Source organism: Elaeis guineensis, chromosome 13 (assembly GCF_000442705.2).
Source record: "Elaeis guineensis isolate ETL-2024a chromosome 13, EG11, whole genome shotgun sequence".
NCBI lineage: Eukaryota > Viridiplantae > Streptophyta > Magnoliopsida > Arecales > Arecaceae > Elaeis > Elaeis guineensis.
Window position 1 is genome coordinate 68,684,404 of NC_026005.2, and position 67,035 is coordinate 68,751,438.

Consider the following 67,035-nt stretch of genomic DNA (forward strand, 5'->3'; position numbering starts at 1 on the left):
ACCGTAATTTTTTGACACACAGCTAAAACGTATGAACATGGATATTTGTACATGCTCCACTTACACAATAATATTTTCTTTCAGCTAAAGTAACAGTATGAGAATTTTCTCCATCTCGTAACCCTGCGCTTGCTCTCCTCGTAAGTACTTCATATATATCTCTTTGAAGGTTGAATGCTGTTACTCGATGCTGGTTAGTTTTAACTTGATCTTCAGCAATCTTAATTGCAATATGAGGAGTAAAAAGATTATTTGGATTCTTCTCTATATATCTCAAGGCTTGGACATGCCTCGTATTGAAGTATTTCACAAGACGATAAAATATCATTGGAACACAAACTGTAATTGGCACATTTCTAGCTCCTCGTAAAATACTGTTAAAAATCTCCGATAAATTTGTAGTTAAGACACCATAGCGCAGGCCATCATCATGTGCCAATGTCCACTTCTCCTTTTCTATCTCGGACAATCAGCTTCAAGCCTCTTCATTCACTATTCTGATCCTATCCATGATAAAGTTGAACTTGCGAACTTGATGAGTGCTTCTGCTTGCCATACTGCTCTTTTCAGCTGCACATTTTTAAAATGAGTGTTGAAATTACTGCAGATATGTCTTAAGCAGTATCGGTGATAGGCACGTGGTGGACTCCATCCAATAGACTCATCTACGATGGTATTTAATATACCTGAATGCCTGTCAGAAATTAAGCATATTCCATTTTTATCTTTGATGATATGTATTCTGAGCTGGAAAAGAAACCAACTCCAACTTGCGGTCATCTCCTCATCCACAATTGCATATGCTAATGAAAATATCCCATTCTCTACACAATTTCTGTTGCAATTAACATCTTACCTTTAAACTTTCTATACAAGTACGTGCCATTAATGCTGATTACAGGATGACAGTGCGTAAAACCCTGGATGGATGATTTGAAAGTCCAGAAAATATAATTTAAAACTCAGATATTGAAATTCACAGTTTGAAAAAATTCCATGAAACAACTGTACCGAAATTTGCATGTTGAAGTACAGTTATATAATAGGATAATTTAGCATAAGACGGCTCTCATTCTCTATAAATATCAACCAATGCCTTCTGCTTTCCACACCATGCTTTTCTGTATGACACTGTATATTGAAATTGATCATTAACGGTTGCCACAATAGCTTCAACTTTAACATCGAAATCTTTTTCAACAATATATCGAACTAGTGTGCCAATCATCTTTTCACTAACATGTTTGTGGTCTCGACTCAACCCCGTAAACAAACAAGTGTAAGGACCCTTATATTTTGTGATATGAAAATATCCATATTTTTTCAACAATGCAGTACGAAGCCTCCATTTATAATTTTGAATATTATCTAATGATGCGCATCGTACGGACCATAATTTTGAATGCGACTAAACTACATTGTATGTCCGATGCTTCATAATGTGATAAAGATCAACAGCTCTCCTTACATAATCTTTACTTTCAAACATTAGACTTTTAGAAAATTCAGTCATTGAGGAGTCCCAAAATTGATAGTCAGAGTTCAATCTTCGACCAGCACTAACGCAACTACCATCATCTAAATTTATATCGTTAAAAAATTATGGGGGTTCGTGCAAACGAGGTTGAGATTCTTCTATGTTAATATTAGGCTGAATATCTTCATCATCATTCTCATCTTCACCATCATCATCATTACTGCTACTGTCCTCATCCATCCAATAGTCTTCATCTTCACTTTTATCTGACTCAAAGCCTAGATTATCAGAATTTATTCCACTGACTACCTAGTCATCATTTTCTATATGAGTGTCGTCTCCTGCACTTATCGCTACTTCTAGCAAAGGAGAAGTCACCATAGCAGAAGACACAGGAAAAGTCACCATAGGACTTTGAATAATTGGACAATTAGGACCGGAAGTAGTAGAATGTTGTTCTACAAATATGACCTCAACACTATCGATTTGCACCATAGGAGTTACGAAAGGTGAGGAAGGCCCAACAATATTGTCCGCTTGAGTTAAAAGCCAACTATAGTATCCAAAGCTTGGTACATCTTTCTTTTCAATATATAATTCTAAAAATCAACATTCTGAATATTTCAAAAGAAAGGTCAGTATTGCTTCGACATCTTCATTGTCATCAATTGAAACTAAGATATACTTGCTCTGCATTAACTGTCCCAACAGATTAGGAGATTTTCATTTTAATTTTATTTCATATTTTTCTTTGTCTACAGGAATACTGCTGTATAAATGGTCCAATAATTCTTGACGTGATAATGATGAAGATACTCTAATCATTCAATTTGCAGGGTGATTGTACTGCACACTAGTTTCGTCATTCTGTATCATACCATCATAATACAATAGTACACGAACTCAAGTACTGACCATTTTCTTAGAGAAACTTATTACAAAATCAAAATCAAAAAATTTAGTATCACTAATTATTTTATCGTTTCAAAAGATTTACATGATAAATGCATCATATCATCAACAAATAGGTACAGATAGATCTTATCCCATTTAAAAATTATATTAATTCTATAGGTTAATTATATTAATCAAACGATACGCAACAAGGATCGAAAAAAATTTTGACAGTATTTTTCTTTAGTTCTCCCCATATGACTGAAAATGTGTGAGGAGAACTAAAAAAAAATACTGTTCGAAATTTCTCTCGAACCCTCTGTATATCGTTCGAATAATGTAATTACCTATAGAATTAAATGCAATTCCCAAACTGTCCAAACTGGACAATCAATTGACTAATGTATATATTTTATAGTATCCGTACAAAAATATATAATCAAATATATATTTTATATGGATATCGTAAAATATCTTATATTGGTCAACTGATAGGTCTACATTTTCATGAAATGTAATATATTTTAAAATTTTTAAATTAAGATCGAATCGAATTTTAAAACAAATCTGAATCTAATGGGACAAAAATAAAAAATAATAAGATAAAAATAAAAAATAAAAAGATCAAAATAGAAGCTCGTCGCAGGACCGCACGGGCTCACCGCGAGGCCTGCCAGAGAGAGAAGGCCACCACGGGGCCGCCGTAGGGGGCCCGCCGCGGGGCCCATCATCGGGGGCCGCTGCGGGCCCACCATCGGGGGGCCACCGCGGAGCTGCCGTCGGGGCCCGTCGATGGGAGGCCGCCGTCGGGGGGCCGCCGCGGGGCTGCCGTCGGGGAGGGGCCGCCGCGGGTGGGTATGGGGCGGGGCGGCCGGCCAAAGGAAGGGAAGGGGTCCGCCGCCGGCCAAGGAAAGGGGAGGGGCAGGGCGGGGCGGCCGCCGGCCAAGGGAAGGGGACCACCATTGACCGGCTATCACCGACGGGCTAAGGAAAAAGAGAGGAGAGAGAGAGAGGAAGAGAGAAGGAAGAGGGAAGAGAGAGAGGAAGAGGAAAGAGAGAGGGCGGCCGGCCAAGGGAAAGGAAGGAGCAGGGCGGCCGTCGGTGGCCCACCGACGGACCAACCACATGGGGGGGCGCACGGGACCGCCGTCGGTTGGCTGTCGCTGACGGGCCAAGGAAAAAGAGGGAGAGAGAGAGGAAAAGGGAAGGAAGAGGGAGAGAGAGAGGAAGAGGAAAGAGAGTGGGCGGTCGACCAAGGGAAGGGGAGGGGCGGGGCGGCCGTTGACAGCCCACCGACGGACCAACCATATGGGGGGCATGCGGGCCCGCCGTCGACCGTCTGTCGCCGGTGGGCCAAGAAAAAAGAGGGAGAGAGAGAGGAAGAGGGAGAGAAGAGGGGGAGAGAGAGAGGAAGAGGAAAGAGAGAAGAGGGAGCTCATCGCCGTCAGGAGCTCGCCGCCGTGCCGCCGGAGAGGAGAAAGAACACGCAGAGAAGAGGGACACGTCGGAGAAGAGGGAGAAGAGGGGGGTTTTCTTTTTTTTTTTGGGTCTTATGGTTCAAAAATGCTAAAAAGGATGCCATTTCAAAAATGCCATTCCTTTTGATGTTTTTGTTTCAATTTTTTTTATTTTTTATGATATTTTTAATTTTTTTAATTTTTTTTAATTTTTTTTATGTGATTTTATAATAAAAGAATTAATTTAAAATGGGGATAGTAATTTGAAATGATAATTTTTATTTGAATTAAAGTTAAATTTTTTTAAAAAATTTATAATTATAATTTTTATTTTTTTTTCTATTTTTTCCCCTTTTATTCACTTTTTTATGGCATTTTTTTATTTTTTGGAATTCAAATTAAAATTTTTATAATTTTAATTTTTTTCCATTTTTACCCTTTTTGGCATTTTTTTAGGTATTTTTTCCTTTGTTTAGAATATTTTTTAAAAAATTAAATTTAAATTAATTTAGTAATTTGAAATGATATTTTTTATTTGAATTATAATTAGAATTTTTATTTTTTTAATTTAAAATTATAATTTTTATTTTTGAATTAGAATTATAATTTTTTATTTTTTTAATTCAATTCTTTTCCCTTTTTTCTCTTTTTATGGTGTTTTTTTTTTTACACCAATTTTTTTTATTTTTTTCGATATTTTTTTAAAATAATAATTTGAAATGGGGAGACATTTTTTATTTGAACTAAAGTTAAAATTTTTATTTTTTTTAATTTTGATTTACAATTTTTATTTTATTTCCCATTTTTCACTTTTTTATGGCATTTTTTATTTTTTATTTATTTTTTAATTCAAATTATTTTAATTTTTTTATAATTTAAAATTATAAATTTAATTTTTTTCTATTTTTACCCATTTTTTCTATTTTTATGATACTTGTTAGGTATTTTTTCTTTGTTTCAAATATTTTTTAAAAAAATTAATTTGAAATGGAAAAAGTAATTTGAAATGATGTTTTTTATTTTAATTAAAATTAAAAATTTTATTTTTTTAAATTTAAAATTATAATTTTTATTATTTTTATATTTTTTTCATTTTTTTCTTTTTTATGGCCTTTTTTTTAATTTTTAAGATTTTTTTAGGATATTTTTTTTAAAAAATTATTTTAAATGGAGAAAATAATTTGAAATGATGTTTTTTATTTGAATTAAAATTAAAATTTTTATTTTTTTAAATTTAAAAGTATAATTTTTATTTTTTTCTCATTTTTTCCTTCTTTTATGATATTTTTTTAAAAAAAATTAATTTGAAAAGGAGATTGTAATTTGAAATGATAATTTTTATTTGAATTAAAATTAGAATTTTTATTTTTTTAAAATTTAGAATTATAATTTTTAATTTTTTTAATTTTTTTTAATTTTTTTACATCAATTTTTTTCAAATATTTTTTTAAAAAGATAATTTGAAATGGGGATACTAATTTTAAATGATGATTTTTATTTTAATTAAAATTAAAATTTTTATTTTTTATAAATTTAAAATTATAATTTTATTTTTTTATTTTTTTATCTTTTTTTGAGGAAAAAAATAAAATCATCAAATAAAATGGTGTTTTCAAAAATATTATTTGATTTTGTAATTTTTATTTTTATTTTTTTCATCCACGTGGAAACTTAGATGGAGTAGGGTATTGACGTGGTCATCATAAAATACCATTTGAATGGTATTTTATACTATTTGCATCATTTTGATAAATAAATTAAAAATTAAATTATTTTTATAAATAATTTTTTTTTAAAAATTAATTAGGTAAAGCACTCTGGTGTATCTTGTCTATCGATGGGGACTGTTGGATACGACAATTAGTGAGATAAAGAATTAGCCTCTGTCTTCTAATCTAAATTATAGTTTTTTATTAATCTTTTTTAAAGATACTCTACGTGACACCAAATAGCATAAATACTGTGTTAAAAAAAGCACCGATGAGAAAAAGGACTAAAAGTCCCAAATCATCTCGAGGTATACCAGTAGAATCTCATCGTCATGGAATGCATAGACAACACCTCTACTCCCAAATAATCAACTTAACGTGAATCACTGATATCAAATTTTATTACAAAATACTCAACACTAAAACTGGTATTTCATATGGCGGCAAACTGCTGATCACCACCTTACAATCATTCTTATCCTGTATTTGATTTGAGTCATGGAAGAAATGGTAGATGGACAGAAAAGATGAATAGCTATCTCTCATTTGGTTTAAAAAATCTTAAAAAGTATGGATTAAAAAAAAAAATTATTTCTTCACCTTTTAGGAGGATATAAATTAAAAGGATGAATGGAGCATATTAAAGATAAATTGCTATACTTATAAAATTATCCTCCATTAATATTTCTAACAATCACGAATTATCCAAGCAAAAATAACCTCAGATACTTCCTGAAGCCGGAGGCTAGGTCTTTTCTGCTCAAATAGCCAACCGAGTTCATTACCTAAATGATTTTTAAAAAAAAATTATTTACCAAAATAATATAATTTTTAACTTATTTATATAAATAATATAAATCTATAAAACATCATTTGAAATGGTGTTTTATAGTGTTCACCTCACCACCCCCCCTATTCCACATGGAGAACCAAAAAAAAAATAATTTAAGTCACCATTTGAAATAGTATTTTCAAAAACGCCATTTCAAACGACAATTTTAATTATTTATTTTTAAAAAAAATAAAAAAAATAAAAAAATAAGAAAAAAATAAAAATTATAATTTTAAATTTTTAAAAAATAAAAATTTGATTTTTATTCAAATAAAAATCATCATTTCAAATTAGTATCCCCATTTCAAATTATTTTTTAAAAAAATATTCCAAAAAAAGGTCTAAAAAAATAAAAATACCTAAAAAAATAAAAAAAAATACCATAAAAATAGAGAAAAAATTTAAAATTATAATTTTAATTTACAAAAAATAATTTGAATTGAAAAAAAATCACCGTTTGAAATTACTTTCTCCATTTCAAATTAATTTTTTAATAAAATACCCCAAAAAAGAGAAAAAGTACCCAAAAAAATAAAAAAAAAATACCATAAAAAAAGAAAAAATGAATGGGAAAAAATTAAAATTTAAAAATTAAAAAAAAATAAAAATTTTAATTTGAATTAAAAAAAATCACCATTTCAAATTACTTTCCCCATTTCAAATTAATTTTTTTAATAAACTATTCCAAATAAGAAAAAAATACCTCAAAAATAATAAAAGAAATAAAAAATGCCATAAAAAATGGAAAAAATGGGAAAAAATGGGGAAATAAATAAAATTTTAATTTTAATTTTTTTAAAAAAATAAAAATTTTAAATTTAATTTAAATAAAAATTAGCATTTCAAATTACTATCCCCATTTCAAATTTTTTTTAAAAAAAATATCCCAAAGTAAGGAAAAGAATACCTAAAATAATAAAAAAATTAAAAAATACCATAAAAAAGGAAAAATGGGAAAAAATTGGGAAAGAAAATAAAAATTATAATTTGAAATTTTAAAATAAATAAAAATTTTAATTTTAATTCAAATAAAAATTATCATTTCAAATTACTATCCCCATTTCAAATTAATTTTTTTAAAAATAAATCTCATAAAAAAATACCTCAAAAAATAAAAAAATTTAAAAATATCTTAAAAAAGAGAAAAAACAAAAAAAAATTGAGAAAAAAATAAAAATTATAATTTAAAATTTAAAAAAATAAAAATTTTAATTCAAATAAAAATCATCTTTTCAAATTACTATCTCTATATCAAGTTAATTTTTTTAAAAAAATATCTCAAAAAAATATCTCAAAAAAAAAGAAATTAAGAAACACCATAAGAAATGGCGTTTTTAAAAACGGCATCTCCCATAGCATTTTAAAAATGGCATCTGCCTAGCATTTTTAAAAAAAAAATAAAATTTTTATTTTTTTAAATTTAAAATTTTTTCCTATTTTTCACTTTTTTATGGCATTTTTTATTTTATCCCCATTTCAAATTAATTTTTTTAAAAATAAATCTCATAAAAAAATACCTCAAAAAATAAAAAAATTTAAAAATATCTTAAAAAAGAGAAAAAATAAAAAAAAAATAAGAAAAAAATAAAAATTTAATTTAAAATTTAAAAAAATAAAAATTTTAATTTTAATTCAAATAAAAATCATCTTTTCAAATTACTATCTCTATATCAAGTTAATTTTTTTAAAAAAATATCTCAAAAAAAAGAAATTAAGAAACACCATAAGAAATGGCATTTTTAAAAACGGCATCTCCCATAGCATTTTAAAAATGGCATCTGCCTAGCATTTTTAAAAAAAAATTAAAATTTTTATTTTTTTAAATTTAAAATTTTTTCCTATTTTTTCACTTTTTTATGGCATTTTTTATTTTATTTATTTTTTTGAGGTATTTTTTCTCTTTTTTGTTTATTTTATTAAAAAAATTAGTTTGAAATGGAAAAAGTAATTTGAAATGATGATTTTTTTGAAATTCAAATTCAAATTTTTATTTTTTTATAATTTAAAATTATAATTTTTATTTCTTTTCTATTTTTTACCATTTTTTCCCTACTTTTATGGTATTTTTTTAGGTATTTTTTCTTTTTTGGGATATTTTTAAAAAAAATTAATTTCAAATGGGGAAAGTAATTTGAAATGGTGTTTTTTATTTGAATTAAAATTAAAATTTTTATTTTTTAAAATTTAGAATTAGAATTTTTATTTTTTTTGATTTTTTTAATATGTTTTTTATTTTTTATTTTTTTGAGTTATTTTTTTGGGATATTTTTTTAAAAAAATTAATTTGAAATAGGGATACTAATTTGAAATGGTGATTTTTATTTGAATTAAAATTAATTTTTTTTTAAATTTTAATTTTTTAGTCATCATTTCCAGTGTTTTTTCTTTTTTATGGTGTTTTTTATTTTTTTTATTTTTTTGAGGTATTTTTTTCTTTTTTTGGGATATTTTTTTTAAAAAAATAATTTGAAATAGAGATTATAATTGGAAATGATAATTTTTATTTGAATTAAAATTAAAATTTTTATTTTTTAAAAATTAAGAATTATAATTTTTTATTTTTTTTCTATTATTATTTTTATGATATTTTTTATTTTTTATTTTTTTAGACTCATTTTTTTTGGGATATTTTTTTAAAAAAATAATTTGAAATAGGGATACTAATTTGAAATGATAGTTTTTATTTGAATCAAAATTAAAATTTTAATTTTTTTAGAAATTTAAAATTATAATTTTTATTTTTTATTTTTTTGAAAAATAAATAATTAAAATTATCATTTGAAATAGTATTTTTGGAAATGTTATTCCAAACAGCGTTTTAAAAAATACCATTCCAAACGGTGACTTTAATTTTTTTTTTTACCATCGACGTAGAACAGGAGGTGGTGTCATTTCAAATATTATTTTATAGATTTATATTATTTATGTAAATAAGTTAAAAATTTTATTATTTTGGTAAATAATTTTTTTTTAAAATTATTTAGGTAATGATCTCCATCTTGCTCAAATGACGCGCCAGCACTTGATTTAATGCAAAAAGTAACCCACGACCTTTCTCAGATACGCACCAATTAAAATATGCCATCTCATCAGTCACACCCAAAGGCTGTCACAGACCAAACAGTTAATCCACGCCTCTCCAAGACGTCTATCCACTGCTACAGAGTACCTACCGCTCTCAGGCGTCTATCGTCTCCTCCCTCTGCTGTCTCCTCTGCTTTCCTCTTCTTTCTTCCTCCCCCAATCTCTTCAGCTTTTGGTTTTTGGACTCTGTTTCGATCTCGATGGAGGAGGGCGAGGAGTGGGTTTGGGTGCAGCCTCCAATGGAGGCGGACGCGGAGTGGTGGGCCAGCGGCGGAGGCGAAACGGAGGACGCGCGGCCGCTCAAGGTCCAGTTCTCGGAGCCGGCGAAGCACTTTACGGACGCCGCTCCCATCGGCAATGGCCGCCTCGGAGCCATGGTGTGGGGCGGTGTCGCCTCCGAGACGCTCCAACTTAACCGTAAACAACCACCATCCACCCCTTCCTTTCTCTTCTTAATTTTATCTAAATCCATGTCAAGAAGATAGGAGGCCCAAATGCATCTCTCTGAGCTATTAGTTATCATCGCATGAATTTGTCGTATATTAAAATTTTGCTCTGCTTTATTATAATGATCGAAGAATATTTGCGAGACTTCAAACGAGTAATTAACTAGAGGCTGTTTCTTTTCAGACTTCGGATATAATTTATTGGCGAATAGCCCTTGTACTTGACATGTTGTGCGATGGTTAATGAAATTTTGTATATAAAGGTGTTCTCTTCTTGTTTTCATATCGAGGATATCATACAATGTCGCCCGATTTTTTTTGATGTCTTTCCACTTTATATATGTGCTGATATAGATCTCTACAAAAATCTTCATATTTGCTTGATCCCCTGCCCCAAACTTAGTTTTTTTTTATGCTTCTTTTGTATGCAATAATAAAGTTCATGATGTCCTTGTGTGATTTCTCATGTAGATGATACTTTATGGACTGGTGTACCTGGTAACTATACAGATCCAGATGCACCTGCTGTTCTTTCCAAAGTTAGGGAACTTGTTGACAATGGACAATATGCAGAAGCCTCCTTAGCAGCCGTTGGCTTGTCCGATCATCCGTCAGACGTATGTATGCTAATTTGCTTTCCCACAGCTAAATTTGTGTTTTACTATGGCAATACACTTGTTCTTGCTTGTAGGTCTTGCTTCCTTGCATACTGAAGTGGTGGTAATAACTATTTGTAAGTCAGGTTTCCCCATATAAATGCTAGTCCTGTTCCCTGAACGAAGGACTTTTAACCATACAAAGGTTTAGAAGAATTGTCATTATCATGCACATCTATGAGAAAGGGAACATTCTCCTAGAACTGGGAAGGGACTCTTGTTGGTCGTCTCTTAGAAATGATTTAAAATAGATAGGATTGATGACTACATACCTGAATGGACTAGTATACATTTCTCCATGACAAAATGGTTGCTGCATGGCACAATCTGCCCACTTTCATGTATACTCCTGGTCTAGGAACTTTGAAATCGTTGAGTTTATTGGACTGAGAGCTCCATTGTTAGAGCGGGAATTATTATTTGCACCCCACATGACAAATTTTTCCACATAGTCAAGCAAAGATTACAATAATGCAAGAAATGACATATCTTTGGTACCTTTAAGTAATTATTAGGTTAATCATTGTTATAACTGAATGTCTGAAAAGAAACCCCAAAAATACGTCCAATCAATTTTTCCCTAAAGCCAACCCTACTACAATAGATTTGTTCATATGTCCTATCAACATCAAGGAACGCCTCCTTGTGCAGTGGTTTAGGATCTCATCTTTCAACTAACCAGCATATAGATTAAAGGTTCTGCTTTACCAAGATTTCCTAAAATCCAACATCCAAACACCTTGATAAGTTTGGAGATAATTATGCTTTGTCTATCTTCTCGGTGCTTTTCTTCACAACATTGTGAGTTATATATGTGGGGTTCACTTTTGGGGATTGTAGAACCCATTTTTCTTCATAGATGCACCAACACGAATAAAACTGGGAACTTTCATGATCTCTCCAACCATGCATCTTGCTATGCAGGAGCTTGTGTCCTAGATTGAACAGAATGGAACTACATTTTTTTTTATCTCAGTTCTTATATATATACATATATTTTTCCTCCGATGAAATTGGTTTCTTTCTCTATCATCCATCCTGTTTACCTTTGGGAAGTAGGACATGTGCCATATACATGAATTGGTCAATGTTGATGGAATTGATCATCTTCCATGATATTATTGCTAAATTTGCCTTCTAATTTATGTTTGTCAGATCAACATGATGCTGCAGTTTACACACTTTACATGTCTAGTGGAGTTTATAAAATATGTTTCTGTATTAGTGCTTGAGTTGAATGATGGTCGATAATCAACATTACACTAGTTGAAAGCTTGCATGATGTGCTAGATAAGGAACAGTTTTCAGCCTTTCTTGGCTGTCATAACTCTCTGCTAAAATTCTTCTTATAATCATTTTTAAATGAAGGTATACCAACCTCTTGGCAGTATCAATCTAAACTTTGCTGACTCTGATGATGCATATTTTGCTTATGAAAGAGAACTTGATCTGACTACTGCAACAGTAAATGTCAAGTATATTCTTGGTGGTGTAGAATTCACAAGGGAACACTTCTCCTCAAATCCACATCAAGTGTTTGTGACAAAGATTTCTGCAAACAAATCTGGCTGTTTATCCTTTATAGTATATTTAGACAGTAAATTGCACCATCATTCTAGTGCGAATAGTGCGAATCAAATAATCATGGAAGGTAGCTGTCCTGGGAAAAGAATTCCACCAAAAGGAAATGAATCTGAAAATCCAAGTGGAATTAAGTTCTCTGCTATTCTGGAGTTACAGATAGGCGGTGATGATGGTAAAGTGCAGGTTTTAAATGATAGGGAGTTGAAAGTTGATGGTTCAGACTGGGCTGTATTGCTTCTTGCAGCTTCTTCATCGTTTGAAGGGCCATTCACGAAACCTTCAGATTCTAAGAAGGATCCTACTTCGGCATGCTTGAACACATTGTCTTCAGTTAGGAATATATCTTACTCTCAGCTACTTGCATATCATTTGGATGATTATCAAAATCTTTTTAATCGTGTCACCTTGCAATTGTCAAAGGTCTCCGGTGATGCGCTTAGAGAAAAAAGATTGGCCTTTCTAAATCAGATCCCTATTCAGAGTAGTCCTGCATCTGATGGTGGTGTGTCAGGATTGGTAAAACTGAACTCATCAAAAGTTGATTCTTCAGAAAAATTAATGGTTGACACTTTCAAAACTACTGCAGAAAGGGTCAAATCTTTTAAAGATGATGAGGATCCGTCATTGGTGGAACTTCTATTCCATTATGGTCGTTATTTGCTTATCTCTTGTTCAAGGCCTGGGACCCAGGTTGCCAACTTACAAGGAATATGGAATAAGGACATTGAGCCGGCGTGGGAGTATGCTCTTTCCTGATAATACTACCTCAGTTGTTATTTATATCATATTTTTTCCCTAAATAAAAACTAAGTGATGTATGATGTTGTCTACTGCAATTCTTATAGATACCATATTTTTTCCCTAAATAAAAGCTAAGTGATATATGATGCTGTCTACTACTACCATATTTTTTCCCTAAATAAAAGCTAAGTGATATATGATGTTGTCTACTGCTACTACTGCTGCTGCTGCTATTGTTGTTGTTGTTATTATTATTATGCTCATCATCATCATCATCATCATCGAGATAATAGGAGGGAGATCCACTTGCACTATAAGCCCAACTACTTGTGAATGCACCACCCAAGATTTGAACCCAAAATCTCTAGTTCCTAAAGAGAGGCTGCACCAGAATAATACCTTATCCACCGTAATTATCTGGTCCAAAATATTTAGGAATGCTATCCAAGATTCAAACCCAAAACCTCTGGTTGCTAAGAGAGGATAGGAGGGAGATCCACTTGCATTATAAGGCCCAAATACTTGGGAATGCACCAACAAGATTCGAACCCAAAATCTCTAGTTGCTAAAGAAAGGCTGTGCCAGAATAATGCCTTATCCACTATAATTACTTGGTCCAAAATACTTAGGAATGCCATCCAAGATTCAAACCCAAAACCTCTGGTTGCTAAGCAGAGGGGTGTGAAGCAGGTGTATGACCATGAGGATAAAGCCCACTTCACAGATATGTTGATATCATCATCATCATCATCATCAGAGAGAGAGAGAGAGAGAGAGAGAGAGAGAGAGAGACCTACCTATTCTATAATTACCCAGACCCAAGTACCTAGGATGCACTATCTGAGATCCAAACACAGAACCTCTAGTTGAAGCAGAGGGGCGTGACCATGGGGATAAACCACAATTCACATATATGTTGATGTTATCATTATTATTGATTTGCTGTTTATAGAATGTGCTTTGTTAGGCTCATTTGTAATCTAAGATTACAGGTACATATGTAACCATTTAGGTTTCACCACTTTTCTGGAGACATTACGGAATTAAAGCAAATGCAGGGTCACCATATATTTAGTGAATTGCAAATCAAAGTGCTATTGGCTAAGTTGGCCAATCAAAGGTTGGCTACTCTGTCACTTCCGTGGGCAATTTTGCTTGTATATCATCTTAAGCAGTTACCACTCTGCTCTAAGAAGCACTACTGAAACATATTATTACACGAGCACCCAAAGCTGGCCATATTTAAAGGCTGGAAGCCCAAACCTTAGCTCAAATGCAACTGTCAGATCCTAACCCAGGCCATAGTCCATGCTTGAAGCTAACCCTTGTACAATATCTTTAGCCAGAATTAGCATAGGTCTCGCTCAAACCCTATCTCCTCTGGCATATGCCTATCTATTGTGAAACTAGCCCGAATTGTAGGAGCCTTGGCCTATGTTACGTGGACACTTCATTATTAAAGCTTTTGAAAGTATTAACACTTTTGGATACTTGGACATGGCTGGATAGGATATGACATTGTTGGACACTCTGAATTTTCTTGCTGATGTCAGCAAAATATGATGCCATATGGCACTTCTATCGTGTAGTGGACTTTTAAATTCAAGTGCAAAATGTCGCAAGCAAAGTGACATTATATTTAATAAGCACCACGGTTATGTGAACACTTTAAGTGAAGTGTCAATAATTTTATTGTATTATCAGTTTCAATGTCTTAAGTCTTAACACATCTTATAAATGTTACGCACACTCATCTGTGTGTAGTGTTCAGCACTTGCATTGCACATACTTGGATCAAGAAGAGGGAGCAGATATATGATTCTGATAAACAGTCTTCGTAGAAGCATTAGGACTCTAACATTGCTAGAAGCATTTGGACTCTAATATTGTAATAAATATTAGAAAATAATTATGGAAAGACCTTAGCTGCCAAGCAAGCTGGACTTTGATGCTTGCTCAATGTATGTAAAGAAGAGATGCATACACAATTTCACTAATTTGTTTATATCTATATGTACATGTGGACATATATACCATATACGTGTATATTGATGTATGTGTGCCTATATGTATTATATCATACCACCATTCCTAGATGTATGGAGGGTGTCATATTTGACACTTGAGAAAATGTCAAGCATGTAAGCAACCCTACCTAGTCTTGAAGTACTCATAGCCAGACTGATTCATTAGGACCAAACGTCATATTGATCCAACTCCAAAACTTAGTAATACAAAATGATAGTTTGTCCATATTGAAAACTCCTCAAGAGTTTGAACCAGCACCCACTTGTTAGGTCGGTCCTTCGTATTTTTAAAATGTTTACCGTCCTAAACCTATAAGGTACCCTCTCCTAAGTTTCGCAAAACAAGATAAACAATAACTAAATATACATTTCACCACCACAAGCCATAAAAATTTTTCTATTGTAAAGATCCATGAATATCTAGATTATGGCACCAATGTTGTTCAAGGTTTGTCGAACTAGTATCAGAGGTTGTATTGGCTGGTGGCTGGTTCAATATGATATGAGTATGTACCACGCCGTTTCAGGATGAATAGAAAATAATGAGAGGGAGGGGAAGAGGGAGAAGTAGGGAGAGGAAGAGAGAGGGGGAGGGAGGAGGAAAGAGGTAGGGGGAGTTGTTCTGGACGTGGGGGGAAGAGAGAGATGGAGATGGAGGGAGGGAGAGAGAGGGGGGGGGAGAGAGAGAGAGAGAGAGAGAGATCCTAACCCAAACCCTTGGAGAGGGAGAGGGAGGGGGGGAGAGACCTTAACCTAAACCCTTGGGTGGGCGTGGATGGGGGGGAAGAGGAAGGAGAGGGAGAGAGGGAAGGAGAGAGAGGTGCCGTCGGTGGAGGCTTCATGAGGGTGTTGGGGGAGAGGAGTGGCCAGAGGAGGCTTCAGAGGGCATTGGGAGAGAGGAGCAACTGGAAAGGCTTTATGGGGGTGTCGGGTGAGACAGGAGCAGCCACATGTGTTGGGAGGGGGGAAACGAGGCTCACATGATTGGGAGAGGGAGAAATAAGCCTTGACTTGTGGGCTTATATACTAAATCGGTATACTGAAACATGCCAGTAACTGATCGATCTAATTTGGTATGCCCCAAATTAGTCAGTTTGGTAATCCTTGGTTGTTTCCATATTCTCCACCTAAATCAAACTATAATGCTCCTCCCTTATGCTAATATAAAGGACAATAAAATCATGATCATACTTGGAATTTGCTAATTAGCCCTTCATTCACCTTACTTTATGGGTCAACCTCATTGAGAACCAAAGTTTCTATTGTTCCATATCACCTGGTGCATGGCATATCACATTAACCTTCGTTCACCAAACCGGATGGAATTATCTGGTTCGGGGCGTGCCGAACTAGATCGATGGCGGAGTAGGATGGTTCTGCCATTTGAAATGAGACACTGGCGAGGAGGGGAGAGAGAAGGAAAGAAAGGGAAAGAGAGAGAGAGAGAGAGAGAGAAGGGGGAGGGAAGGATAGGGAAAGATCGGGGAGGCCATCAGAGGCCGCCAAAGGGCCATTGAGGCCACTGAAGAATCGTGAAGACCCCGGATGATCGAAGGAGTGGGGGAGAGGAAGAATTGGATAGAGGAAGAGAGAGGGGAGGGAAAGAGGGAGAGATTGGCGCTAGCCGTCAGAGGGCCATGAAGGCCCCGAAAGTCCTCCTTGAAGAAAAATAAAATCTTATTTCCTTCAATCAAATATTGGATAATAGATCCGTATATAAGTACATAGAGGGTGACCTTATTTAAGGATCAAATCTCAAAAAATAAGGAATCAGTCAAAGAATCAGGAAATGTAACAGAAAAGAAAAAATAGGGATTACACACAAGATTTTCTATTAACAGTATATTCTAGAAAAGTAAGTTGAGAGATTTCAGGAATTCTAACACTCTCCTTCAAGTTGGTGAATAGATATCTTTCATTCCCAGCTTGCTTGTAATTTCTTGAAATCTTGTCATAGGTAGTCCTTTAGTTAAAATATCAGCTAGCTGACTATCTGATGGCATATAAGGAGTACTAATCAAGCCACTCTCCAACTTCTCTTTTATGAAATGTCTGTCTATTTCAATGTACTTAGTTATATCATGTTGAACAAGATTATGTGCAATGTTGATAGTAGATTTGTTGTCACAATACAATCCCATAGTTCTTTCTATCTTAATTTTGAGATCATCTAGAATTATCTTCAGCCACGAAAGTTCATAAATTCCATGAGCAATAGCTCTAAATTCGGCTTCACATTGAACCTTGCAACTGCATTCTACTTTTTACTTTTCATGTCACCAAATTATCTTCTAGAAAAGTGCAATAGCCGAACATCGATCTTCTATCCACTTGAGATCCTGTATAGTCCGCATCCGTATAGGCTTCTAGAATCAGTTCTTTTTCTTTGTGGAACAAAATCCCCTTTCGTGGTATGGTTTTGAGATAGTGAAGAATTCTATAAATTGCTTGCAAGTGTTCCTCCTTTGGATCATGCATGAATTGACTTATCACACTTACTGAGTAAGCTACATCCGACCTTGTATGGGAGAGATAAATTAATCTTTCAACAAGTCTTTGATATCTCCCTTTATCAACCGCACCGCTTCTTTCTGTCCTACCTATTCTATGGTTTGGATCAATAGGAGTGCTTGCTGTCTTGCTGTCGAGATTTTCTGCTTCTTTAAGAAGGTCTAGCACATATTTTCTTTAAGATATGAAAATACCCTTTCTAAAGTATGCCATTTCAATGCCTAGAAAGTATTTCAGCTTCTCAAGTTCTTTGATTTCAAACTCTTGAGTTAGGTATTTTTGAAGAAATTTTTTTCAGTTGCATCATTTTCAGTCACAATGATATCATCTACATACACCAATAAAACTATAATTTCATCTTTAATTGAATTTTTGATAAATAATGTGTGGTCTTCTTGGCTTTGTTTGTATTCTATTCTCAACATAGCCTTTGTAAATTTTGCAAACCATGCTTTAGGAGACTGTTTCAAGCCATACAGTGCTTTTTTCAATCGATATATCTTATCTGCTCCAAAATTTTTATTAAATCCAGGTGGTGGCTCCATGAAAACCTCCTCCTCCAAGTTTTTAAGTAGAAACACATTCTTAATATCAAATTGTTGCAGGCACCAACCAAACATAGCAGCAAGGAATAGTAATATCTATACCAAGATTCATGGATTAGGTACTGAAATCCTTGCCGATTGTCGATCAATATGGTACTGTACCATACCATACTGTATCGACAATAAAAAAATAAAAAAATCTCATCCAATGGCAAAAAAAAAATCGAGCCGAACTAGACCGAATCAGTACTGTACCTTACCGAACCAGATCAAACCATCTGATATCGGGTGGTTCGGACCAATACCATACCGAACCGATCGATTTGGTCTGGTTGAGGCTATTTTCCAAAAATCTGATATCATCGGTACGGTACGGTATGGGATGTACCGATTGATTCGGATCGGTACGGAATATCATGATTCGTATAGTGTTCATCTTTGCCACAAGAGCAAAGGTTTTTTGATAATCCATCCCATAGGTTTGAGTATACCCTTGTGCCACTAATCTAGCTTTGTAACTCAAGAGATCCATCAGCTTTATATTTCAATATGTAAACCTATTTGCATCCTACTGTTTGTTTTCCTTTAGGTAGAGTAACAACCTCCCATGTTCTATTCTTCTCTAATGCATTCATTTCTCTTTCATAGCTTGTACCCAATTCCTATCCTTTAATGCCTCTTGTACGGTCTTAGAGATGTCAATCGATTTTAGGGTAGTGAAGAAGCTTCTGTTTTGTGGGGATAGTCTATGGAAAGACACAAACTATAAAATTGGATGTTGGATGCATTTTCTAGTGGTTTTTCTTAAGCAATTGATAAATCCAAATCTTGAGGGGTAGATTCCTTAGGATTAGACTCATTAATAAAGAAAGAAAGGATAAAGGAAGAAGAGATATTAGTTTCTTTACTTGATTCCGGTTCAGACTCATGGACTTGTATCAATTCTCGAATAGGCTTCTTCCTTCTTGAATATTGTTGTAGTTCAGATGGTTTCGGATCTGGTTGCTGCTGGTGTCCTTCCTGGATGGTGATGTTAGATTTTGATGCAGGTTGGCAAGAAATAGAGGATGGCTGAGATGAAGTCTGAGGCCAAAAAGAAGGAAAAGAAGAAGGCAACTGAGTACCACCGAAATAACCAAAGAGAAATGCTTCCCATTCCGTACCTTCTTTTGAACTCTCCCCCTAAAGATAGGAATGTGGAGGTTGAAAGAATGATTTAGTTTCACTAAAGGTGATATCCATGGAGATAAACATCTTTCGGGTTGAAGGATGATAACATTTGTAGCCCTTTTTGGTATTTGAATACCCCATAAATATGCACTTTAAAGCTTTAAGATCGAGTTTGCCCCTATTTTATTGGTGAACATGGACATAAGAGACACATCTGAACACTCTAAGTCAAGGATTCAAGAATCGGTATGGAGCCCATATCGATTCCTGCTCGGTATCATACCGTACCGATCCGTATCGACATTAAAAAAATCAAAAAAATTTCACCCACCATCACTAAAAAAAAAATCGCACTGAACTGTACCGAATCGGATCCGTATTGCATCGAACCAGACTGAACCATCTGGTTTCACACGGTTTGGGCCTGTACCGTATCGAACCAATCGGTACGGTCCAATTCGGGCCATGTATAAAAAAATTGGCCAGAACTGTGCCGATTTTTCACCGATACGGTGTGGTGTGTACCAGCAGATTCAGATCGATACGGAATACCATGCTCTAAGTGATAGGTTATTGAAAAAATGAAACTCAGGATGAAATTCTGATAATATCTGAATAGGACTTTTATTGCTTGGGAGGCGAGAGGGTATCCTATTTATTAAGTAAGCTGCTGTTAGGACTGCCTCTCTCCAAAATCTTTTTGGAACATTGGACTCAAATAGAAATGTTTAGGTAATATTAAGTGTCTATTTTTCTGCTCAACCATCCTATTTTGTTGGGATGTGTCGACACAAGAAGACTCAGAGATAACTTCCTCTTTCTGAAAGAAAGTAAAGAGAGTGTGATTAAAATAATCCCTGCATTATCAGATCTAACTCATTTTATAAAGATCTTGAACTGAGTTTTTATCATTTTATGAAAAATGGAAAAGATATTGCTTACTTCAGACTTCTCCTTCATTGGATATAGCCATGTAGTTCTAGTGCAGTCATCAATAAAGGACACAAACCATTTAGCCCCAGCGAAGTTAGGAATTTTAGACGGCCCCAAACATCAATATGCACTAAGAAAAATGGTTGAAAGGACTTTGTATTATTCAAAGAAAATGACACACGATTGTATTGAGTAATTTCACAAGTGTCACAATGAAAACTTTCAATGGCAACATCTTTGAAAAGTAAAGAAAACATGGTCTTGGGCACTTGAAAAGGTGGATGACCGAAATGAAAGCAGTGAAGCCAAATTTCAGATTTGTTTGTGGAGCCAGAATTAATGGAAGAAGCACTTCGCGAAGAGTAGGAGAGGATTAATCGAGTCCCTTTATCGATAGAACCACCGACTTCTTCAAGATAGTAGAGTCAGTCCATTCTGTTCTTTAGCGAATCCAATCATCCTCTCTGTAACCTAGTTGTGGAGGACACAATGAGTGGGAAAAAATATTATCCGACAGTTTAAGTCTTTGGTAAGTTGATGAATAGAAACAAGATTGGTGGATAGTTTAGGAGCATGTAGTACATTTTATAGAGAGAGAGAGGAGTCAAATTTATGGTGCTCTAGCCCGCAATGGTTATAGGAGAACCATCAGCAACAGTAATTTTCTTATTTTTTGAACATGGTTTATAAGTTTCAAATTTAGTGGAGTTATGTGTCATATGATTTGTAGCTCCGGAGTCCATGACTCAAGAGTCAAAGTGGGTCGAGTTGTCAGCATTAAAGATTTTAGAAACAAGGCACTTATCACATTGAGCCAATGAACATGAGCTAGATGAATTAGAGAGGGATTTAAGAAAACCTTGTAGTTTTTTAATCTCTTCCTTATTAAATTCTTTGAATTTATCACCATCAGGAATTGGTTTTTCTTGAGAGGTATCTTCTTTGTTCATGAAGTTGGCCTAATTTTTTTGCTGTACTTTAAATCCTCCATTCCGACTAAGGACTTGTGCTTTTCCATGAAGCTTGCAACAATTTTCTTTTGTATGTTGGAGCTTTTTACAATAGATGCATCAGAGTCCATCTTGGTGGATTGTTTAGAAGAATGATTATTAGTGGTTCTGTCACCCTGCCCTTGCCCAAGGTTATTAGGCTTATTTCTTCCATCCACAGCCTTTATAACATGGTTTTGAAAATCGGACCGAACCACCTGTTCAGAGCGTACAGAGTCGGATCGATGCGGAATTGGGTTGGCTCGACCCTGATTTTGGGCACCTGACAAGGAAAAATAAAAAAAAAAGGAACCACCTGGTTCGGCCCTGAACCGGATGGTTTCATTTTGAATTGGACGGTACACAGCTTTACCAAGCTGAACTGCTCGGTTCGGCTTCTTTCTTATTTTTTGAGACAAAGAAGAAGACTTCTCTATTTCTCAATCTCTCTCTCCCTTTCTCACTCTCTAACACTAAGAGCGGCAAGAAGACTCCAAGAATACGTGGATTAAAGCCCTTTAAAGTATGTTTCTCCTTCCCATCTCTCTTTTCTTTCTTTCTCTCTTTTTTTTTGAAAAATTTATGAAAAATAAAAAAACAAAGAGAAATCATGTTATTTTTTTTGACATGATTTTAATATATATTATAGATCTATGGATGATCTACATAATGATACTAAAATCATTAATTTTTGTTAAATATATAATTTTTTAAATTAAAAATATATTTTTAAAATAAAAAATTATTAAAAAATAAATCTTAAAAAATAATTTTAAAGTCAAATTATTGTTTAGAAATTTGCAAGCTACTTTTGATATAAATTTGATGTCTATTTATCAACGTTTTAACGCATTTTGCGTACAGTAGCCTGGGCCTAAATTTACAAAAAAATATTTTATGCATATCCACTGTCTAAGAAAATTATATGTAGTATCCATGGCAAGATTCTATATGAGTTTAAGATCAAATTATTTTTTCATAATTTTTTAAATTTTTAATATATTTTATTTTAAAAAATAATAAATAATTTAAAAAATATTAAAAATAGATAAATAAAATATATTATTTTTATGTAATTATTGAAGCGATGTGCTTATCAATTTTCAGGAATGGATCCATTAAAAAAGAAAAAGGATCGAGAATATGACATTAGTTGGGAGCATGGGGAGATGCTCTCAAGTCGGCATCATTGGAGATATAAATGATGTAGCATAGAATTCAAGGAAGGAGTTATATGGTTGAAGCAATATTTGACTGACGGTTATTCGGATATAGATGTGTATCGTAAGTGTCCACAAGAGGTCCGTCAGTTAATGAAGAAATATTTTGCTAATTTTAAAGTAGCAAAGGAAAGAAATTTAATGAAAAAGGTAGAGGTAGACCGTTGAGCAGCAGAGCCACCTTTTATCACTCCAAGGAGTCAAAGGAAGGATCTGTTTCAGATGATGAGTAGGCACAGATCGAGGTTGCCATTCAGACGAGCTTAGATGATCAATGACAGCTAGAGAAGGTAGTCAGGCATAAAGCTGGATTTGGATCATCGGCTTATGAGAGTGGATCAGGCTCAGGGAGCACTGCAGTAGAGTTTGAGTCATGGTTTAGGAGGACATCTTTAGTTAGAGAGCCCACTAGTAGAGGCACTAGCCGTTTTGCATTCATGTTGGGAGCATTTGACAGTAGAAAGAAGTCCTCTACAGAGATTTCAATAGGAGCTACTATCCACGATTTGGATCCACATACATTTTCTTGCAAAGATTTTAAGCAACAGAGGATTGATACTATATTAAGAAAAGATAAGAAGAAGGATATGTGGTAAGCTATTGGATCTTAGATTCATTTCAGTCACATCCCAGCAAATGCAGCAGACAGTCCATATTATCGCTCTATCATTTCATCAATACAGACTGCTAGTCCAGATATAGATCATCTAAGATCAAGAGACATTCATGGTGAGCTTCTTGACCAGAATAAGAAGGATCTTGAAAAATGGATTGCCTCATATCAGAGCAAGTGGTCTGTGTATGGGTTGATTGTGATGTGTGATGGTTGGACTGGTCCTACTAGATGAAGCATCATCAACTTCTTGACATATTGTGATGGAAAAATATTTTTCATAAGTCTGTTGATGCTTCAGCTGAGGGCATGATGCCAGCTACATCCTCAGATTGATGGAGGTGGTTGATCAAGTAGGAGAGCGGAATGTTGTATAGATTATCATAGATAATGGACCACAGTATAAGGCTGCAAGAGAGATATTGATGGAGCAGCAACCGCATATTTTTTGAATCTCATGTGCTACATATTGTATCGATCTGATGTTGATGGATATTAAAAAGATTTGTAAGATACAGAAGGTAGTAGAGTCAGCATAGAGCATCATCAGATTCATCTACAATCATACATGGGTCCTATCATTGATGCGGTAATTTGTTGGGGATGATATATTGAGATTAGATGTCACACGGTTTGCTACTAATTATATAGCACTTGATAGTCTAATTGATAAGAAAGTACATCTACGTCAGATGTTTGTCAGTCCTGAGTGGTAACAGAGCAGATATGCCAGAATGGGTACTGAGGGGAGCAATGTGGAGAACTTAGTGACGAGACAGTCATTCTGGAAGTGGGTCGAGAAGATAATGGCAGCTATTAAATCTCTATATGAAGTGCTTCCGATCATGTATGGTGAGTGATACCTCCAAATAGACTTCTTATATTATATGATGGAGAGGGCAAAGGAACAAATCAAGGTGGTAGATCCACAGCATGCCGATGAGTACATCAAGATCATGGACCATCGATGGGACTATCAAATAGGTAGGGAGTTGCATTTAGCAGGCAAGCAGTAAATTAAAAATTCTTTCAAAATTTATATAACTAAACTTAATCAATTATGAAAAATCTATGTATAGCTTATTATCTGAACCTGAGGTTTCAGTACTCTATACCTGAGATTGGCATAGATGAAGAACTTTTGTTCATCCTATGAAATGTAATAGATAAGATGGAGCCCGATCCAGACATCGCGGCTTTATGTCAGAACAAGTAAGTTCAATAATATTTATTAACTTAGCTATATCTTCAACAAGTAAGACATTATAATAAATAATTTTTTTATAGACAAAAATATTTAGAGAGGGCACAGAATCATTTGGAAGTAATGTAGCGATCAGAAGCAAAGCAAAGATGAATCCAAGTATATATTAATAAATCTATTATCATATTGATATATTCAATCTTCTTTTTGATTTTACTAAATTTTAATGATTTTGTAGCTGAATGATTGGTGCATTTTGGTGGATCCGCATGAAATCTGAAGGATCTTGCCATTAAGATCCTCTCCCAGATGATTTCATCAAGTGTATGTGAGCGCAACTGGTTGACTTTTGTCCTTATCTACAGCAAGTAGAGAAACTATCTAAAACAGAAGCACCTTAATGAGCTTGTGTATGTGTACTATAATTTAAGGCTGGGGCTCAAATGCATTGAGAAAATTCAGCTGAAGTATTCAGATCCGACTACGAGTAATTTTATTGATGAAGATGAAGATCCGATGATCAGATAGGTTATGAGTCAGCAGCAGGAGCCAGAGCTTGATTAGCTAGAATCGCCTCTATGATCTATCAGTTTTGTTGCTAGTGAGGTTGGGGTGGACGCCTCTCAATAGACAAATAGTAATATTTTATATAGACCTCTAGTCGATACGCTACAGCATCCACCCTCGCAACCTAGACAACTAGAACAGAGCATGATGAGAGGGCAGGCAACTGCTATGTGTGGAGATAAAAGAAAAAAAAAGATGGTTGTAGCCTCAGTAAAGAGTATTCGTTTCACTCAGATTCGAACACCAGGCAGAGCGGTGATGATAGTTTTCAGCTACTTATGGATCTGATTATCGTGGAGGGATCGGAGGATAGGCGACGCAGCTGGTTGGTGCTCTTCAATTCACTGGTGAGTCTCAGTTTATGCACGTCATGTAGGATAGGGACCACGATGTGCGAGTTAGTAGAGCCTGTGACGATACGATTTCATATAGACGACAGAATATGATGCAGCTACAGATGACCTCGTACGTGGAGATGTATTAGATTCAATCTTGTATTTTAGATCTTCTTATCTGCAGCCACAGGCAGCCAATGATCTGTATAGATATGGATATGGATATAGTGCATTGGAGATATCGTCTTCTAGTGACTACTATTCTATGCAATCTGGAGCATCTTATGGATCGAAATTTATTGCCATTATATTTGGATGGGCTCCTTCATAATCAAGCTATCAGTCTGATGATACCTCTCAGAGCCAGGACCTCAATGAGAGATCGAAGATGAGTTATGATCTAGCATGCTTACCTTATGAAATGAACACAAAGGATTATAATGCTATGTGGCTAGAGGGATGGATTGATGTTCCTTCTGACTATGTAAATGATCCAGATATTTATAGATATCAACGGTCGATCAGATTCTGATGAACAATATGTATTGAGTATTTTTAGATTTTTTAATTGATTTAAGTACTTTAGGATCCAATGATATCTAGTTCATGTATTGATTCTTTAGGATGCTCAATAACATAATATCATACTTAGATTCATGTTACATGCGATTAAAGATGTATCGAAGTGATACGAATAGTAATGAATACCACTCAAGGTTCCCAAAGCCGGAATCGAAATCCATGTCGATCGATTGGTGGTACGAGTTGGTACAGATCCGTATGGGATCGGATCTGATCGGCGTGAACTGACATGACAAAAAAAGATCCAGAGGGAGAAAAGAAAGAGAGGAAAAGAGAGGGGGGAGAAGGAGAGGAAAAGAGGGAGAGGGAGAATATGAGAGGGCTCTGGTAGCCACCAAAGGCTGTTGGAGCTTTTTTCGAGCTCAATACGTGTGGAGGGAAGAAGAGAGAGGGAGAGACTCATTGGAGGCCGTCGGAGGTCTCTGGATAGACGTCGACGCGACTTCTCTGACAGCCGACGAGCGAGCATGAGGGCGGCCGACATCAGGCACGTCGAGGACGGCCTCCGCCCTCCTCCTGTGCGGAATAGGGGTTCGCCCCTATTTCGTGTTTTTTTTTTCTTTTCAACGAGCGAAGTCGGCAAATAATATGCCGACTCCACCTTATTTTTTTTAAAAAAAAATTATGCCAATTGCCGACTTCATGTGTTAAAATCAAAAAAAAAAATCTGAAACAGAGGCGAACCCCTGTTTCGAAAATGAAGAAAGGGGCAAAGCCGCAGCGGCCCTCCTCCGGCTTGACCACTGTCAGGCCTGTCGGCGTGGACTCGTCGGCCATCGAGGATCTTGTGACGGAGGCATCATCCATATGGAGGCCTCTGACGATCTTCGAAGGCCCGATAAGGACCTCCCACTCTCTCTCCTTCCCTCCCTCCGTGCGTACCAATCTCGGCAAGACATCAGATGGCCTCTGGCGACCGCTGGAGGCCCTTTCTTCCTCTCCCTCTCCTTTTCTCCCCCCTCTCTCTTCCTCTCTTTCTTCTCCGTCCCTTCGAGAATCGATTTGGATGTTGGAACCGTCCCAGTTCCCCATTGGTCTGGCTCGATACGGGATGTACCGAATGGTTCGACACGGTTTTAAAAATCCTGATACCACTAAATATTAATTTGAGCTTTAAAATATTAAATAATTCATAAAAACTTGATTGGACACCCCCTCCTAAAAAAAAGAAAAAAGCAAAAAAAATTGGCATGCCGGTTCGACCAGCATGCTTGCGTACCGTATGTTGGTACGGTATCGAACCGATACCGTACCAAATCGGCCGATGATCGAAACAGTCACCGGTACCAGTTTTCAAAACTTTGCTTCATAGAGATCATAGTTGAGCCTTTGGAAGTCTGTGATGCTAGCATGACAGTCTGCTGACTTTCGTTAGCACGTATGATGGAGAATACTTCATTCGATGATGGCAGCCATTCTTTCCCAAGAATCTGAACCCTAACTTAATTAAACTCCACATTAAGTCCTGTAAGAAATTCAAAATTTCGATCCCATTCCATCAAACTCAAAAGGGTTTTGGTATCCTCACTGCATAGCCTCTTAATATCTTGATAACGGTCCAATTCAAGCTAAAAACCATTCATCAGGTTATAATATTCCATAATCAAAAGAGTACCTTGCTTGGTGATTGAAATCTTCATCTTGACCTCATAGATTACAGGGGCATTTTTCATCTTGGAGTATGTTTGACGAACCGTTTTTCATATATCTCTAGCGGTAGGAAGAAACATATAGTTTTTACTGATATCAGGTTGCCTTGAATTCCATAATCAGGACATGATCATCGAGTCTTCCTCATCCCACGTGGAAAAGTTTGGATCATTTGCACTAGGTCCAGTCTTGTTCAAATGACGAAGTTTTCCTCTCCCCTTGAGAAATATCTTAACAATCTGCGACTATTGAAGATAATTCTTCCCATCAAGTCGATAAGAAGGATTCATGTTTTTAAGCTCTCCATTTGGTCCATTCGGTAAAGATCCAAAAAGCTAGTCCAGTAGAATTACTGCCACAGTTTAAGAGGTTTTCGACATTTTTAGAAGATCGAAAAAATAAAAAAAATTAAGAGAAGAAACAATCGGATATGAATGGCAAAGGCAGATGTAACTAAGGAAGATCTGATCGGCAATAAAGGCACAACCAAGAACAATCGGCGATGAAGACCGATAACTCAGCAATGAAGGCTGACGAAGAAGAAAAAGCCCAAAGACAAAAGCTCTGATATTAGGAAGAAAAATAAATATTATTTCTTTCAATCAAATATTGGGTAACAGACTCGTAGATAAGTACATAGAGGGTGATTTTATTTAGAGGATCAAATCCGAAAAAAATAAGAAATCACTCAAAGAATCAGAAAATATAACAGAAAAGAAAAAATAGGGATTACACGCAAGATTTTCTATTAACAGTATATTCTAAAAAAGTAAGTTGAGAGATTTCAGGGATTCTAACACTCCTTTTCGGGATGGAATTGTTTCGATCAAATTATATTTTTTTTGCTGGCTTCTAACAAAATAAAAAAAAAATCGAAAGGATTATAGTTCCTTTTTCGATATGAAGGAGCCAATCATCCGGGGGCCTCCGTGGCCCTTCAATGGCCACTGCTGAGGTCTTCGCCATCTCCCTCTCTCCCTCTCTCTCTCTCTCTCTTCAATTCTCTCGCTCCCTTTGTTTTGATCCAACGGAGATTGGAGCCGCTCCTCTGGTCATCTGGGGGCCTCCATGGCCCTCCGGTGGCCACCACTGGGGTCTCCGCCATCCCTCTCCCCCTCCTCCTCTCTCTCTCTTTTTCTCTCTCCAATTCTCCCCCTCCCCCTGTTTCGATCTGGAGGAGGGCGGAGTCACTCCGATCATCTGGGGACCTCCATGCCCCTCCAACGGCCACCACTGGTATCTCCACCATCTCCTTCTTCCTCTCTCTCTCTCTCTCTCTTTCTTCCTCTCTCTGGTTCTCCCTCTCCCCCTCTCTCTTTTTTTGCTATGTCAGTTCTAGCCCGATATAAAATGATTACAAGGGTGTACCAAGCCGTGCTGCCCGCCGACAGGTCTAGAGTTTGGTACCAGCATGGTGAACCTTGATACCAACCTTATGCTGTACAGTACACTATGAAGGCTCAATAAGGTGCCATACCAACACATGGTATAGCTAGTAAGCCAACTCTGGCAACATGTATCTATATAAGGGCATTATTGTACTAACCCAATCAATACTATTAAGATATCGGTACGGTCTCTGGTACTGAGATTTGAAAATTTAGTTGGAAACTATACCAAAAAGTTAGTAACATGCCAATAATACTAGCAGTTAGTCTTTTCTCCAATCCACTCAATTCAATGACTTGCCTTTCGCTCTATATTTACCCCACTTCCACACCAAACTCACCTCCTACAAGATTCGGTTGTCTACACGAAGCTCTTCATGTCTGAACCTACATTATCATCCTATACAGCAACATGGCCATTGGCACAACCTCATAACCAGATTATGTCACTGTATATAGTCCAACCATACCAAAATGCAAATTAGAATCATTTCAATCTTCCATAACTAGGCAGAAGCTTCCATTGGCCTGGTTCTGGGGAATGTAAATGAAAGCTAATTAGGCCTCTGTTTTGGAAAATCAAGGATCTATGAATCTATATGTGCTGCTTCTTATTTTAGGTAGGTATTGTGCTTCATCAAAGTAAATCCTATTGCAAAGTAATAGAACAAAGATTACCAAGAAAATGGAGAGAGGGAAGAATTGACTTCTTGATAATTGAAACTACTTTGGAATTAAAATCAACAACTGTAAACCTGATGTCTTAATGGTCGGCAGAGTTAGTTGGCCTTGTGATGGAATAAGGATATGCAAAACTAGGGCTGGAAAGAAATTCTTCCCATGCAAAATGGTTTAAAAATAAAAAGGGTGTCACACTATAATAATAGGAGTTTGAGCAATTCACTTTCATCAAATTTCATATACAAGAAAAAAAAAGACGTCTGCTGCTATGCTCTACTATCATTTGTTGCCCTTGATTATTGAGGAATATTGATTGCAAGGCAAAGCAGATTACCCTTCATAATGTAGGGACATGCAGATATTTCTGCATATTGTTGAATTCTTTCATTCCATTTTATCATGAGAACTCATGAGTAACCTTTCATGAATGTCCTCCCAAAGGATTCAATGTCAAGCAGGGAGAAAACTCTCTTGATGAAATGAAATGAAATATAACCGGGCAGTTCAGCTGAATTCGTGTCAGTTTAGGCTGGTTCAGGCCCTGAACCAAGTCAACTGCTTGTTTCATGCCATTTCCAACCTGGTATTGGCCTGGCTCAGGGTATGGAAAATGCTGGTATAAGCTAAATTACTCCCAAACAATAAAGGAACAGGTTTAGCTCATCTTTGTGCTAAAATGACCACTGGGGCACATAAACTAGGAATTTTAAGAAATTTTCAAAGGTCTAAATAAGGCTGTGACTAGTTTTTGTGCATTGTGTCAGAGTATCATACTCTAACTATTTATTTATTTTCTGTAATATCTATATCCACTTTTTGGCATATGCTGCCAGGAAGTATGAACCTATGACTCACTTAATGAGCACCTCTTCTAATTTTAGATCGAACTTTTAATGATGAATGATGCTTTGATCATAAAAGCATGGTGTATAGTGAGAAACAAATGCATGTAATTTCTATGCACGGCATTGTGTTATTTAAAATTGAAAAGCTGACTGCTGTTTTCTTTTCTTCAGTGCTTCTCCTCACTTAAACATCAACCTGGAAATGAACTATTGGCCATCCCTTTCTTGCAACCTTAGCGAGTGTCAAGAACCCTTATTTGATCTCATTGCTTCACTTGCAGTCAATGGGAGTAAAACTGCAAAAGTAAGATGGTTTTCATGCTTGACTTATCTTCAAATAATGTATCTCCTAGTAAATTGTGTGGACTCAAAATTCCCAAAAGTATTAAAAAGTTTGCAGCAACAGATATACACCAAAGATTTTTGTTGTGTGGAAATTTTCCATGTCAGTTTACAACTTGCAGAATGATAATTTCTACTTTGTTCAATTCCTTTATTTGGATGTGCTTAGCTGGCTATTATATCACTCTGATTAAATTGATATTTATTTTAACTCTGCAACTGGATTTGTTTTTAATAATGCGACTTGTTTACGTTCTAAGAGGTCAATAGTAAACTACTAAATGTTATGTTGGATTTTGCAGCGGTTAGCGAGTGCCTGAGTGGTAAGTTAATTTTGCAGTTATATAAATAATGACATCTTCCTTCGTGGTATAATGCAGAGATATGCTTGTGTTAGTTGGAGGGACACCAGATTGACCAGGCTATTTTAATAGATCATGGTTTACTATTTTATTAATTTAATGATCTTCACCGACAGGATTATCCCTCTACATCCATGGTTGGATACTTGAATGTAAATTTAGAATTTGATTTTTGTACAGTGAACTATATCCACTTGCAATAAGAATAAAGAAGATAATATTAATGCTTGGCCTCAAGCTAACAAAAATTCCAGTTCGACATGAAAACAACTTCGACTTTTCATACTAGGGATTGCCTGCATAAAGACAGTTTTTTGCATGATCTTTGTTGATTGTCTTATTGGTTGGATATGAGCTATGAACAGTTTTTTTGGCATCTGTTTTTGGTTCTGCTGGCCCTGGACTTGCATCTATTTCATCTGCAAGGAACAAATGATCAATGATGATATTTGGAAAGTTACAATTTAAACATCCATGTTAAGAAGGGGCTAGTTGATATTGCTTTCTAATGCGCAGCTTCCTCGCAAGCATGGAATCTATGGAAGGAGGGAATGATACCTGGAAAAAGTGATATATGGATAAAGATTTTCCAAAGAAATAAAACTTCTTGTGGAAATTCAAGTAGCTGTAGCCTGCAAAGGGGAACCTTTGTTTTCTTGAACTATTTTAAGCCAAGTCACAATGAAATAGAAGAACAACTAAAACAGCTAATGTGCCATGTTAATGTTGAATTAGTTCTAACGATATGCTTAGAAACAGCTAATAAATTTGAATTAGTTATTAAGCACCTCAATACAAAGCTTTTGTAGTGTAGAGCTAGATTCCATGAAGATCAGTTGCCAACTAGGATAACACTGTAGGACCAAAAAGTTATGATGATATAGCTCTTATATGCAACATATTGGGAGTTTTAGGACTGGTGGTGCCATGTTATAGTCTTAACTTAGTTTTGAAATTTTCTTAAAGGCTGCTAGTCATGAGTAGATATTGTAATGCTTAGAAGATATTTCATGCACTTGCACACACAGATCATGTGTGTTTGTGTGTGTGTGTGTGTGAGAGAGAGAGAGAGAGTACAATACCATGTAGATCATTTGCCAAGTAGGATAATTAGGATTCAAGAGTGTAGGACCCAACAAAAGTTATGATAGTATAGCTGTTATATGTGACATGTTTGGGAGTTTCCAGGCTGATGGTAGCATGTCAAAGTTTCCTCTTAATTTCTAAATTTTCTCATCGGCTGCTAATCTTGAGTAGATCTTGTAATGATACTTTTCATGCATGCCCATACACCAACAGTAAATGTATGAGCACTATCAGTGCAAATCTTGAGTTACATGTTTCTAGTAAGTAAAATGTGGCATAGTTTCAAATATAATTAATGATTATTGGCTGACCTACTTCTCCAAAATAATTGCATGGACATTATTATTATTTAACTTTTCATATATATTATCTCTTGTTCATGGTTGTTAATATATCAATATTAAATATCCTTCATAATGCTTACAGGTCAATTATGCAGCAAGTGGTTGGGTGACACATCATGTCTCAGACATATGGGCAAAGACATCACCTGAGCATGGTGACCCTGTGTGGGCTGTATGGCCAATGGGTGGAGCTTGGCTTTGTACACATCTATGGGAGCATTATAGTTTCACTATGGATAAAGTATTTATAGTGTAGACACATTCTTTTGTTATATTATTGGACTGTTAGTATGCATTCCTGTTAAAATATCTGAGATCCCTACTGAATCTACCATTTCGCAAGATCTAAAATTGCAACTATATGGTATTGCTGACCCCACTTCATGAACTGTGCCATCCTATGTCAACATGAGGTATTAGCCAGTTCCTCACCTAAAAAGGCTAGTTGGAAGGTATTATTTATGTTCCTTGGCCCTGTATAAGCACCCAAGATCTATCCAATGCTTAGCTGATGTGAGACTAAATACACACTTGCATGGGTCCTTACACCATGAGTAGATAAAGCGGGGTATTGCATCTCATACTGTACTAGTAATGAACAATATGGGGTTGATATGTGAGATTTTAAAACTTGATTTTGTGAACATGTGTTTACTCTTAAAGTTTCAAGTTTGCTTTTTCAACTAGACAAAATTGGCTGTAGAATGTGGACTTCATATCTAGAATCCTTGATGTGCTCTTCATTTCTCTTGATATTGTAATACCTTTATTTCTTTCTTGTTTCCTTCTTTCTCTCACCACAGAACAATTTTAGTTAGACAGGTCTATTTTGCATCAATGTATTACAAAATTCACATCTTGAGCTATAATGTTATGCATAAAATATACAGTTCCCAAAATATAAATTATATGATTAAAGTACATCGATTATGTTCTGGTGATTTGAACCAATTGGTGCCCAATTTTATTATTTTATCATCATCTCTGTAACAATATGCAAAATCTAAAGCTGTTCTTATGTTGTGAATGGTTTCTTCCTAGATCTCAGCCATGAGGAATAATCTACTAAAAAATGTTCAAAATGACACCATTCCTAACCTGATGATGTTTGAATAAGTTTATTGCCATATTTCATGATGTTCTTTTTTTTCGATGAGTCCCATTGCCTAAGGGAGGTTCAGTGAGTACATGCATGTCCTTTTTCCCTAGGAAAAATAGTAGAGAACGGGAAAAAAACACTGTATACCTAAAGTAACTAAAGTGAAATGCCCAGGCCAATAAAAAAATTGTGTTGGAGTTTTCTGTCAGGTTTGCTTGCTTTTCTTTTGGTAGACGAGTAACGAGGCTTACTAACTTCTCTATTTTGTGTTTAGGGTTTTTTAGAGAATAAAGCATACCCTCTGTTGGCAGGGTGTGCTTCCTTTCTGTTGGACTGGTTAATTGAAGGGCATGGGGGATATTTGGAAACCAATCCTTCTACTTCTCCAGAACATTCTTTTATTGCTCCAGATGGGAAGACTGCAAGTATCAGCTATTCATCGACTATGGATATGGCCATTATAAGAGAAGTTTTTTCTGCAGTTGTTTCATCTGCTGAGGTGACTCAAAGCTTAGTCTTTGCTGGTTAGACATATATATGCTTTGCTAACCTCCTTATTTATCAAATCAGATTCTTACTGCTTTATAGAAAATATCTTATACAAGAAGTTATGCAAATTGTTTATAAACCTAGGTCTTGGGGAGATCCGATAGTGATTTTATCAAGCGGATCAACAAGGCGCTATCGAGGTTGCCTCCAACAAAAATAGCTAGAGATGGTTCGATCATGGAATGGGTAAGAGGAGCCTTTACTTCATTAGTCTTTAATTCCTTATTCTCTTTACTTTGTGGCTGTCTACAATGTCCTATTTTAGTTTTGTTGCCTGTTCTGTGGTGGCCTTAAAATTTTTATATATTTCTATACATATGGTAGGCACAAGATTTTGAGGATCCAGAGGTGCATCATCGACATTTGTCACACTTATTTGGTCTTTTCCCAGGACATACAATGACAATTGAGAAAACACCTCATTTGTGCAAAGCTGCTGTCAACAGCCTTTACAAAAGAGGTTTGTGGAAGAAAAGTATTGGAAAGATTCATTCAATTATGTGCATTTTGTATGGTAAACACCTACAAAATTTAAGAATTATCTTTTGATGATAAAATGGACTAAATCTCTGATCAACCAAGACAGGCTTTATTTTGATTGATTAAATATGTCTAAATTTAGTTATTTGCTATATTATCTGCCTTTGAGCAATGTTAAATATGCTAATTATCTGTAGGATCTTCAGAACTCTATGAGCAAACTGATGCTCGATCGACCATGACAGATGATATCTGCAATCTAAAGAATCCATAAACCACATTTTGAAAGGACTAGTGGTTTGGTGAGGGTAATGATCATATGCTGCTAATTAATTTGATGACTGCAGCAGAGAAAGAAAAAAAAAAGGAAAGAAAACAAGAACTTAATTGAAGCACATTAATTAAGAAATTGGCAAGAGACTAGGACCAGGGCCCCTTTTCCTTCACAGGTCAAAACCATAATGAACATTTTTGTTTTGTCATGTGCAAACTTTAACAAAATATTAGTATGGTCTCATGGTTTATTGGCCAGCCAATCTTTCTAGAAAGAGAACCCTTAAGGGACTCAAAGACGTAAGGAACCAAATGCATCTAGAGTTCAGGGAAGCTACTAGAGATAAGGAAAACTATTTAGAGATTCCTGTTGGTAGGCTCTGTTTGGTTGCTGAGAAAGTGAAGGATGAACAGGAAATTTCCTCTGGTTGAAAAGACAAGAAAAATGGGGGTTTCTATTATTTCATTGCACTGAGAAAACCTAAGTGAAAGTTATAGAAAAAGGCCTTTATCTTGTTTGTTTGTTTTGGATTGACATTGTTGTTGCACTAAGAAAATCAAAGTGAAAGTCATAGACTAAAGTGAAAGTTTTTTTTTCAAAATTGCTACCTTTGAAAAGGGATAAACTAATGATTGTAAGAGAAAAATTTTGACCCCATATTTTCTCTTGAAAATTTTTCATCCTGAAAGTTCTCTGGGCTAGCAGACATTGGAAGAGGATATTTCAATGTAATAAACTGTTGTCTTTATGGGCTGCTTTATAGGCCCAAATAGGGCCTTTGCTGGCCCCTAAGGCAACCATTTTCCATTGTAGGGTGATCATGATAACTATATGACAGAACTGATGTATGCATAATAGTATATCAATATTCGAAAACCAATTACTTCTTATTCTGATACACAATAGAGTTACTGATTGATCCTCTGTAATTTCTAAGTTTTTGCAGGCACTTCATCAATAAATTAGGATAAATCTTCTGAGTTTCATAAAAGAGCAAAATGTTGCTAGGCCAAAAACAGATAAAAGTCGCACATATCAGGTTAACAAAACTATTGTAAACTAAATTGCAAGCTACTGTATCTCAGACTGATGATGGTATTGGTTGTGATTTCTGAAGAACATCTTGATACATTACTATCAACAATCAAGGAAACTTGATATTCTTGAGCACTAGTCACTGGCTGATTATGAGAATGCCTTCCTGTTTTCTGTTGGCTATGATAAAAGGTAGATTTGGATGCTACCAAGAGAAAACTAGACATCTTCTGCATTTTACTTCTGAGTTTTCTCCGAGGCATAGAATAGCATGGAGGGTCTGATATTCATTTGTTGTCATTTACTGTTAATTGTAGTGTGAATTCTAATGAAGAAACTGATTTTTGTTATGCACCACAAGGAGAGGGACTCTGAAACAACCCCAGACAAATGGTATCATGGTTAACAAAAATGTACAAACCTAAGACCACAGACATGGATGATGGGTAAGAAAGATGAGTTTCTTGTCAGAAGACACAATGGATGGGGTGGGGCACCAGAAGTTGTTCGTTTGCTAACTCATCAAGTGGCAGATAAGTTAGCTAGGAATGATGTGCTGCATGATCAAGAAACGTCAAAATGCTAATGCTTCCTCAAGGTCTAAGAACATGTAATCTAGAGTCCGAGACAATCATGTCGTCTATCTCAATAAAACCAATGAATAAGAAAATAACAAGCTTAAAAGATGCATTTGCACAACACAGAATGTTGGCCATCTATTTTACATAGTAACTCACCAAATTGAATGTAGTTCTCATACTGGGATACCCATTATTGATCACGTGTCAACCGGCCCTCAAAATTCTCAACAAGCCTAGCTTTCCAGTTATCTTGAGGGTTCAACTGAATGCAAACATCTAAAGTTTCACAAAATGCTGGTTTCGACTAATGTTTCATTGGCTTTTCCAGGGGATAACGGCCCAGGATGGTCAACCACATGGAAGATGGCTTTGTGGGCCCGCCTTCACAACAGCGAACATGCATACAAATTGATCAGGCAGTTGATCAACTTGGTAGATCCTGATCATGAAATTGAATTTAGAGGAGGGTTGTATAGTAACTTATTCACAGCACACCCTCCATTCCAGATCGATGCTAATTTCGGGTAAATCATGTGATTCCATACTAACTTTAACATATCGATAAACTTTTTCATTATTCCAACTAGTTCTGATACTCTGTCTTTTCAGTTTCGCCGCGGCGATTGCAGAAATGCTTCTTCAGAGCATGGAGCATGATCTCCATTTACTCCCAGCTCTCCCACAAGAAAAGTGGGCTGAAGGTTGTGTTAAAGGGTTGAAGGCCAGGGGCAATGTCACAGTAAATATCTGCTGGAAGAAAGGGGAGCTTCATGAAGCCTGCCTTTGGTCTAAGAACGAAAACTGTCTTAAAAGATTGCATTATAGGGGAACTGTCACCACTGTTACATTATCCCATGGAAACATCTACAGATTCAATAAGCACCTAAAATGCATGAAGACATGCTTGTTGAAAGAAGGAACATTTCGTTGACCATCTGCTATTTTAGATGGGTCTACCAAAAAGCATGGTTTCTCATGATCAACCAATGGAGCTTCCTTTTCTTACTTTCAATTTTAAGTCAGCCAAATACTTTCAACTTTGATATCCAGTTTCCATTTTATATGTGTTTAGGAGAAGCTGTAACAAAATGAGTGGCAAGAGATACCGTTGGAGATAATATATTTTTCTTCTGATAAGTAATAACGGGTCCTAATAAATGCAATTCATCATTAGAATGTGCATATATTGTATAGGTAATTAACTCTCGGTTTTCTTTTTGGCTCTTCTCTAAAAATAAATTCCTGTTGATCAAAATTTTAATTTCCAATCTATTCTTTTATACTACAGTAATAAAATATTTTTTTAACATTATCTTATTTTAAAAAATATCCAACTTATCTTTTATCTTCATCTTTCTTCCTTTTTCTTTCATTCCTCCCTTTTTTTCTACATAAAAGAGAGAATGGATTTCGTTACTATCGCTACAAAGTTTCTCAACTCGATCCCTAATCCTGATTCTTCTTCTTCATTCTTCTTCACAAGGTGTTGGTTATGGTGGAGGCAACTCTCTCCTGCCGCGTGCTACTTCCAAACCCCCAACCCTGCTCCCGCCCCTTCCCCAAGCCTGGCTCTCTTCTTACCTGCTCTACCATCTCTGTCCAAGAAGCCCCCGTCGACCTCCCCGGCTCTATCTTTGCCCTTATCTTTTTCTTTCTTCCTTCGTTCCTCCGTCGCTCTCGTCCCCTCAAAGTCCTATCTCGTCTCTATAATCCAGATGCTCCCTCCTTACTGGTGAGATGACGAAATTGTCGGTCGTCACCACCACCTCCGCCTCATTCTCCGTCATCTTCTTCGATGGGGAGCAGGAAGTCGAGATCGGCACCGTCGTCATTCATCCCATCCTCGGCTTCAAGATGTAATACCCCAATCCCGTTTAAACCTCCATCCGCACGACTCTTAAAGCATCCAAAAAAATAAAAAAGAAAAGGAACGTTCTTCCATCGAAGTCCATCGGAGAGGAAGTTGAATCCGGGAAGGATTCGGCCTCCGCTCCGCTCTATAAACTTCTCCTCTCCCTTCAAAGCTAACCACGATGATCATTGACCTTCCTCTCTCTTCTTTCTTTCCGATTTCTTCCATTGAAGCCATGGACTCTCTCATTGTGCCTATCTAAAATCTTTGCCGGAGACACCATCGGAGCTCGAGGTAAGCCTCTCCCTTCTTTCTTTCCCTCTTTCCTTTCTCCCCTTGGCCCTAGGCCTCGCCGCCGATCACCAGTGTTGTCGGAAATCACCCTCAAAGCCCAACCCTATTTTTTTCCTTATTCCACCTATTTTCTTTTGATTTTTTGGCACCGATCGTCATCGTCGACATCAGTTTGAGTTCTTTAGGCTGTGCCACTGCAGCTCTATTTGCCGCCGGCAATGGCCCTCGGTCCGCAAAACAAGAAGGGACCTCACGATCCCCTGTTCCACCAAAAAGAAGCCGCGGGAAGAGGAAGAAGAAAAAAAAAGAAAGAAAAGAAAAAAGAAAAGAAAAAGAAAAGAAGAGAGAGAATATTTCTCTCTCTTCCCCTTCTCCCTTTAGTCTGAACAACACTTTCTCTCTAGAAGTTTCTCTCTCTAGAATTATTGTTTTAAGATGATTTGTCTCTTTAAGATTGATTTAGTAAATGATCTTCTTGCAATGATTTTGATCGAGTTTAATGAAGAGTCCTGATTTGGAGTCGTCGAACAGCATATCGGCATCCATCTTGAGCAGATCCAAATACTATCAGATTTGATCTATTTGATTTTCTATGGAGTCAATTGTATCATTAATCAATTTATTTGACTGAACCAATCTTTGATCATCGAGCATCGTGTTGACCTCTATCACCATCGCCATCGCCATCGTGTTGATTTTTCTAAGGAGAGAGATGGGGGTGGGGGGCCATCACCATCGTCGTTGTTAGTGGTGATCGCGACGACGACCATGAGTTTAGAGGATCTGTGAATGTTTGATCAAGGTGGGGGAAAGAGGGTGGCTGGGGATTACTATCCGGTTGGAAATGAGAGAATCCAGATTTCTTAGTTGCACCGATGATGGTGGACCAGGGAGGCAGTCAGGCACCGAATTCTTGCCATCCCTATCTATGCTGTTACTGTCCTATTCATAGTCACTTGTTCACCAAATAGAACGATCGTTAAATTAATATAGTACATAGTTGACTAACTATGATACACAATTTAATTAATATGGTACACAATTAAATGAACACTACACGCAGTTAAATGAATACTGTACATAGTTAAATTAACATGGCACACAGTTAACTAACTATGGTCATAATTAAATAAATATAGTACATAGTTAACTAAATATAATATACAGTTAAATGAATATGACACACAGTTAAATGAACACTGTACATAATTAAATAAATAATGTATATAGTTAAATTAACATAGTACACAGTTAACTAACTATGGTACATAGTTAAATAAACATGGTACACAGTTAACTAAATATAGTACACAGTTAAATGAATATGGTATACAGTTAAATAAACACTGCACATAGTTAAATAAATAATGTATACAGTTAAATTAACATAGTACACAATTAACTAAATATGATATATAGTTAAATTAATATGGTATATAGTTAAATAAATACTGAACACAGTTAAATGAACACTGTACATAGTTAAATTAATATAGTACACAGTTAGCTAACTATGGTACATAGTTAAATTAATATGGTACATAGTTAACTAAATATAGTACACAGTTAAATGAATATGGTACATAATTAAATGAACACTACACACAGTTAAATGAATAATATATACAGTTAAATTAACATAGAATACAGTTAACTAAACATGGTATATAGTTAAATTAATATGGTATACAGTTAAATAAATACTGCATACAGTTAAATGAATATTGTACATAGTTAAATTAACATGATACACAGTTAACTAACTATGATATATAGTTAAATAAATATAGTACACAGTTAATTTGCTAATGTATATAATTAAATTAACAGGATGCATAGTTAACTAAATATGGTACATGGTTTATTTATCACTGTACATAGTGGTCGTTGATTGGGTAGGAGGTGGGGACGGCAAGATGGTCGAAGGTAAGGCCAAGGAGGGTGTCGTCGATGATGATGGTGATGGTATATAGTTTATTTACCATTGCACATAATTAACTGACTAATTAATATAGTATACAGTTATCTAACCACTGTATACAATTAAATAAATATGGTACATAGTTAATTTATCATTGTATATAGATAAATAAACATGGTACATAATTAATTTGCCATTGTAAATAGTTAACTGACCACTGTATATAATTAAATTAATATGGTACATAATTGATTAACTTACCACTGCATACAGTTAAATAAATATGAAATATAGTTAACTGACCACTGCATATAGTTAAATTAACATGGTAAGCAGTTAATTTATTATTACACACGGTTAAATTAATATGGTACATAGTTAATTTATTATTATATATAATTAATTTATCTATATAATTAATTTATCATAGCATAATTTGCCTTCTCAATTAATTTATCCTGCTTAAATATTTTTTTTAAAAAAAATATAATATTGAATTAAAGGTATTTTTATCTCAGGAATAAAAGTTAAAGCTCCATTAAAAGTGGACCGGAAGCTACATAAAAAGTCAATATGGCTTAAAAGTTAAAATATGATTAACAAATGGATTGGACATTATTTTTTTTTATTTATTTTCTTCATGTTTTGAATGCAATAAAAAAAATGCTGCAGTAGAATCCATAAACAATGTAGAGATCGAAAAAAATGGAGTTATTAAAGCCCCATTAGATTCATACCGCTAATCGTCAATAAAAAAAAGTCTTAGTTTAGATCAAAAAATAAATTTTTTTTTGAAAAAAAAAAAGCTATGATGCCAAGCACATTGACGAATGTTCATCCGAAAAATGAGAAAATTTAAAGGATCAGGGATTTTTTGAAATTTTTGCTGAAATTTTAAGATGAAGATATTTATTTGATATTTTGCAAAATATTAATATTTATTTATTTATTTATTTAATTTATATAAAAAAATAATTTTGTAACTTTTGCCAAATCTAACCAGCCAAGTTGGACCGTCTAACTCTATCTGGTCTGTCTTGGTCTGAAAAGAGTATGGGATGCGTATTTTCAAAAAAAAACGATCTAGAGTCTAAATTTACCTTTTAAAAGAAATGCGTGCGCATACATAAATACAATATAGGACTCAGGGAAAGTCCAATTCCCCATCATTATCCATCCATCTACTATAGAGCGGCTAGTGAGCCAATCACAAGCCCTTAGAATGGGGTCCTCCAAATAAGCAGACGTCACCAATGTATCTTGTGTATCGATAGCAGCTATTGGATACGACAATTACCGAGATAAAGAATTAGCCTATGTCTTTTGGTCCTAATTATAGTCTTTTTTTTTATCTTCTCAAAGATACCCACTACGTGCTCCCAAACAACATATATGCCACTCGCGGTGTTAAAAAAACACCGAGGAGGAAAGAAACAAAGGTCTCAAATCACTTTGGGATATAGCAATAAAACCCCAACACATAGACAACACCTCCGCTCCCAAATAATCAACTTACGCGTGTACGGAAAATTGGTGTTTCATGTATGTAGGCAAATTGTTATAATTAAATATTTATATAATATTTATATAATTATAAATTATAAAAATTTTAAATTTATATATTAAATAAATATTATAAATTAATAATAATAATATTTTTTTATCATATGATAATCTAATAAAATATTATAAAAATATTATTTTTTTCAAAATTTCTTCTGTATTAAATAAAGGTGGAGATCATTTTCATTGGTATCAAACAGATGGTAAACAATAGGACAATCAAGATTTATGCGAGGCAAAAAAAAAAAAAACTCAAACGCTTCTGAAAAGCCGGAGGAAAAGCCGGACGCTGTCTTTTCTGCTCGAACGGCAACCATCTTTCTCAAATGGCGTGCCAGCACTCGATTGAATGCAAAATGGGACCCACGACCTACCACAGATATCTTCCAATTACAATATGCCATGTCATCAGTTACACCGAAAGGCTGTCAAAAGACCAAGCAGCTAATCCGCGCCTCTTTGACACGTAGCCAGAGAGCTACTGATTCTACTGCTCTCTGCGGTTTCGCTCTGGACGTGAAGATCCCTTCTCCTTCCTCTCCTGTCTCCACCGCCTTCCTCTTCTCTCTTCCTCCCCCAATCTCTTTAGCTTTTGGTTTTTGGACTTTGTTTCGATCTCGATGGAGGAGGGCGAGGAGGTGGTTCGGTTGCAGCCTCCAATGGAGGCGGACGCGGGGTGGTGGGCTGGCGGAGGCAAAACGGAGGAGGCGCGGCCGCTCAAGGTCCAGTTCTCGGAGCCGGCGAAGCACTTTACGGACGCCGCTCCCATCGGCAATGGCCGCCTCGGAGCCATGGTGTGGGGCGGTGTCGCCTCCGAGACCCTCCAACTCAACCGTAAACAACCACCATCCACCCCTTCCTTTCTCTTCTTAATTTTATCTCAATCCATGTCAAGAAGATAGAAGGTCGAAATGCATCTGTTTGAGCTATTAGTTATCATCGCATGAATTCGTCGTATATTAAAATTTTATTCTGCTTTATTATGATGATCGAAGAATATTTGCGAGACTGCAAACAAGTAATTAACCAGAGGTTCTTTCTTTTCAGACTTTTAGGTTGCTTTATTGGAGAATAGCACTTGCTATTGACATGTTGTATAATGATTAATGAAATTTTGTATATAAAAAGTGTTCTCCTCTTGTTTTTATCTTGAGGATATCATACAATCGCCCGATTTTTTTCTGATCTCTTTCCACTTAATATATGTTCTGATATAAATCTCCACGAAAATCTTCATATTTGCTTGATCCCCTCCCCCAAACTTATTTCTTTTTCGTTTTTGCTTTGCATCCAATCATAATTCATAAAGTTCATGATGTCCTTGTGTGATTTCTCATGTAGATGACACTTTATGGACTGGTGTACCCGGTAACTATACAGACCCTGATGCACCTGCTGTTCTTTCCAAAGTTAGGGAGCTTGTTGACAATGGACAATATGCAGAAGCCTCCTTAGCAGCTTTTGGCTTGTTCGGTCATCCGACAGAAGTATGTATGCTAACTTCCTTTCACACAGCTAAATTTGTGGTTTTCTATGGCAATACACTTGTTGTTGCTTGTAGGTCATAATGATAGAACCGGGAAGGGACTCTTCTTTCTCGTCTCTTTGAAATGATTTAAAAATAGATAGGATTGATGACTACATAATGTTCGTTCAAGCCAGGTTATCTATTAAATGGACTAGCATACATTTGTCCATGACAAAAAGGTTGCTGAATGGCAGATTCTGCCTGCTTTCATGTTTACTCCTGGTCTGGGAACTTTGAAATCATTGAGTTTATCGGACTGAGAGCTCCACTGTTAGAAAGGGAATTATTATTTGCACCCTACCTGACAAATTTTTCCACATAGTTAAGCAAAGATTAAAATAATGCAAGAAATTATATTTCTTTGGTAAGTTTAAATAATTATTAGGTTAATCATTATTATAACTGAATGTCTGAAAAGGAACCCCTAAAATACCTCCGATCAATTTTTCCCTCAAAGCCAACCCTACAATAAGTAAAAAGAAATCGAATAGATTTGTTCATATGTCCTTTCAACATCAAAGTATGCCTCCTTGTGCAGCGGTTTAGGATCTTATCTTGCAACTAAACAGCATATAGATTAAAGGTTCTGCTTTACCAAGATTTCCTAAAATCCAACGTCCAAACACCTTGATAAATTTAGAGATAATTAGGCTTTATCTATCTTCTTGCTGATTTTCTTCTCAAGATTGTGAGTTATGTATGTGGGAGTCACTTTTGGGGATGGTAGAACCATCTCCATTCTTCGTCATAGATGCACTAATACTAATAAGACTGGGAACTTTCATGATCTCTCCTGCTAAAACCATGCATCTTCTTGGGCACTAGCTCGAGCCCTAGATTGAGCAGAATGGAACTACATTTTATTAATCTCAGTTCTTTTATATATATTTTTCCCCGGACGAAATTGGTTTCTTTCTCTGTCGTCTGTCCTGTTTACTTTTGGGAAGCAGAACATGTGTCATATACATGAATTGGTCAATGTTGATGGAATTGATCATCTTCCATGTTATTATTACTAAACTTGCCTTCTAATTTATGTTTGTCCGATCAACATGATGCTGCAATTTACGCAATTTACACACTTTACATGTCTAGTGGAGTTTATGAAATATGTTTCTGTATTAGTGCTTGAGTTTAATGATGGTCGATAATCAACATTAGACTACTTGAAAGCTTGCATGATGTGCTAGATAAAGAACATATTTCAGTTTTTCTTGGCTATCATAATCATCTGCTAAAATTCTTCTTATTATTGTTTTTAAATGAAGGTATACCAACCTCTTGGCGATATCAATCTAAACTTTGGTGACTCTGATGATGCATATATGGCTTATGAAAGAGAACTTGATCTGACTACAGCAACAGTAAGTGTCAAGTATACTCTTGGTGATGTAGAATTCACAAGGGAACACTTCTCCTCAAACCCGCATCAAGTGCTTGTGACAAAGATTTCTGCAAACAAATCTGGCTGTTTATCCTTTACAGTATATTTAGACAGTAAATTACACCATCATTCTAGTGCGAATAGTGCGAATCAGATAATCATGGAAGGTAGCTGTCCTGGGAAAAGAATTCCACCAAAAGGAAATGAATCTGAAAATCCGAGTGGAATTAAGTTCTCTTCTATTCTGGAATTACAGATAGGCGGTGATGATGGTAAAGTGCAGGTTTTAAATGATGGGAAGTTGAAAGTTGATGGTTCAGACTGGGCTGTATTACTTCTTGCAGCTTCTTCATCGTTTGAAGGGCCATTCACAAAACCTTCAGAATCTAAGAAGGATCCTACATCGGCATGCTTGAAGGCATTGTCGTTGGTTAGGAATATGTCTTACCCTCAGCTACTTGCATATCATTTGGATGATTATCAAAATCTTTTTAATCGTGTCGCCTTGCAATTGTCAAAGGTCTCCAGTGATGCACTTAGAGAAAAAAGATTGGCCTTTCTAAATGAGATCCCTATTCAGAATAGTCCTGCATCTGATTGTGGTGTGTCAGGACTGGTAAAACTAAAGTCATCAAAAATTGATTCTTCAGCAAAATTAATGGATGGCACTTTCAAATCTACCGCAGAAAGGGTGAAGTCTTTTAAAGATGATGAGGACCCGTCATTGGTGGAACTTCTATTCCATTATGGTCGTTATTTGCTAATCTCTTGTTCGAGGCCCGGGACCCAGGTTGCCAACTTACAAGGAATATGGAATAAGGACACTGAGCCAGCATGGGAGTATGCTCTTTCCTGATAATCCTACCTCTGTTCTTATTTATACTATATTTTTTCCCTAAATAAAAGCTCAGTCACATATGATGTTGTGGTTTCTTGATACCTTATAATGTCCATGATTTTTAGTCAGTGTGAGTTGTCATTGTTAAAACTACTACTACTACTACTACGACTACGACTACGACTACTGTTATTGTTATTATTATCATGCTCACCCTCATCATTGAGAGAATAGGAGGGAGATCCATTTGCACTTGAAGGACCAAATACTCAGGAATGCACCACCCAAGATTCGAACCCAAAATCTCTAGTTGCTAAATAGAGGCTACGCCAAAATAATACCTTGTGCACTATAATTACTTGATCCAAAATACTTAGGAATGTCATCCAAGATTCAAACCCCAAACCTCTAGTTGCTAAGCAGAGGGGTATGAAGCAAGTGTATGACCATGGGGATAAAACCCACTTCATAGACATGTTGATGTTATTATATCATCATCATCATCATCATCATCGAGACAGAGAGAATGGGAGGGAGACCTACCTATGCTATAATTACCTACACCCAAGTACTCAAGAGGATTCATGTCCCAGTGGAATATTCCACAGGATATCAGAATGAGGTACTATCCCATGTGTTGGGACAGGACTGTCTCGCTCGTATCCCAGTGTCCCGATCGGGACGTCTTGGGATATCCTTTGTCTCAAGTGTTGGGACGAGATGGAACTGTGGCGCACCCCATTCTATAGGAAAACCGGAACAGTCTTGTCCCACAGGATTTAAAACCTTACTTAGGAATGCACTATCCGAGATCCGAACACAAAACCTCTTGTTGAAGCAAAGGGGTGTGATTATGGGAATAAACCACAATTCACATCTATGTTGATGTTATCATTATCATTATTTGCTCTTTATAGAATGTGCTTAGGCACATTTTTAATCTAAGATCATGCTACATATGTAACCATTTAGGTTTCACTGCTTTTCTGGAGACATTATGAAATTAAAGCAAATATAGAAAAGCTCACCATATATTTAGTGAATTGCAAATCAAAGTGTTATTGACTAACCTGGGCAATTGAAGCTTGGCTACTTAGTCACTTCCATGGGCAATTTTGCTTGTATATCATCTTAAGCACTTGTCACTCTGCTCCAAGAAGCACTACTAAAATATTTATTATACAAGCACCCCCAGCTGGCCATATTTAGAGGCTGGAAGCCCAAACCTTAGCTCAAACACAACTGTTCGGCCCTAACCCAAGCCATTGCCCAAGCTTGAAGTGAACCCTTGTACAATATCTCTAGCCAAACAATTAGCATAGGTCTCGCTCAAAATCTTATCTCCTTTGGCATATGCCTATCTGTTGTATAACTAGCCTGAATTGTAGGAGCCTTAGTCTATATTGTGTGGACACTTCATTATTAAAGCTTTTGAAAGTATTAACACTTTTGGATACTTGGACATGGCTAGATAGGATATGACAATGTTGGACACGCTGAATTTTCTTGCTGATGTCATGAAAGCATGATGCCATATGGCACTTCTATCATGTAGGGGACTTTTAAATTCAAGTGCAAAATGTTACAAGCAAAGTGACATTATGTTTAATAAGTATCATGGTTATGTGAACAATTTAAGTGAAGTGTCGATAATTTTTATTGTATTATTAGTTTAAATGTCTTAGGTCTTAAGTCTTAACACATCTTATATATATACATATGTCTATCTACATGCACACTTGTGACTCATCTATGTGTAGTGTTTGGCACTTGCATTGCACATACAAAAATCAAGAAGAGGGAGCAGATGTATGATTGTGATAAACAGTCTTTACAGAAGCTAGCAAGTAAGACCTCAGCTGGCAAGTAAGCTGGACTCTGATGCTTGCTCATTGTATATAAACAAGAGATGTATTCACAATTTCACGAATATGTTTATGTCTATATGTACATATGGACATATATATATACCATCTATGTGTGTATATGTATGTATATGTGCTTGTATGTATATATATCATACCACCATTCCTGAATGTTTGGAGGGTGCCATATTTGGCACTTAAGGATATGCCGAGCGTGCAGGCAACACTACGTAGTCTAGAACTACTCATAGCCTGGTTGATTCATTAGGACCAAACATCATATTGATCCAACTCCAAAACTTAGTAACATGAAATGTCTTCTTAGGGTAGTGTTGCCGTCGGGAAGATGATTTGGCTTAGGCCGCTGAGCTAAAGTCTGAGAAAAGGGGTGAAGTGGTATCCGGTGGGCTGGTTGGACCTTCAGAAGTGCATGGATCGGATTTTAGTCCTCGAGCGATCCTGCAAATCAGATCCTGCAAAACCACCAAAGATAGGAAAAGTCTCCACACCGGGTGGGAGGTTTCTGTGGTGGACCCTTCGATGCCTAAGTCAGTCTCCTGCGAAAGCAAACAGAAAATGTCTGAGCTTTGAATAGAGATCTGCAGTGATCCAGATCAAGTATGAGATGGAGTAGAGTGTATATAGAGAGATGGAGTATGGGAGTCCGACGGACTTTGGGTGATACTTGGAGTGTCTAGATGGGTTCCAAGGTGAGCTTAAGGTTGGTGGAAGAGATGAATCCAGTACGTACGGAGCTTGTCTCCAAGAGATGGCATATGGAGCAAGTGTTCACTTACCTAGAGGGTCTGGAGAATTTGGAGTTTATGGATAAAGGTGGGTACCTTTTGCCTGAGGGACGCATGCCATTCCTCCCCTTAGGGCCCGGAGAGGTGCGCCTAGGTTGTTAGGAAATAATATCTTGCACGTCCTGAGTTTGTTGAGGTTGTATAGTGGAGCAAAGATGGTAGTTTGTCGCCTAGTGGATGGAAGGCTCCAGAATCTCCTTGGTGCAGTCGTGCAAATTCACATGGTGACAACTCGTCGGCCATTCTACCATCTATCAATAGGGACACATGTAAAGCTGCTATTGGGGTGCCAGCGTCATGGTGGATGGAGCATTTCGAATGTATTAGGTAGTATATTCATATCGAAAACTCCTCAAGAGCTTGAACCGGCACCCACGTCTTAGATCGGTCCTTCATATTTTTAAAATGTTTACCTCCCCAAATCTATAGGGTATCCTCTCCTAAGTTTTGCAAAACAAGATAAATAATAACTAAATATACATTTTACCACCACAAACCATAAAAATTTTTTCATCGTAAAGATCCATGTATATCTAGCTTACGGCACCAATGTTATTTAAGGTTCGCCGAACTAGTACTAGAAGTTATATCAGCCAGTGACCTGCTCGATATGATACAGGTCTGTACCGTGCTGTTTTGGGATGAACCAAAAATAGTGAGGAGGAAAGGGAGAAGGAGAGAGAGGAAGAGAGATGGAGGGGGAGGGGGAAGGAGGAAGGAGGAAGAGAAGAAGGGTTACATGGATGTGGAGAGAGGGAGGGAGGGAGAGAGAGAAAATCCTAACCCAAACCCTTGGAGAGGGAGGGCGGGAGAGGGAGAGAGACCTTAACCTAAACCCTTGGAGAGGGAGGGCGGGGGGTAGAAGGGGGGGGGGGGGTGCAGGGAGGAAGAGGAAGAAGGAGAGGGAGGGGAGTGGGAGAGGAGCGGCTAGAGGAGGCTTCATGAGGGTATTGGGGGAGAGGAGTGGCTGGAGGAGGCCTCCAAGGGTATATTGAGGGAGAGGAGCGAGTAGTTAGAAAGGCTTTATGGGGGCGTCCGGTGAGAGAGGAGCAGCCACATGCATTGGGAGGGGGGGAATAAGGTTCACATGGTCAAAAGGGGGAGAGACAAGCCTTGACTTATTTTGTGGGCTTATATACTGAATGGGTATACTGAACCATGCCAATAACTGATCGGTCTAATTCGATATGCCCCGAATTGGTCAGTTTGGGAATCCTTGATTGTTTCCTTTTGCCACACTCAATCCAAACTATAATGCTCCACCCTTATGCTAATATAAAGGACAATGAAATCATGATGATACTTAGAGTTTGCTAATAAGCCCTTCATTCATCTTACTTTAAGGACCAACCTTATCCAGAACCAAGGTTTCTATTGTTCTATATTGCCTGGTGCATGGCATATCATACTAACCTTATGCTGTACAGTACTGTATGAAGGCTTGATACGGCACTGTACCAACACATGGTATAGCTACTATGCCAACCCTAGCAACATACATGCATCTATATGGGGGCATTATTGTACTGACCCAATCAATACCATTAAGGCATCGGTATAGTCTCTGTTATCGAGATCTGAAAACCTAGTCAGAAACTATACCAAAAAGTTAGTAACATGCCAATAATACTAGCAGTTGATCTTTTCCCTGATCCACTAAATTAAATGACTTGCCTCTCACTCTATATTTAACCCACTTCCACATCAAACTCACCTCCTACAAGATCCAGCTGTCTAGACAAAGCTCTTCATGTCTGAACCTACATTATCATCCTATACTGCAACATGGCCATCAGCTGAACCTCATAACCAGATTATCTCACTGTATATAGTGCAACCATACGGAAACGCAAATTAGAATCATTTCAATGTTTCATAACTAGGCAGGAGATTCCATTGGCCTGGTTCTAGGGAATGTAAATGAGAGCTAATTAGACCTCTGTTTTGGAAAATCAAGGATCCATGTATCATATGTGCTGCTTCTTGTTTTAGGTAGATATTCTGCTTCATCAAAGTAAATCCTATTGTGAAGTAATAGAACAAAGATTACCAAGAAAATGGAGAGAGAGGGAAGAATTGGCTTCTTGATAATTGAAACTACTTTGGAATTAAAATCAACTGCGGTAAACCTGAAGTCTTGATGGTGGACAGAGTTAGTTGGCCTTGTGATGGAGATAAGGGTATGGAAAACTAGATCTGGAAAGAAATTCTTCCCATGCAAAATGGTTTAAGAATAAAAAGGGTGTCACACTATAATAATAGGAGTTTGAGCAACTCACTTTCATTAAACATCATAATATCATATACAAAAAAAAAAAAAAGGATCTCTGCTGCTATGCTCTGCTATTATTTGTTACCCTTGATTATTGAGAAATATTGATTGCAAGGCAAAGCAGCTTACCTTTCATAATGGAGGGACATTCAGATATTTCTGCATATTATGGAATTCTTTCATTCCATTTTATTATAAGAACTCATGAGTGATCTTTCATGAATGTCCTCCCAAAGGATTCAATGTCGAGAAGAGAGAAAACTCTCTTGATGAAATGAAATATAACTGGGTGGTTCAGCTGAGTTCAGGTCAGTTTAGGCCGGTTCAGGCCCTGAATTAAGTCGACCCCTTGTTTCATGCCACTTCCAACCTAATACTGGCCTGGTTCAGGCTGGTGTGGCAGATGCTGGTATAAGCTCAAATTACTCTCAAGCAATAAAGGTACAGGTTTAACTCATCTTGTTGCTAAAATGACCACTGGGGCACATAGACTAGGAAGTTTAAGAAATTTTCAAAGGTCTAAATAAGTCTGTGACTAGTTTTTGTGCATTTGTGTCAGAATATCCTGCTCCTCTGTTTATTTATTTATTTCTGTAATATCTTCATATCTGTTGTATCTATTTTTTGGCATATGCTGCTAGGAAGTATGAGCCTATGACTCAATGTGCACCTCTTCTAATTTTTTGAACTTTTAGTGATGTCTGATGCTTTGATCATAGAAGCATGGGTGTATAGTGAGAAACAAATGCATGTAATTTCTATGCACAGCATTGTGTTGTTTAAAATAGAAAAGCTGACTGCTGTTTTTTTCTTCAGTGCTTTTCCTCACTTAAACATCAACCTGCAAATGAACTATTGGCCATCCCTCTCTTGCAACCTTAGTGAATGTCAAGAACCCCTATTTGATTTCATTGCTTCTCTTGCGACCAATGGGAGTAAAACTGCAAGAGTAAGGTGTTTTTCATGCTTGACTTATCTTCAAATAATGTATCTCCTACTAAATTGTGTGGTTAAAAATCCCAAAAGTAGCAAAAAGTTTGCAGCAACAGATATACATGAAAGATTTTTGCTGTGGGGAAATTTTCCATGTCAGTTTGCAACGTGCACTATGATAATTTCTATTTTGTTCAATTCCTTTATTTGGATGTGCTTAGCTGGCTATCATATCACACCGCTTATATTGATATTTATTTTAACTCTGCAACTGGATTTTTTTTTTTTTTAAAAATAATGTGACTTGTTTACATTCTAAGAGGTCAATAGTAAATTACTAGCTGTTATGTTGGATTGAGCAGTGGTTGGTGAGTGGTAAGTTAATTTTGCAGTTATATAAATAATAACGTCTTTCTTCTTGGTATGATGCAGAGATATGCTTGTCTTAGTTGGAGCCTTGGAGGGACATTAGATTGACCAGGCTGTTGCAATAGATCATGGTTTACTATTTTATTAATTTAATGATCTTCACTGACAGGATTACCCCATCTACATCCATGATTGGGGTACTTGGATGTGAATTTAGAAATTGATTTTTCTACAATGAACTATTTCCACTTGCAATAAGAATAAAGAAGATTCAAGCCAACTAAAATTCCAGTTTGACATGAAAACAACTTCACGACTTTGGGTACTAGGGATTGCCTGCATAAAGACAGTTTTTCCTTTTTTTTTTGTTTGCATGATCTTTTGTTGATTTTCGTATTGGTTGGATTTGAGCTATGGACAGTTTTTTGGCATCTGGTTTTGGTTCACCTGGCCCTGGACTTGCATCTATTTCATGTGCAAGGAAAAAAATGGGCAATGATGATATTCAGAAAGGTACAATTTAAACATCCATGTCCAGAAGGGGCTAGTTGATTTTGCTTTCCAATGCACTGCTTCCTCGCACGCATGGAATCAATGGAAGGAGGGAATGATACCTGGAAAAAGTGATATATGGATGAAGATTTTCCAAAGAAATCAAACATCTTGTGAAAATTCAAGTAGCTGTAGCCTGCAAAGTGGGACCTTTGTTTTCTTGAACAATTTTAAGCCAAGTTAGAATGAAGCAGAGGATCAACAAAACAGCTAATGTGCCACGTCAATGTTGAATAAGTTATAATGATATGCTTAGAAAAAGCTAATAAAATTGAATAAGTTTATTAAGCACCTCAGTACAAAGCTTTTTGTAGTGTAGAACTAAATTCAATGAGAATTAGTTGCCAACTAGGATAAGAGTGTAGGACCAAAAAGTTATGATGATATAGCTGTTATATGCAACATATTGGGAGTTTAAGGACTGGTGGTATCATGTTATAATCTTAACTTAATTTTGAAATTTTGTTAAAGGCTGCTAATTGTGAGTTGATAATGTGATGATTAAAAGATATTCATGCACAATCGCGCACACAGATTATGTGTGTCTGAGAGAGAGAGAGAGAGAGAGAGAGAGAGAGAGAGTAAAAGTCCATGTAGATCATTTGCCAATTAGGATAATTAGGATTCAAGAGTGTAGGACCCAACAAAAATTATGATAGTATAGCTGTTATATGTGGCATGTTGGAAGTTTGCAGGCTGATGGTAGCATGACAAAGTTTCCTCTTAATTTCTAAATTTTTCAAGGGCTGCTAATCTTGAGTGGATCTTGTAATGATACATTTCATGCATGCCCACACGTAAACAGTAAAAATGTATGAGCACTATCAGCGCAAATCTTGAGTTGCGTGCTGCAAGTAAAGTGTGGCATAGTTTCAAATATAATTAATGATTATTGGCTAACCTACTTCTCCAAAATAACTGCATGGACATTATTGTTATTTAACTTTTTTATAGATATTATCTCTTGTTTAATGGTTGTTAATATATCAATGTTAAATATCCTTCATAATGTTTACAGGTCAATTATGAAGCAAGTGGTTGGGTGACACATCATGTATCAGACATATGGGCAAAGACATCACCTGGGATTCGTAAACCTGTGTGGGCTGTATGGCCAATGGGTGGAGCTTGGCTTTGTACACATCTATGGGAGCATTATAGTTTCACTATGGATAAAGTATTTATAATATAGACACATTCTTTTGTTATATTATTGGACCGTTAGCATGTGTTGCTATTGTAGTATCTGATATTCCCTACTGAATCTGCGATTTTGTAAGATCTAAAATTGCAACCATGTGGTATTGCTGACCCCATTTCATGAACTATGCCATCCCACATCAACATGGGATATTAGCCAGTTCTACAAACCATGTGTAGCAACTTAAGACCTCATTCAGAAAGGCTAGCTAGAAAGTATTATTTATGTTTCTTGACCCTATATGAGTACCCAAGATTTTTCAGTACATAGCTGTCATAGGACTAAATATATGCCCACATGAGTCCTCACATATTTTCCTTATTTTAAGTCTGAGCATCTTTGTAAAGCAAAAAATCCAGATCCAATTAAATCCAGTCACAAGCACTATGATTAGCTTGTGGTTAGCCCAAATGGGCCCATGCTATAGTGTCCTATAGTTCATATGTGCCATGAGCTGGGTTGCTCAGATATCATTTGTAACAACTTAGGACCTCACCTCAAAAGGCTAGTTGGAAGGTGTATTTGGGTTCCTTAGCCTTGTATAAGCATCTAAGATCTATCTAGTGCTTAGCTAATGTGGGACTAAATACATAGCTGCATGGATCCTTATGCCATAAGGAGATGGGGGGCGGCCTTGCATCTCATACTGTACTAGTACATGAACAACGTGGGGTTGATATGTGGGATTTCAATACTTGATTTTGTGAACATGTGTTTACGTTTAAAGTTTCAATTTTTCTTTTTCAACTAGACAAAATTGGCTGCAGAATGTGGACTTCATATCTAGAATCCTTGATGTGCTCTTCATTTCTCTTGATATTGTGATACCTTTATTTCTTTCTTGTTTCTTTTTTCTTTCACAACTGAATAATTTTAGTTAGATGGCAAATGTTGGCCATATAAATACCTGATAGGTCTATTTGGCATCAGTATGTTACAAAATTCACATCTTGAGCTATAATGTTATGCATAAAATGTACAGTTCCGAAAATATAGATTACACGATTAAAGTACATCGATGATGTTCTGGTGACTTGAATGCTTGTAACTGGAACCAACTGGTACCCAATGTTATTATTTTATTATTATCTCTGGAACCATAAGCAAAATCTAAAGCTGTTCTTATGTGGGGAATAGTTTCTTCCTAGATCTCAGCCATGAGGAGTAATCTACTAAAAAATGTTCAACAGTGGCACTATTCCTAACCTGATGATGTTTGAATAAGTTCATTGCCATATTTCATTATATTTTTTTTCCATGAATCCCATTGCTTAAAGGAGGTTCCATGAGTACATGCACGTCCTTTTTCCCTAGGAAAAGTAGTAGAGAACTGGAAAAGACCACTATACCTTAGAGAGTACCTGAAGTAACTAAAGTGAAATGGCCAGGCCGATAAAAAAATTGCGTCAAGAGTTTCTTGTCAGATTTGCTGGCTTTTCTTTTGATAGAAGATTAAAGAGGGTTACTAACTTTTCTATTTTGTGTTTAGGGCTTTTTAGAGAATAAAGCATACCCTCTGTTGGCAGGATGTGCTTCCTTTCTATTGGACTGGTTAATTGAAGGGCATGGGGAATATTTGGAAACCAATCCTTCTACTTCTCCAGAACATTCTTTTATTGCTCCAGATGGGAAGACTGCAAGTGTCAGCTATTCATGCACTATGGGTATGGCCATTATAAGACAAGTTTTTTCTGCAGTTGTTTCATCTGCTGAGGTAACTCAAAGCTGAATCTTGGCTGGAGATATATATATATATATATATGCTTTATTAACGTCCTTATTTATCGAATCATATTCTTGCTGCTTTATACAAACTATCTTATACAAGAAGTTATTCAAATTGTTTATAAACCTAGGTCTTGGGGAGATCCAATGGTGATTTTATCAAGCAGATCAAGAAGGCACTATCGAGGTTGCCTCCAACAAAAATAGCTAGAGATGGTTCAATCATGGAATGGGTAAGAGGAGCCTTTACTTCATTAGTCTTTGTTTACTTATTCTCTTTACTTCGTGTCTGTCTACATTGTCCTATTTTAGTTTCATTGCCTGTTCTGTTGTAGCCTTAAAATTTTTATATATGGCAGGCACAAGATTTTGAGGATCCAGAGGTGCATCATCGACATTTGTCACACTTATTTGGTCTTTTCCCCGGACATACAATAACAATTGAGAAAACGCCTGATTTGTGCAAAGCTGCTGCCAATAGCCTTTACAAAAGAGGTTTGTGGAAGAAAAGTATAAGAAAGATTCATTCAATTATGTGCATTTTGTATGATACACATCTACAAAATTTTAGAATTATCTTTTGATGACAAAATGGACTAAATCTCTAATCAACCAAGACAGGCTTTATTTTGATTGATCAAATATGTCTAAATTTAGTTGCTATGTAATCTTGCCGTGAGCAACATTAGATATGTTAACGTTTTCAGAACTCTGTTGCAAAACTGACGCTTGGCCCATAATGGCAGATGATATCTACAATGTAAAGAATCCATAAACCACATTTTGAAAAGACTAGTGGTTTGGCCAGCATAATGATTATATGATGCTAATTAATTTGATGACTGCAACTGAAGGAGAAAAAAAGAAAATAAGAACTTAATTAAAGCACATTAATTAAGAAAGAGGTAAGAGACTAGGACCACAGCCCCTTTTCCATCACATGTCAAAATCGTAACGAAAATTTCATTTTGTCATGTGCAAACTCTAACAAAATATTAGTATGGTCTCATGATTTATTAGCCAGCCAATCTTTCTAGAAAGGGAGTCCTTAAGGGACTCAAAGACCAACAAAAATCATATAGGGCAGGCACTATAAAACATCATCTGGGATGGGGTTCACAATGTGCCACGTGTCCCTTAATACTAATCTTAAAGTATGAGTCTAAAAGTCAAAGATTTTTTCACTGACGAAGTTATTAGTTTCATGATTAAAGTATTCTCTTTCTTCCTCATTTTCAATACATAACGATACATACTATCTGACCATATGATACACACTAAATATATAATCAGGTGATACATACTATAAGCTTTTTTTGATACATATCCAATAACGATCTAATACACACTTACAACTAAATTAATACATAGTTTATCGAATTTAGTTTCACCAGTACAGAGTATATAACTAATGATACATACCTAGTAAAATATTCATCTAATATCCTAATACATACCTTTAGATAAAGTGATAGACAGTTTTTAAAACATAGCATTCATCAATACAAAACATATCAGCAAATAATATATACTAGATAGCTTATTGATACATACTGAAAGCTTTTTGGATACATGCCTAGTAATGATTTAATATACATCTACAGATAAATTAATACATAATTTACCGAACTTAGTATTCACTAATACACAATATATGGTCAGTTGATACACATCTAGCAAAATATTCATCCAATATTCCAATACACACCTGTAGGTGAAACGATACACAGTTTCTATAAACTTTTAGATATAAAGATCTTATAAAAGAAAAGAAATTTAGAAGAGGAGAGAGCCTCAAGGTATGTATTAGATCATTGCTGAGTGTGTATTAAAAAAGCTTACAATATGTATCAATAAACTATCTAGTATGTATCATTTATTCATTTACTACGTACTGATAAATCCTATATTTTGAAAATAATGTATCGCTTTATCTAGAGGTGTGTATTGGGATGTTGGATGAATATTTTGCTAGATGTGTATCATCTAGTATATACTGTGTACTGGTGAATACTATGTTCGGTAAACTATGTATCAATTTAGCTGTAAATATGTATTGGATCGTTATTGGGTATGTATCAAAAAAACTTACAATATGTATCACCTAGTTATATATTTAGTATGTACCATATGATCATATAGTATATTTTGCTATGTACTGAAAATGAGGAAGAAAGATTATGCTTTAATCACAGAACTAATAACTCCGTCGGTAGGAAAAAATCTTTGACTTTTAGATTTATACTTTAAAATTAGTATTAAAAGATACATGGCACGTTATGAAGCCCGCTCCGTATGATCTTTTATAGTGCCCGTCTCATATAATTTTTGTTCATCAAAGACCTAAGGAACCAAATGCATCTAGACTTCAGGGAAGCTAGTAGAGATAAGGAAAGATTTTTAGAGATTCTTTTTGCTAGCCTCTGTTTGGTTGCTGAGAAAGTGAAAGATGAATGAGAAATTTCCTCTGGTTAAAAAGACAAGAAAAATGGGGTTTTCTATTATTTTGGTGAGTAAGAAAATCAAAGTGAAAGTTATAGACAAAAGTGAAAGTCTTATTTCAAAATCACTACCTTTGGAGAAGGAAAAACTAATGGCTGTAGGACAAAATTTTGACCACATATTTTCTCTTGAAAATTTTCATTCTGAAAGTTCTCTTGGCTAGCAAACATTGGAAAAGGATATTTCAATGTAATAAACTCTAGGCTGCTCTATAGGCCCAAATAGGGCCTTTGCTGGCCCATAAGACAACCTTTTTCCATTTTAGGGTGATTGTGATAACTATACGACAGAACTGATGTATGAATAACAGTATATCAAATATCAATATTCCAAAACCAAATTACTTCTTATTTTGATACACAGTAGAGTTGCAGATTGATCCTCAGAAATTTCCAAGTTTCTGCAAGCACTTCATCAATAAATTAGGATAAATCTCGTATAAGTTTCATAAAAGAGTAAAATGTTGCTGGGAAAAAAACAGATAAAAGTCTCACATATGAGGTCAACAAAACTATTGTAAGCTAAATTTCAACCCACTGTATCTCAGACTGATGGCGGTATTGGTTGTGATTTCTGAAGAACATGTTGATACATTACTATCAACAATCGAGGTAACTTGATATTCTTGGGCTTTCTCTTTTCTTGATATCATGTGCAAATGGCTTCACATGGCCCAAACAAGCTACCTGATGTCCTACACCTTCCCACTTTATATCACACATTGCTCGTAGGCTCTCTGCTTATAAAATGTAGTGCATGCTCTCCTTTTCCTACATCAGTCTCATGTTTAAATTGTTTCTTAATTTGTCATATTTTTAACAATTTCTGTTTATGTCTGTGACTAGCTCTGAATTTACTAGCCACTGGCTGATTATGAGAATGTCTTCCTATAATCTGTTGGCTATGATAAAAGGGAGATTTCGATGCTACCAAAAAAAACCTAGACATCTTCTTTGTTTTACTTCTGAGTTTTCTCTGAGGCATAGATTAGCATGGAGGGTCTGATTCATTTATTGTCATTTACTGTTAAATATAATGTGAATTCTAATGAACAAACTGATTTTTGTTATGCACCACAAGGAGAGGGATGGGACTCTGAAGCAACCCTAGACAAATGGTATCATTGTTAATAAAAATGTACAGACTTGAGAGTTGAGACCACAGACATGGATGATGGGTAAGAAAGATGAGTTTCTTGTAAGAAGACACAATTGATGGGGGGCACCAGAAGTTGTTCTTTTGCTAACTCATCAAGTGGCAGACAAGTTAGCTAGGAATGAAGTGCTTCATGATCAAGAAATGTCAAAATGCTAATGCTTCTTCAAGGTCTAAATACGTGTAATCTAGACAATCATTTGGTCTATCTCAATAAGACTAATGAATAAGGAAATAACAAGCTTAAAAATGCATTTGCACAACATAGAATGTTGGCCAACTATTTACATGGTAACTCACCCAATTTAATGTAGTTCTCATTACTGGGATACCTCTTATTGATCACGTTTCTGCCAGCCCTCAAAATTCTCAACAAGCCTAGCTTTCTAGTCATCTTGAGAGTGCAACTGAATGCAAACATCTAAATTTTCACATAATGCTTGTTTTGACAAATTTTTCATTGGCCTTTCAAGGGGATAACGGCCCAGGGTGGTCAACTACATGGAAGATGGCTTTGTGGGCCCACCTTCACAACAGTGAACATGCATACAAACTGGTCAGGGAGTTGATCAACTTGGTAGATCCTGATCATGAAATTAAATTTAAAGGAGGGTTATATAGTAACTTATTCACAGCACACCCTCCATTCCAGATTGATGCTAATTTCGGGTAAATCATGTGATTCCAAACCAACTTTAACACTGATAGGCTTTTTCATTATTTCAATTAGTTCTGATACTCTGTCTTTTCAGTTTCACCACAGCGATTGCAGAAATGCTTGTCCAGAGCACTGAGCATGATCTCTATTTACTCCCTGCTCTCCCACGGGAAAAGTGGGCTGAAGGATGTGTTAAAGGGTTGAAGGCCAGGGGCAATGTAACAGTAAATATCTGCTGGAAGAAAGGGGAGCTTCATGAAGCCTGCTTCTGGTCTAAGAACGAAAACTGTCTCAAAAGATTGCATTACAGGGGAACTGTCACCACTGTTACATTAACCCATGGAAACATCTACAGATTCAATAAGCACCTAAAATGCATGAAGGCGTGCTCGTTGAAAGAAGGAACATTTCTTTGACTATCTGCTATTTTAGTGGGGTCTACCAAAAAGCATAGTTTCTCAAGATCATCAACCAAGGAGCTTCCTTCTTACCTTCAATTTAAGTCAGCCAAGTACTTTCATCTTTGATATCAAGTTTCCAATTTATTAGGAGAAACTGTAACGGAATGAGTGGTAAAGTGATGCCATTGCAGATAATATATTTTTCTTCTGATAGATAATAAAGGGTCCTAACTAATGGAATCATGCAATTCATCATTAGAATGTGCATGTATTTATTTATTTATTTATTTTGTTACTGTTTTGAATGCGATAGAGGAGGTGCTGCAGCAGAGCAGGAAAATCCGTAAACAATGTAGAGACTGGAAAAATGGAGTCATTACAAGCCCCGTAGAACCCTGCTGCTAATCTTTGACAGGAAAGACATCTTAATTTAGATTGAAAATAAGGTTTTTTTTTTAAAAAAAAAAAAAGCAATGATGCTGAGCACCTTGGTGAATATTCATCTTATTGACATAAAAGATGGTAAAACTAGATCTTTTTAAGATGGAGATATTGAATTTATGGCTAAGATCGGTGATTAGTTTTACTTGATGGAATTATTTAACTATTAATTTTAAAATTGTTTAACTATAAACTTATCTTGAGGGAGTATGTCGCGTTTGAAATGTATTGGCCAATATGTTTGTATATACTGGCTGATATTTCAAGATTTACCAGTTTATAGGGGTCAAGATTTTCTACCTACTGCATGAAACATAGGTTAAGATCTTGCCCAAGATGAAAATACTGATGCAAAACTATTTAAAAAAGAAAAATTTTTTAAAGCTCCATAGCATCTGCTATAGCCTATACTTGATGCTAATAATGCTTTTTGTACATAATTTTTAAGGAAACAAGTAGTGCTACAAAGGGCTGGTTTTGTTTGCTGCAACCTGGCATGCAAGGCTTGGTGTAACAACCAGGAATTAGTGTAACGTGAGAATGAGTCTGATTAGGGAGGAATTCGATGTTGAGATGTCAAATCAACACTAGATTGGTTTATATTTATATCTATAAAAAAACAATTCTTAGCACTTCACCTTGCTCGCTAACGACCAAGAAATTCATCTCGTAGGGTCAGATGTACGCAACTATGGGAACGAAGTCTCCATATGCCAACCTCAAGAGCTTTTGGAAACAAAAGAATGAAACAAGCTGGAACAATCCGAAGATTGCGAGTCACTGAATCAATATGTATGACAAAAGTAGAAACTACAGTTTCTCCATGACAGGCTTTCACAGACATGGTGCCCTCTTAATCCATTTTTTCATTGCATGCATCCTCTCAATCTCGGATTTTAAGTTAGCCACTTTTATGAGATTCAACTCCCACTTGCATATTTGTTTTTTGGATTCGTAAAAGTAATTATTAGTGGGTTCCCATAAGCAAGCATTCATTTAATCTCATATCAATTAGCATATCTATAGAATACATTAAAGAAGAGTCTAGAGCTCTCCTAGCATGCCATATGTCAAGCTCTGGACTTTTATACAATATATTAAAGAAGAGTCCAAAGCTCTCCTAGCACATAACATGTCGAGCTCTAGACTCTCCCCAATAAGTTTTTTTGCAGAGTCCTTTACCATATTAATTTTTTTTTAAAAAAATTTTACCCATTTGATGCAGATTTCAACTTATTTACCGAAATAATATAAAAGTTAAAAAATACCATTTGAAATGATATTTTTTTTTGAAAAAACATCATTTCAAATGATGTTTCTTTGGTCCAGTCACCATCCTTCCAGTCTACGTGGAATCCCGCTAAAGAAAAAATAAAAAAACTTAGAAACGTTATTTGAAATGGCGCTTTTGAAAGCTCCATTCTGAATGGCGCTTCTAAAAAATGCCATTCCGAATAGCATTCCTAGGATTTTTTTTCTTTCCTTCACTTTAACTTTCGGTGCGTAATATGTTTTATTTATATTTTTCAAAACCAATTTTTTTGAATGTGTGATATATTTTCTCATTATTATTTATATTTTTTTGGTACACGATATTATTTTTTAAACTAATTTAAATAGCTCTTTTAGTGTAACATTTTCTTTCCCAACTTTTCGAGACACATTTGAAGATCATGACAAGTCATATAGTATCATAACACTTGAAATTAAACAAGCAAAATATCTAAAACTCCGATAGAAATAATAATTAATAATATAAGATAAAATAAAAATATAAAGTTTAAAAAAAAATTTCACAGTACTATAAATTCAAAAAAATACTAAGTCTCATAAGGGCATCATGGTGCCCGTGGCCGCTTGAACCTTTTCACGAAGGTCCTCAACAGTAGTTCCTGCTCTTGTGTCACCTGTGATGGCCCCTCTTCTATATTAATGGATGTCTTCTGGGTATGTATATCAGGAATAAGAGGTGCTGCTAGAGCATCTACGAACTGAGTGATCATCTCAAACTCCTCATCTGGATCCAATGATGAGTTTGTAATAAAAAAATCAAATCACTTAGATGAAGACTCATGATGTCAACTCGAATCCGGTACTGTCATCTGGGGCATATAGGAATATGAAGGCCCTGACATCTGTGGATCAAAAAGTGATGGCATCTGTACTACATGTGACAATGACATCTGTGAAATATATGGTGATGGCATATCTAAAAAATATAATGATGGTGTATATCTCATATCTGGCACATAGGATGCTCCAATCGCCGTCAATATCCCTAAAATAATCTCTCCATCTCCTGCAGTATTCGGATCCGTTCGTCCTCATCAGTCGTAGATAGAGCACGATGAGTGTCCAACATAAGATCCGACAAATGATCAATCTACATAACAAAAAAATTAGCAATACATTATAGATCATAAAATAAAAATATAATATAATTATATAAAATATTTTGCATTAACGATGAGAAGTAAAATGAAAACTTAATGAATTGAAATTCAATATGAGATTGACATAAAACATAATTTTTGAGGTTTTACCAACATGCGCACAGTAGAACTCTCATCCTCATATCCTAAAATTGCATACCGAGGCTGTCCGATGATAGATATTGTAATGATAAAAAATCAAGCCATATAGTCCTCGATATATGGATAGCCTCCCAATATATCATCATTATGAACTATATGATCTCACCATGCATTCCAAATGGTGATATACTCTACATGTCTGATACACCAATCAATATGAGCTCTCCCTCATCGATCAACACAATGAAGTCGCTGGCTGGTATCAAACTGCTTTGAGATGTCATGAATCTGGCTAAACTGCCATAGCATACGATTTGGAATGTGCCACTCTACCACATCAAAATAAATAAGTGGCCCCTTAGCAGTCCATATATCATATCCATTTGTGCAAATCTATGGTAATATAGATAATATTTGATCTGTGTATGACTCCCACAAAAATTAATAAAGTTAAAAATAAAATTAGATTAGTAAGCTCATTTTTCAATAGATTATGAATACTATAAAATAATATTTATACATAAATTAAAATTATCTGTCTACATGTATAAGTCAATGTATCCAGCTGATATCTATAAACTTGTGCCATCTTTGTTGACACATAGTGAATATTGAATGTAATGTTCCATCTGTTTGACAGTATGTTCACATTAATTGAATTTCATTAGATTAAAAATAGTAGTAAGTTACAAGTAATGAAATTAATATTTGTATACCTATACCCCTAAGGTGCATCTAATCTGAATGGAACATTAGGATCGTGCTACTCTGATGGCATCTCAAGTAATTGTCTCTGTAATGGATTGATCGTCAGCATCTTCTTTCATATCTAAATCTGCCAATTTCAAAAAAATCATATATGATATGCCCAATTAAAGCTACAATAGAATATAGAAAATTAAAATTTATATATCACATACCTATAATAATACAAGATAACCATTGATCTCTGACTGGTCTGCTGCAAAACTCCAACACATAGTCTTATACAGGCAAGCTAGTATTGCACTACCCCAACTGAGCCTACGAGTGAAATCTAAATCCTCTAATAATGGTAAAAACATCAACTTCACTTTGTTAGATAAAGTATCAAGCAAAAGAACAACCCCTAGTAATCGCAATACGTAGCTCCTAACATACTATCGCACCATCTCCTCTGGTGCATCATTTTCAATGTACAAATATCGATAATGATCATCCAAACATTCTATCCTCAATCATGAATGATCAAAAAACTATACCTTTGACTGAAATCATAGTAATCGATAGCACATAGCCTACCACTTTAGAATGCTAAGAGTGGGATCAACTCCTGTAACTGCCTCACCATCAACTGATAGTTTGGTGAGGATACTAACATCCTATAACATGATGGTCACCTCACCAAATGGAAGATGAAATGTATGTGTCTCTGGGCGCCATCTCTCAAGTAAGGCACCAATGTCTGTATGTATCCACCCAATTCGATGGACTCCATAAAATCTCAGATATCGTAAATAATCTATTACTCTATCTGAAATATCCTCCGCCCTCCATATGTCAGCATTGACTCATCGTAATCAGAGGTGTCTAGGCTCTTGCAATAAGATAGAATGATTAGATGACGTATATCTCTTAAATAAGATTCTCTTTACAAAAATATAAATAATAAGATTAGAAATAGAATGCTTACATTACCATCTAAAATAATCTATGAGCGATGGATCTCCTATAATGTAAGAATACTACAATCTTGAGGGTTCGGATGCCATCCCTCGTGAGCCATAACACACTAATGACTCCAAAACAATGACATACATCCCAAGTGTATTAGAGCATGAGAAATATGATATTAATTTATTACATAAGAAATATAATTCTGCAATCATACATAGAGCAATGGATAGAATAATACATTACTTTGGACATAGATTACACAATAATTCACCTATCGAAAATACATAAAATAATACATAACTCTAAAAATATATAGAGCAATATATCTGCTGCCTTTAATGTCTTCTACTGCTTGAAATTGATGTGTGTGGAAGTAACCTAGGACAGCGATGATGGTCATGACCCTGTTTCCTACAAATGCCACAATGATTCTTGCTTCTTATTTGCCTATCATCCATCTCATTTTGCAGTTTTGTTGATTTTGGCCTACCTTTCTGTTTAGATCTCAAATGATGATGATCAGAAATACATGTGGACATATGTGTGAACATCCAATAGTTTTCATGTGGTAATAGATAAAATTAACCACTCCAAACATTCATGTATGTCACAACTATGTATGCATCATCCATGAATCCACTGAAATGTACAGTAATTTCTTGGCACACAACTAAAACATGAGAACAATAATATCTATAGATGGTTCACTTTTCACAAAAATATTTTCTGTCACTTAAAGTCACAATTTAGAAATTTCCTCCATCTCTTAACCCGGCACTTGCTCTTCTCATAAGCACTTTATATATGCCTCGTTGGATATTGAATATTGTTACAATATGCTGGTTAACTTTAACTTGATCTTCTGTAATTTTAATTGTAACATGAGAAGTAAAAAAATTATTTGAATTCTCCTGCACATATCTTGAGACTTAGAAACGTCTCGTATTAAAATATTTCACAAGACTGTAAAATATCAATGGAACACAAGCTGTAATTGATATATTTCTGACTCCTCATAAGATACTGCTAAAAATCTTCAATAAATTTATAGTTAAAATACCATAGCGCATATCGGCATCATGTGCCAATGTTCACTTCTCTGGTTCCAACTCAGACAACCAACTCTAAGCCTCTACATTCACTGTCTTGATCCTACCCATGATAAAGTTGAGCTTCTGAACTTGATGAGTGCTCCCTACTTGCCATACTGCTCTTTTGATCTGTGTATTTTTTAAGTGAATGTTGAAATTACTGTAGATATATTTTAAGTAGTATTGGTGATAGGCATGTGACAGACTCCATTCAATAGACTAATCTGTAATGGTATTTAATATATCTAGATATCTGTCAAAAATTAGATATATTCTATTTCTATCTCGTATGACATATGTCTTGAGCCGAAAAAAATCAACTCCAATTAGCAGTCATCTTCTCATCCATAATTGCATATGCTAAAGGATAAATCTCATTCTCTGCATCAACTCTTATTGCAATTAGTATCTTACCTTTAAACTTTCCATACAAGTGCATGCCATCGATGCTGATTGCAAGATGACAGTGCCTCCAACTCTAGATGGATGGTTGGAAAGCCCAAAAAATATAATTTAAAATCTGCACATCAAAATTCTCAGTTGGAAAAAAATTTCATGAAACAACTGTGTCGGGATTTGTATTTTGGAGTGCAGCTATATAATAGGATAATTTTGCATAAGATGGCTTCCATTCTCTATAAATATCAATCAATGCCTTCTATTTTTCATACCATGCTTTTCTGTATGATATAGTGTATTGAAATTGCTTATTAATGGCTGCCATAATAGCTTCAACTTTAACATCTGAATTTTTTTCAACCAAATATTAGACTAATGTGCCAATCATCCTTTCACTGATATGTTTGTAATCTCGATCCAATCTCATAAATAAATAAGTGTGAGAATCCTCATATCTTATGATCTAAAAATATTCATTCTTTTTCAAAATTGTAGCATGAAGCCTCCATTTATATTTTTGTTCAGTATATGATGATGCACATCGTATGGACCATAATTTTGAATTTGATTAAACTACATTGTATGTCCAATGCTTTCAAATATAATAAAGATCAACAACTCTCTTTAGTTCATCTTTACTCTGAAACATCATATCTATAAAAAATTTAATCATCGAGAAGTTTCAAAGCGGATAGTCAGAGTTCAATCTTCGACCAACACTAACACCACCACCATGATCTAAATTTAAGTTGCTAAAAAATTATGAAGATTCATGCAAACGAGGTTCAGGTTCTCCTACATTA

The 67,035-nt window shown here is 35.6% G+C and overlaps 2 protein-coding genes across 3 annotated transcripts; both read left to right on the top strand.

Annotated features, from left to right (window-relative positions):
• Positions 1-9,503: 9,503 nt before the first annotated feature.
• LOC105056149 (alpha-L-fucosidase 2) lies at positions 9,504-37,335 on the top strand. Of its 2 annotated transcripts, XM_010938245.3 has the most exons (10): positions 9,507-9,870; positions 10,371-10,516; positions 11,924-12,879; positions 30,312-30,444; positions 32,357-32,515; positions 33,648-33,872; positions 34,007-34,108; positions 34,247-34,382; positions 36,621-36,816; positions 36,902-37,335. In XM_010938245.3, the coding sequence occupies exons 1-10, from the start codon at positions 9,654-9,656 to the stop codon at positions 37,221-37,223; spliced, it is 2,592 nt and encodes an 863-aa protein (XP_010936547.1). In that variant the 5' UTR covers positions 9,507-9,653; the 3' UTR covers positions 37,224-37,335. The 2 variants fall into 2 exon arrangements, with proteins under 2 accessions (XP_073103877.1, XP_010936547.1); XM_073247776.1 differs by lacking the exons at positions 36,621-36,816; positions 36,902-37,335 and adding an exon at positions 35,623-35,849 and having other exon boundaries at positions 9,504-9,870.
• A 5,068-nt stretch (positions 37,336-42,403) lies between these two features.
• LOC140850880 (alpha-L-fucosidase 2-like) lies at positions 42,404-60,378 on the top strand. The gene is made up of 10 exons (XM_073247777.1): positions 42,404-42,756; positions 43,264-43,409; positions 44,719-45,674; positions 51,432-51,564; positions 53,488-53,646; positions 55,160-55,384; positions 55,527-55,628; positions 55,755-55,890; positions 59,526-59,721; positions 59,805-60,378. Exons 1-10 carry the CDS (start codon positions 42,543-42,545, stop codon positions 60,124-60,126), a joined length of 2,589 nt encoding a protein of 862 aa, XP_073103878.1. The 5' UTR covers positions 42,404-42,542; the 3' UTR covers positions 60,127-60,378.
• The last annotated feature ends 6,657 nt before the right edge of the window (positions 60,379-67,035 follow it).

Bases quoted from the DNA above. Each gene is read 5' to 3' on its own strand.
- LOC105056149 (XM_010938245.3), top strand. From the start codon at position 9,654: ATGGAGGAGGGCGAGGAGTGGGTTTGGGTGCAGCCTCCAATGGAGGCG. The intron at 30,445-32,356 runs GTAAGATGGTTT...TAATGCTTACAG, and splicing joins ATGGGAGTAAAACTGCAAAA to GTCAATTATGCAGCAAGTGG. The intron at 34,109-34,246 runs GTAAGAGGAGCC...TACATATGGTAG, and splicing joins ATGGTTCGATCATGGAATGG to GCACAAGATTTTGAGGATCC.
- LOC140850880 (XM_073247777.1), top strand. From the start codon at position 42,543: ATGGAGGAGGGCGAGGAGGTGGTTCGGTTGCAGCCTCCAATGGAGGCG. The intron at 55,385-55,526 runs GTAACTCAAAGC...TTATAAACCTAG, and splicing joins CAGTTGTTTCATCTGCTGAG to GTCTTGGGGAGATCCAATGG. The intron at 59,722-59,804 runs GTAAATCATGTG...CTGTCTTTTCAG, and splicing joins CAGATTGATGCTAATTTCGG to TTTCACCACAGCGATTGCAG.